The 72089-nt window shown below is 40.4% G+C and overlaps 4 protein-coding genes across 4 annotated transcripts; 1 reads left to right on the plus strand and 3 right to left on the minus strand.

Annotated features, from left to right (window-relative positions):
* Nucleotides 1-6421: 6421 nt before the first annotated feature.
* LOC138901647 (uncharacterized) lies at nt 6422-7069 on the plus strand. Its single transcript, XM_070189426.1, has one exon. The coding sequence runs from the start codon at nt 6422-6424 to the stop codon at nt 7067-7069; it is 648 nt and encodes a 215-aa protein (XP_070045527.1).
* A 10931-nt stretch (nt 7070-18000) lies between these two features.
* Nucleotides 18001-18447, minus strand: LOC138901648 (uncharacterized). The gene has a single exon (XM_070189427.1). The coding sequence runs from the start codon at nt 18445-18447 to the stop codon at nt 18001-18003; it is 447 nt and encodes a 148-aa protein (XP_070045528.1).
* Nucleotides 18448-19450: 1003 nt separating this feature from the next.
* LOC138901649 (uncharacterized) lies at nt 19451-19927 on the minus strand. The gene has a single exon (XM_070189428.1). It carries the CDS (start codon nt 19925-19927, stop codon nt 19451-19453), a length of 477 nt encoding a protein of 158 aa, XP_070045529.1.
* Nucleotides 19928-31188: 11261 nt separating this feature from the next.
* LOC138901650 (uncharacterized) lies at nt 31189-31710 on the minus strand. The gene has a single exon (XM_070189429.1). It carries the CDS (start codon nt 31708-31710, stop codon nt 31189-31191), a length of 522 nt encoding a protein of 173 aa, XP_070045530.1.
* Nucleotides 31711-72089: the final 40379 nt, after the last annotated feature.

Here is a 72089-nt window from a genome sequence, read left to right on the forward strand (position 1 = left end):
ATCATATTCTGTTGAATTGTTGGCTACATAATGGTTTAAATAAAAGAATTATTACCATGCTTTATTCTATGTGCCTCTTAAGATAGAACTCGTTATCTCACTCGGTGCCTTATTATTCTAAATGATTATTGCATTTCACAATAATTGGGTTCTCAAATTATACTCATCGCCCTGTTAGATGTTTACCTTACTTAAAATTGTTATCAATTTTTTCTTTAAAAAAATCTATATTTAATTATTTAATTTAACTTATGTTTTTCTTTCTTTAAAAATGATACTTTTACTCAATTTTATTGATTTCTAAACTAAACTCATCTTATACTCTATTTCGTACAAATTATATATTATTTTACTTTACCTGATTTCGAGAATAAATTCATTATTTCATTTGACACCTTACTTTATTCAATATTATTATTATATTTTAGGGTGTCTAAATATATCTTTCGTTCTTCTAAATTAATATTTATCACGGTTGCAAAGTACATGGTAGCACGTGGACTTTGCCGTGCGAAGGTGATTGTTATTGTGGGCACGAGGTGCTATATGTGTAAGATTTAAAAATTGTGGTTCATGACTTGTGATTTTTGAGGTGTGGTGCCACGGGGTAATTCTTGTTGTAAGTCCATGCATTGGGAGCAATTTGATTATTTGAGTTGTCATCAGTTTTTCCTTATGTGAGTTCATTTATATATCATCGGTGTTCTGATTAGGTTATTTCTTTATTACTCATTTACTACTTGCTGCCATTTATGTTTTTATTCATTTGTTGGTTGTAAATCAATATTTTTTTTGTTGTTGGTCTTACATTGATGTTCTTTCCATTGTTAGCTTATGTATATCTTGAACAAGTTTCTATGTCTAGTAGGTGTCTTGACCTGGCCTCGTCACTACTCTACCGAGGTTAGACTTTATACTTACTTGGTACCATTGTGGTGTACTCATGCTACGCTTCTGCACATTTTTATGCAGATCCAGGTATTCTGATTGTGTTGTTGAGAGTTGTGTTTGCACAGTGGGAGACTTCAAGGTATACCTGCTTGACGTTCGCAGTCCTCGGAGTCACCATCTTACTTTATTATTCTACTGTTAAACTGTATTTCAAAACAATGTTGTGTTTAGAAATTCTAGTATGTTTTAATAGTGCTTATGACTCTGTACTACCAGTTTGGGGAAATATATAACTATTGGCCGTATGTGGCTTTGTATATCATTTAATGGTTTATGATAAATGATTAAATAGTTTAATTTTGTTATTAAATGGGCATGTGTTAGGCTTACCTAGTCTTAGAGCCATTATGACATCCTAAGGTGGAAAATTAGGGTCGTGACAATTTTGAAGAGGAATTTTGGTAGCCGTCTGATCATAATATTTTGACGGTAGAGATGAGATCTGATGAGTGATTTTAAATTAAAGGGAAAACAAAGATAAATTTTGAGCCATTGATTTAAGGAATGCACAACTTGGATTCACTATGCTTCTTTTATGAGTGTTATGGGGAGGTGACATAGCATACGCGGATATGCTTGGAGAAGAGATCACGGACAGACAAAGTGGCAAATATGGGTGGACTTGGACTGGGTTATTAGCGGATTGGGCTTGTGTTTGGGCAACTTTTGATTTAGAAAATAGCCAATTTGTGTTTAGGAGTGCAATTGCAATTATAGTCCTTTAGTCTTTAACCTTTTTAAAATTAATTTAAATAAACTTAATTATTTCCAATAAAATATAGTAAAAATTATAATTATCAAATATGCTACTAATTATTGTAATTAATTATTTATAAAATACTTTATTTTCTAAATCATAATACTAATTTTGAATTATCAACATATTAGTCTAATTAATTAGCAGTTAAAGAGCAATTCGTTAAATTAATCATAAAGCCTGTGTGATGTATATAAAGTTACTTTAATAATCTCAAAATAATAAATATATTTGTAATTACATAATACTAATACTAAATTATTAATTTTAAAACTAATACTTAGTTAATTTTGTGAAAACAGGTATTACTGACTGAAAACATTTTCAAAACATTCATTGTAAATTATTAAGTATAAATAAATAAATTTAAAAAAGGAGAGTCAAAATTGGCCGTCAACAGCTTGTACTGTGTTGATATCAAGTCTTTGTTTTATCCGTGTAATCCCTACCTGTTAGAGTAGTTAGAGTAGTAGAAATTATGTTTAGGCTATATGCTTATTCGGGTGAGACCTAATAAGGTTATTTCTGTTGTTTTGAGTTATCTGCTTTAACTATAATTATATACTCAATCATGATTTTTAATTTGTATATTATATCTCAGTTTCTGTTATCATTCACTATTACATCACATGTTATCATTGTTTGAGCTGAGTGGTACAAGATTATTAGCCCTTGAGACTTGAGAGATTTATGACTGAGGTGGGCCTGAGAGCCGAGTTGTGAGTGTTATTGTGTATCGGACCGCATGCCGCAGCAGGCCATATTGGCTTTATTATTATGTGAATCGGGTTGCACGCCGCAGCAGGCCTTATAGGCTTTGATTAGCGCTTGGGAAGGATCTGCCCCTCCGGAGTCTGACATACCAGTAGTGAGCGCATGCACAGTGATATATACACGTATTTTGGTGAGGGGCATTGATGCCAGGGACCCGTACAGTACTGAGTGATTATGTGTGTGATGAGTGGGCATTTGAGTCAGACAGATTGAGTATTCTGAGAGTGAGAGTACTTGGGAATATCACCTTGGAATTATTCATTTGACATACATATCTGACATGTAGGCAGAGAGATGTACCATTGCTCATGCTAGCTGTAACTGATTTGTTCCTAGCAGTGTTAGACTTTAATTGTTGAACTTGAAAGCATGTCTAAATTTTTGTAATATGAACGAGCCGATTATGATAATTCCTTGAGTTATTTATTGTTGTTGTCATCATTATACCCGTGTGTCATTATATTGGACTCTAACTGTTTTTCTTCTGAGCTCGTCACTGCTTTCAGCCCAAGGTTAGTTCTGTTACTTATTGAGTACATGGGGTCAGTTATACTCATACTACACTCTGCACTTCGTATGCAGATCTAGGTATATCTGAGCATGGTGATTGCTAGATCTGTGCTAGTACCTGCTCGGAGACTTCGAGGTAGCTGCTACGACGTCCGCAGACCTTGACTATCTTTTCTTTTATTTTCTTCAGTATTGTTCTATTACTCAGACAATTGTACTAGAGTTTTGGTTTATGTTGATACTTAGTAGTGCTCATGTACTCGTTGACACCGGATTTTGGGGTGGTTGTAGCAGTATTTCAGTTATTTGTATTAGGTATTTATGAGATTCCCGTTGTTGAGATTATTACATGTTTTATTCAAATGTTTAGCTGTTAAGAAATTAACGACTTGCCTAACAAGTGTGTTAAGTGCCATCACGACGAGTTGAGATTTTGGGTTGTGACATATATATCATATACTGATAGAGTATCATAGAGGTCTGATTAATTCCTTCCAAAACCACACTCGGTCCTGTATGTAAGAGTTTATGGACTTATAATTGTATGTTGGTTGTTATCGTTACAAGGTTGACCCAAATCAAAGGTGATCTACTAAGGTTTAAAGTTTAATGGATCTATAAGACACCTCCTAAAGTATGGTTCTTATGTGTAGATACTCGGATGTAACTTCTAATTTAATGATGGGCTAAATTAGAATTACATAAACAAGTACAACTATAAATGAGTTATGGTCTCCAAATCAGATGTAGGGTTTTCTTTACGGATATAGTTGAGAGCCACCCGCCTTGGTTTGGAAGACCAATAACTTGCAAGACGAAAGATTTCATCATCTCTCATGGATCCAGGTACGCTTCCACATCTAATTTTATTTCTTGATGATTTGACATGATAGGTCTTGGGTAAAATATGAAAGATTTCAAAGTTGTTTGTTTCTAACAATTGATATCAGATCCTATATCTTGTTAAATCATTGAGAATTAAGTTCACTTTAATCATTGTTCAAAAACGAGTTTCTATAAATCATATATATCAGAGGATTCACTTTATATTCTTGTGGTAAATTGATGGTCCGGAAAATATGATATAGCATATTGTTTTTTGTTTCAATAAGATGGTAATCTACAAAACAACGACGAAACAGTAAACAAACTAAAAAAGGGCTATAGTCTAAAGGTTTAAGCATTTTACTTTTTAGATGGCGTTATACTGCTGCTATTGCAACAAGATTATACTGAGAGAAAGTTTATTGTTATAAGCTCCTAAACTTTCAGCAATTTTATGAAATAAATAGTAAGTTATTTTGGTTCAATCACCTGCGCCGCATAACAGCGTTCTTGAGTTACTTTTAAGGAGAAGGTTTTGCCTTCTAAATCAGCCGCAAGACAAGAGTCTATTTTAAGGCTTTTAGGCTTATTATTATATTATTTTTAAGATAACAATAATAATAATAATAGTAATAATAATAATAATAATAATAATAATAAAGAATTTGGGGTTGATTATTTGCCACTTTTGTGGCCTCTGGATTTGCAGAAAAAGAGATTTATCCCCTCTTAAAGCAAGGCACCAGAAAGTTGCCTCTTAATTTACTAATTCATTGTTTTTACTGCATTTTGCAATTCCTAAAAAAAAGGGCATAAGGCCACTCTTATGGCATAAATATATAGAATGAGGTTTTTGACCTCTTTTAGATGTGCTTCCAGAAAGGCTTCTTTGAAGGATTTGTAAAAGAGTTTCTTAAATAATTGTTTAGTTGTTTTTAACAATTAATTTAAAAAAGAACATACTGGCAGTATCCTTCTTTGATAAATTCAGGCCCACCGTTAAGTTACTTTTGGCTTGGGAGTTTATATATTTCTTGTGGTGATTTGTTTTTATAAAAGGGACTACACGTGAGGAAGGTTTCCCCCTTTTTTGGATTTTGAATTTTGGCCTAACAAGTTTTTTGAATATTTGACTTTATCAAGTTTTTGTGATTTTTGAAAAAATAAAACTGAACCCGAAGGTTGCCTACGTATCTCATTGAAATGAGAACAGGTCAAGCGTAGTTTAGGAAGGGTGGAAAGAAAATATTTTTAGATTTTCATTTCATTTTAATTTTTTTGAATTTTGATTAATCAATTTTGTGATTTTTGATAAAGAGAACTGAATGTAAAATGGACTTTGTATGCTAGCTTAGGGACTCCAGACACCAGGTGTATTTCCAGTTCAGTCGGTTGCTGTCGCTAAGGTTGGTCCCCATATGAGTGATGAGGAGCAGAAGAGATTGGAGAAGTTTGGGAGGCTTAAGCCTCTAGAGTTCAGTGGAGTAGAGTCAGATGATGCTCAGGATTTTATAGACTGGTGTTAGTGGATTCTTTGCACAACGGGTATCTTGGACACCAATGGGGTTGCATTCACTACATTTTAGCTGACAGGGGCAGCCTACAGATGGTGGCAGGTCTATGAGTTGAGCAGGCCAATCGACGCATCACCACTTACGTGGCATGAGTTCTCGGTTCTCTTCTTAGAGAAGTTTGTTCCCCAAACTCGTAGAGAGGAGTTGCACAGTCAATTCAAGCAGCTACACCAGGAGGGTGTGACAGTGAATCAGTATGAGATGAGATTCGCATATTTGGCATGTCATGCAGTGTGGTTGGTTCCTACTGAGAGAGAGATGATCAGGAGGTTCATTGGTTGCCTCAACTATGGCCTATGTTTTAGTTTGGCTTGAGAAGCCGAGACAGATGTTAGGTTTGACTAGGTGGTTGAGATTGCTAGGCGCTTGGAGTTAGTTCGTAGGCTTGAGCACGAGGAGCGGGAAGTGAAGAGGCCCCGTGTTTCAGGTGGTTTTAGTGGTACCTCATCTGGAGGTCAGTCACATCATAGTAGAGGTCATCCTTATAGACTTGCTTAGATGGCTCGTCCGATTAATCATGGTGCATCAGCTAGTCATGGTTCATACAGTACTCACTCGGATCAGTCACCTACCAGTGCACTCCTATCTTAGAGTTTGTATCGTGCTCCATCAGTTCAGGGTTCGTCAGTACCAGGTTCTTCTAGTAGATATTTTAGTTTTTGGGGTCTAGTTCAGGCCCCGCCGCCATCTCTAGATCGAGGTTGCTTTGAGTGTAGAGCATTGGGGCATGTGAGGAGGTATTGCCCCCATCTTATGGGAGGTTCCGTTTAGCAGAGAGGCCAGGCTATGACTTCCGCACCAGTTACTCTACCACCCGCTCAGCCAGCTCGGGGTGGGACTCAAGCAGTTCAAGGTCTCCCTAGAGGGGGAGGTTGATCAGGTGGTGGTCAAGCTCGATGCTATGTTTTTCCCTCCAGGATTAAGGCAGTTACTTCAGACGTAATGATTATGCCACAGGGATGCTTCCGTATTATTTAACCCTAGTTCCACTTATTCATATGTATTATCGTACTATGCACATTATTTGGACATGTCTCGTGATTCTTTTGTTATGCATGTTCACGTATCTACGCCAGTAGGTGATTCTATTTTGGTGGACCGTGTATATCGGTCATGTGTGGTAGCTATTAGGGGTTATGATAGGAGAGTCGATCTTTTACTACTCACCAAGGTTGATTTTGACGTGATTTTGGGCATGGATTTATTATCATCGTGTCACGCTATTCTAGATTATCATGCCAAGACTGTGACATTGGCGATGTCGGTGATGCTAAGGTTAGAGTGGAGAGGTTCCTTGGATTATGTTCCTAGCAGAGTGATTTCGTACTTGAAGGCTCAACGGAAGGTTGAGAAGAGATGTTTGGCATATTTGGCCTTTGTGAGGGATGTTGGTGCTGATACTCCTACCATTGAGTTCGTTCCGGTAGTGAGAGACTTTTCGGATGTATATCTTGTAGATCTGCCGGGCATGCCACATGACAGGGACTTTGATTTTGGTATAGACCTGGTGCTAGGCACTCAGCCCATTTCTATCCCTCTGTATCATATGGCACCAGCAAAGTTGAAGCAGTTGAATGAACAACTTCAGCACCTACTTGATAAGGGATTCATCAGGCCTAGTATGTCGCATTGTAGTGCACCGGTTCTATTTATGAAGAAGAAGGATTGTACTATGTAGATGTGTATTGATTACATATAATTGAACAAAGTTACAATTAAGAACAAGTATCCACTACCATGCATTGATGACTTATTTGACCAGCTTCAGGGTGCTAGAATATTTTCGAAGAATGATTTATGGTCAAGGTATCATCAGTTGAAGATTCGGGATTCTGACATTCTGAAGACAGCGATCAGGACCTGATATGGTCGCTGCGAGTTTTTGTGATATCTTTTGGGCTGACCAATGCCCCAGAAGCATTTATGCATATGTTGAACAATGTATTCTAGCCATATCTTGATTCATATTTCATCGTGTTCATTGACGACATCTGGTGTACTCACACAGCTAGGAGGATTATGAGCAATATCTAAGGGTTGTACTGCAGACGTTGAGGGAGAAGAAGCTATATGCTAAATTCTCCAAGTATGAGTTTTGGCTTGATTCAGTGGCATTCTTGGGCCACGTGGTGTTTAGTGAGGGAATCAAGGTAGATTTGAAGAAGATTGATGCAGTTTAGAATTGGAAGACCATCTTCAGCTACGAAGATTCAGAGCTTTCTTGGTTTGGCAGGTTACTATCACCGTTTTGTGGAGGGTTTCTCGTCCATTACTGCACCTTTTACTAGATTGACCTAGAAGGGTGCCCCATTCAGGTGGTCTAATGAGTGTGTGGAGAGCTTTCAGAAGCTCAAGATTGCCTTGACCACATCTCCAGTTCTAGTTTTGCAATCAGCATTCATATATAATTTATTATGATGCTTTGCGGATTGGCATCGGATGTGTCTTGATGCAGGAGGGTAGGGTGATTGTTTATGCATTGCGCCAGCTGAATTCCCATAAGAAGAACTATGCCGCCTATGATTCAGAGTTGGTAACTATTGTTCATGCATTGAAGATTTGGAGATAGTATCTCTACGGTGTGTCTTGTAAGGTATTCACAGATCATCGGAGGCTGCATCACTTGTTTAAGCAAAAGGATCTAAAGTTGAGGCAGCGGCGATAGTTAGAGCTATTAAAAGACTATGATATCACCATTTTGTATCATTCCGGGAAGGCCACTGTAGTGGCTGATGCCTTGAGTAGAAAGGCTGTGAGTATTGATAGCCTAGCATATATTCCAGTTTGTGAGAGACCGCTAGCATCATATGTTCAGGCTTTGTCCAATCAGCTCGTGAGTTTAGATGTTTCGGAGCCTACCCGGGTTCTTGCTTGCATGGTTTCTCGGTCATCCTTGTATGAGCGCTTCAATATGACAACCCCCATTTGCTTGCCCTTAAGGACACGGTGCAGTTCAGCGATGCCAAAGAGGTTTCTATTGTATATTACAGGGTGCTGCGGATGCAGAGTCAGATTTGTGTGCCCAATATATATGGGTTGCGTGAGTTGATTCTTGAAGAGGCCCACAGTTCACGGTATTCCATTTATTCGGGTGCCGCTAAGATGTATCAGGATTTGAGCCAACACTATTGGTGGAGAAGAATGAAGAAATATATAGTGGGATTTGTGGCTCGGTGTTTGAACTTCCAGCAGGCGAAGTACAAGCATCAGAGGTCGGGCGGTTTGCTTCAGAGACTTGAGATTCCCAAGTGGAAGTGGGAGCGTACTACCATAGATTTCGTTGTTGGTCTCCCACAAACTTTGAAGAAATCTGAAACAGTGTGGTTTATTGTGGATAGGCTGACCAAGTCGGCACATTTCACTCTAGTGGTGACTACCTATTCTTCAAAGCAGCTGGATCAGATCTCTATCACGGAGATTGTTCGTCTCCACGGTGTGCCGGTGTCCATTATCTTCTTTTGAGGCACGAAGTTCACATTGCATTTCTAGAGAGTTGTACATCATGAGTTATGCACACATGTCGAGCGCACCATTTAGATCTTGAAGGATATGCCAAACGCCTATGTTATAGATTCAAAGGGTTCATGGGGTCAGTTCTTACCGCTTGCAGAGTTTGCCAACAGCAACAACTACCGATCAAGTATTCAGATGGCTCCTTATGAGGCCTTATATGGGAGGCAGTGTCATTCTCCAGTTGGTTGATTTGAGCCGGGGGAGGTTAGGTTGTTAGGCACTGATTTGGTTCGGGATGCCTTGGATAATGTCAAGTTGATTCAGGATAGGCAGAAAAGTTACGTTGATCGGAAAGTTTGTAATATTGCATATATGGTACGAGAGAAGGTATTGCTTAAATATTCGCTCATGAAGGGTGTGATGAGGTTCGAGAAGAAGGGCAAGTTAAGCCCTTGATATATCGGTCCCTTTGAGATGCTCGAGGGAGTTGGAAAGGTGGCGCTTTCATGTTTCTATGCTTCGTAAGTATTATGGTGACCCGTCTCATGTTTTGGACTTCAACACAGTTAAGCTAGATCGGGATTTGACTTATGATGTGGAGCTAGTGGCCATTTTGGATTAGCAGGTTCAAAAGTTGAGATCAAAGAATATAGCTTCAGTGAAAGTTCAGTAGAGAGGCTAGCCAGTCGAGGAGGCTACTTGGGAGACCGAGCGGAATATATGGAGAGAAGTTATCCACACCTATTTGAGACTCCAGCTATGATTCTAAACCCGTTCGAGGACGAACGTTTATTTAAGAGGGGGAGAATGTAACAATACAACCAATCATTTTGTGTATTGTAGCCCGTTCCCCTATTTATCCCTTCTTCTATGTTCATTTGTGGTTAAGTAACTTGTCGGGGTGGTTGGATTTGTTTCGCGGAGGTTTTAGAGTGAATCAGGACACTTAGTCCCAAGGTTGGAAGCTTAAGTTAAAAGTGTTGACCGGAGTTTGACTTTCTATAGAGTATTGATAGGTCCAATATGGAGTATTTTGAAGTATTTATGGGTCCAATAAGTAACTTCTATGGAGTATTGATGGTTCCAATAGATTTGTAGGGTGATTTTGCACTTAGGTGTATGCCCGAATATTGATTTGGAGGTCAGTAGGTTGGTTTGAGGCTTTTTGGCGAAAGTTGAAAAGTTCAAAGTTTGGAAGGTTGAGAGGTTTGACCGAGAGTTGACTTTGTTAATACCGGGTTCGAATTTTGGTTTTGGAAATTGAAATAGGTCCGTTGTGTCATTTGGAACTAGTGTGCAAAAGTTTAGGTCATTCATAGTTGATTTGATATGGTTCGGCATTGGTTTTAGAAGTTGGAAGCTCATTACTTTTATTATGCTTGAATTGGGTGCGATTCATGATTTTGATGTTATTTTATGTGATTTGAGGCTTCGACTAGGTTCGTATCATGTTTTAGGACCTTGGTACGTTTGTATGGGGTACCAGGGGCCTCGGATGTGATTCAGATTGAAATTGGATTGAGATTTGGACTTAAGGAATTGCTGAAACTTATGGCTTCTGGTGTGATCATACCTGCGAGGTCTTGACCGCAGGTGCGAAGTCGCAAAAGCGACAGGATTATCGCAGAAGTGGAGGTTAGCTGGGCTTGGCAGAGCAGCAAATGCGAGGTACTTTTCGCATCTGCAAGCCTGCAGGTGCGAGGAATGTTGCCGCAGAGGTGGATACGAGAATGATGAGTTAGAGTATCAGAAGCGGAATTTTTCCGTAGGTGCGGATGCGCAGGAGTGAAGGCAGGACTGCAGAAGTAGTCCCACATGTGCGTATTTTTTAGCCGTAGGTGCGCTTGGTGGGGTGTCTTAGTGAATTCCATAGATACATAAATTTGACTGCAAAGGTGGCATCACAGGTCCGATCTTTTGGACCACGGGTGTGGTTTTGCTGGACGGAACTTATAATAGAAGGGTTTCATGATTTTCTCTCATTTTGGACTTCTGGAACTCGGCTAGAGGCAATTTTTGAGAGGGTTTTGACTACGATTAAAGTGGTAAGTGAAGATTCATCATTTTTGTTGATAAATATTAATTACCCATTGATTATTACATCTAGTTTATGTGTGTTTGCAGTGGAAATTGGGGATTTTAGATTATGTTGTTGGAGAGTAAGATTTGATGATTTGGGGGTTGATTTATGGATAGAATTGGATGAATTTAGTATAGTTGGATCGTAATTGAATCGGTGTTTGAATTTTGTAGGGTTCCAAGGTGGGGGCACAGGGTTGACATTCTGTGTTGACTTTCCGATTTTGATTAAAGCCTTTAGATTTATCTTTTAGAAATTTTTCATATAGCTACTACTGATGAAATTAAGTTGCTTTGGCTAGATTTGAATCGCTCGGAGGCCGATTTGCGTGGCAAAGGACCGCGCTATGAAGTAAGTAATATTTCTAATCTTGGAATTGAGGGTATTTATCCCTAGATAACATTTTATTTGTGTTGTGTTGGGATGACACACATGCTAGGTGACGGGCCTGTAGGCGTGCACCATGCTAATCGTGATCTGGATTAATGCTTGTGTTGCACCTATTTTGCACTAGTCAAAACAAGATTCAACTTATAGTTTAAAAGACCAGCTTTAGATTCCGTTTCAGGTTTTTGAAAAGAGAGGATTATCGCCTTTGCTAAAGCTATTTTGTTCCCAAATGACGTCATAAAATCATTAGTAAAGATTAGTATAAACAATGTATAATTAGCGAATTAAGTCTATCTATTACTAAGTCTAATATCTCTTTTAATCCTATATCTATTAGGGCTTGTCTAGATTGTCTACATGATTCAAAGAGGTAAAGTGAAGCATTCAATCCAATATGATAATTGTTGTATACATATGGGAGATAAAGACAATAAAATGCAGCAAAGGCAGTGAAGCAGTAAAGCAATAAAGTATGGACTCTTGTTTTGGGCCTAAAAAAGGCAGGCCCAGCAGATAGCAGAAACGGACATCAGCTGACTTCAGTCTTCCCAAAATATGCAGGGGTAGGATTTGGGCCTGAGTTCTTTCGGAACTCGGCAAGCCCAATTATAATATATGTTCAAAAAGAAAAGAAGGCAATTAGATATGCTACTCTATACATATAATCATACATGAAATGAACTGTTAAGGGGGGATAAGGAAATTGTAACAATCAATGATAATCTCAAGACCCACGGCAGTGCTTGTGCCAGGGAGAGTAGCTCAACCAAGGACTAAACTCTACTCCCAATACCTCTAACTACTCACATTTATTCTTCCCTACAGGTTTAAGTGCCAATGAGGTACTTCAATAAAAATCTCAATATCATAGTGACACCATACCACAGAAGTGTGTGTACACTTTTATAATAGTTAATACAAGATACTTATAGGATCAGAAGACAACCAATCCTCCTGATGTAACCACAATCTAGCAAAGTACATGATTTAATGTAAATGATGTGCTAGACTTGCTTAAAAGAATCAGCTTCAGACATAGAGACAAAGACATTATCATATCATTGTTAGGAACTCCAACACGTAGGTCCTACATCTCAAAAATGAAGTAAGTGCATCACTTAACATATGAAGTTCTGGACATAGACGCATTCCTTTAATAACTTAGGTCTCAACTTCTACAATATACACACGTTAACAGTTCCGATAGAAACCTCTAAATACTATTAACAAAGGTGTAGGTTGACCACATCAATTGAGTTCTTTAAATGGTGCTGGCAGAGGTACCATTAACAACTATCATTATAACTTCTAAATAATACTAATAGAATTGTAGATTAACAACTACAGTTAGAACTTCTAAAATATATTAACAAGGTCACAAATTTATATCTTCAATCAGAACTTCTAAGAATGTTAACAAGCTTGCAGATTTAGAAACTTCAATTAGAACTTCTAAATAATATCAACAAAAATACAAACTAAGGAATATAATTGGGACTTCTAAAGGGTATTAGCAGGGTTACAGATTCATAACATCAGATTAAACCTCCAATAGAATCTTAAGCTAACAGTCTTGTTTACTCTAAAGTTCAGGACATGATTGTTCCTTTCCTAAGAGTTTTCAACTTTATACTAATCCATTTGGAAAAACAAGGCATGATGTTATACTCAAACAATAGCAAAGTAAGGTTCATTCAGAGTTCATAAGCTTGGTCTAGTTCATTCATGTCAGCTCAATGAAGTTCTAAGGACATCATATACATAAACATGGTTATGGAAGGCAAGCAGAAAGTATTGAAGAATCAAATGAGTGCAGTATCACATATATATGAGACATATAGCATTGAGTTACATTATTTCAAAAGTGTTATCATTATTTAGCCAACGGTGTCACTGCATGGATTTCAGGAAAAGGGTAGGGATATTATCACATTAGGAGATCTGTCAAGCAAGTCAAGTATAAGATTTCAAGTATAGTGGAACTTGGTTTTAGCATCTTAGCTTAATAAATAGAATACCAGAACTTGCACAAGAGCCTCAAAATTTAGGTCAAGCATGTGATGAATTTCAAAATGCACACAAATGTGGCACAAGAATGCAGTCTGCTCAAATCATGCTTATATAGTCTGATCAGACCTCTAAAAAGTTCATAAGAGAATCAATGACCTCTAAAAAGTTCATAAGATTACAGAAGCATGCTAGAAGAGAGGATAAGTTCAGATATCATAAACTAGCATCCTCAAACCAAGATGACAGCCTCATACTTGTTTAAGTCTAGTTTATCAGGTGAGCTACTACAAATGCAGATAATACATAAGGCAAAAATGATAGTACTTAACAGAATATCAAGGAAATCCAAAAGAAACCAAACATCAGGATAGTTTTAGAGTTATTAGGTGATTCTTAAGACTTAACAACAGAGATGGGTCATCACACGTTCATTGGAATCATCACAGAACTCTAATTTCAATAACCAAAGGAAATTCATTATCTCAGAACCTATTTAGCAACACATGTCATTAGCAAGCACATAGAACTATTAAACGTGAATACATTATTAACTACATTATTTGGTAACAAAACAATTCACACTTAGTAATTTAAACGAAAAAAGAAGAATAGGGTCGAGGTTTTACTGACCTCCTTAGGGGCAGCAAAAAAAAATGAGTACTCAAGTTAGCCATTTAGGAAACCAAAAGCTCATCTTTGAAAAAGTGACAAACTCAGAGCCAAAAGATAGAAAGAAGCAGAGTTTGAGTAAAACTCAAATTTTCAAACGAAAAACTTAAGCAATACCCTGTTGTATCTTAATTTCTTTAGAATGTTAAGTGTAGTTGGTATGTTCATAGTGAGAGCATTTTTAGACTGATATTTATAGTGGCCGTTGAGACTTAGGGTTTCGGATTCAAACCATGGTAGTGGAGAGTGATGAAGGAGTGGTGATGCAAACAAAATCAGGGAAAATCTAAGGAGACAGATCAAAAAATGATGAAGAGAGTTTACCTGAGTGGAAATTGGCCGTTGAAAGCAAGGACCATCGGGTAAAGCCCCAATGTCCAGAGGTTATTGCATTTGACCTTTGGACCTCGAATAATCATGACGAGGCCCTGAAGTGTGCTTATGCATGCTCCGATTTAACAGAGTACAAAAAAATTTGGAAACTCGAAGTTTCACCTTTGAGTCTTGGGAATTGGATTTTGGGATTTCAAATTTGATCGGTGAAAGAGGAAATGGTTCAGCAGGAATCAGGATGCAGGAGACAGTAGGGATGAATCTTTGAGCGATTTGAGACATTGCATGGATTTGTGTAAGGTTTTTCTTGACTGATTAGGTGATGGGAGTTGAGAGAGTAGAGAGGAAAAGGAAAGGAGGGGCAGCAGGGTTAGGAGACAAATGATTAGGGTTTTGGACTAAGGTTGGGTAGTCTCTAAGGTTTAAAAAGGTAGGAGTGATCTGGGCCATTGGATCTGATGATCAACGGCCCTGATAATTTGGGCACTTAAGGGGTTTTGAAGAGGAATTTTGGTAATCGTCAGATCATAATATTTTGATGGTGGAGATGGGATCTGACGAGCGCTTTTAAATTAAAGGGAAAACAGAGATAAATTGTGAGCCATTGATTTAAGAAACAGATGACTTGGATTCACTATGCTTATTTTGTGAGTGTTATGGGGAAGTGACGTGGAATACACGGATTGGCTTTGAGAGAAGGCCGCAGATAGCCAAAGTGGCAAATGAGGGTGGACCTGGACTGGGTTATTAGTGGATTGGGCTTGTGCTTGGGCCACTTTTGATTTAGAAAATAGCCAATTTGTGTTTAGGAGTGCAACTACAATTATAGTCCTTTAGTCTTTAACCTTTTTGAAATTAATTTAAATAAACTTAATTATTTTCAATAAAATGAAGTAGAAATTATAATTATCAAATATGCTACTAATTATTGTAATTAATTATTTATAAAATACTTTATTTTCTAAATCATAATGCTAATTTTGAATTATCAACATAGTAGTCTAATTAATTAGCAGTTAAACAGCAATTCGTTAAATTAATTATAAAGCCTATGTGATGTATATAAAGTTACTTTAATAATCTAAAAATAATAAATATATTTATAATTACATAATAATAATAATACTAAATTGTTAATTTTAAAACTAATACTTAGTTAATTTTGTGAAAATAGGTATTACTGACTGAAAATATTTTCAAAACATTCATTGTAAATTATTAAGTATAAATAAATTAATTTAAAAAAGGAGGGTCAAAATCGGCCGTCAACAGCTACCCCTCTTTAACCGGAGACGATGAAAGAGTTTTCGGGAAAAAAAATTGAATAAAAGCCAATTTTTTCCCGACTTTAGGCATGCATTGCAGGAATGGCACAAGGATTATGAGTTGTGGGATTAGGAAGATTCTAGGAGAATTTTGGGGAATCATGGCCGAATTTTGGCTTTGAATTTCTTACATAACTCGGGCTTAACGAGGATCAGGCCTCATGTAGTTCTGGAGTGAAGACTTTGAAGAAGCGATATGTGCTGGAATTGCCCCAATATCGTATTATGACGATACTGCGAGGCAAAAGATTCGGCACTCATGAAAGCTTTAAATTTGCGACTTGACTTGAAAGATTTGAAAAATTAGAGTTCTACTGATCATTTCGAACTTGAGCTCGGATCCTTGGCCCGCTAATGAGTTTGTTGCTCCTCATAGCGTTGTAATTTGGTTTGCTGCTTAGAAGGAGTTCCATGTTGCGATGTTTGTTCCTGCAAAAAATAATAAAATACACACATACCCATATATTGCAATACAGAATATGTTAAGATGTGATGTAAATGATGCAGGAATGATAATGCATGGCTGCCGACGAGCCATTATTTGGGATCGGGATGACGAGATACTTGAATTTGACTCAATTTTTAGCCGGGCTATGTACCGTTCCTCAGTTGTTAGAGCATTGAGTCTCCTCGTAGGGGGTATTTGTAGAATGCATCTTTGCATGTTGGAGAGTTTTGCATTGAAAAGTGTCTCCGCTTGTTAGGAGAGCTTAACTTGTGGAGTCCGTCTCCGCATGTTGGGAGAGCTTTGCACTGAAAGAGTAAAATATCTCCGCTTGGGAGCGATTGACTTGTAGATTGCTTCTCCGCTTGTTGGGAGAGCTTTGTACTAAAAATTTAAAGTAATATTCGCTTGATGGGAGCAATTGACTTGAGGAAAAACATAATCATGCCTATAAGCTGTGCGAGCAAAATGTCAATACGTTCAAGATAACAATAAAGGAAAAGAAAAGCATGCCCAAGAGATACTCTTGACTGTGAAGCTAAGTTCGCGTCCATCGATTGGCCGAACGTTGGTGACGAGGTTTGCAACTGTCTTTTTTGGCCACCGATGTGACGGAGCGGCGGTGCAGATTGTTCCTGTTGGCGGAGCGAATAGTTTGCTATATACAAGGCTTCGGTTAGCGAAACTAATGTTTGATTTGTACAGAGTGCTCCGATCGATTGAGCCGACGATTTGCTATATACAGGGCTCCAATTGGTGAAGCCAGCGGCTCGTTTTGTATAAGGTTCTCCGTTTGATTGAGCGAACGGCTTGCTACATACATGGCTCCAATTGGTGAAGCTAGCGGCTCGTTTTTTACAAGATGCTCCGATTGGTTGAGCATACGGTTTGCTATGTAAAATATGCTTTGTTTGCACCAGCGGTTTGATTCCAAGATACCTGCAAAGGATTTAGGAATTAGTTTCAGTTATATTAAGAAAATTTAAATAAAAGAAGAGGAGTGATAATCATGAGAGAGTGGCGGATCCGTCATTTGCCTAGTGTATTCCTAGCATTTCCTTGCATTCTTTTGGTCCTGCGCTCGAAGAAATATTCTTAGCGGGAGGGGGAGTCGGTTTGTGTCGACCATAGTACTGGCTTTTCCCCGGTCCTGGTAAGGTTACGCCACAAAGTTCAGTAGGTCGAACAAATTAAGATATGTTTTTTAGAAATCATTTATTTAAAATCATTGTTTTATGGCAAATGCCGTCATTCCAAATTATGACATGCTTCAAAAGGTTCTTTGAACGTGAGCATTGCACCTTGAAAACTTTATCCCGCTGATGTCAATCTTCCATGATGTTTTTGACGACGTGGCTGCTTTTCGTTGCGACTACGTCCTAATCTATACTAATGCATTACAAAGGTTTCCTAGGGTTACGACCGAACCTTTTCAGGTTGCCTACATATCTAAAATGGAATCAGGTCTAAACGTAGTTCGTGGATGATGATTAAGAAAAATATGATAAATATCACCCAGCCTAACTCAAGTAGCCTACGTATCCAATCGAAACCAGGTCAAGACGTAGTTCGATTACAACAAATGCAAAATGATGAGATTAAGAATTGAATGGCCGAGTCTGACTCAGACTGCCTACGTATCCAAATGGAATCAGGACAGAATGTAGTTCAATTACAAAAGACTGCTGAATCTGATGAAGATTACGTACGTATTCATTCCGGAGGAAATCAAGTCATGGCATTGTTCCAAATACAATACAAAATGATATTTGGATTTTCTAATGATACAATACAAAAGAGAGGGGAGAGAGAAATTGAATCCTACATGGGTTTCCTACGTATCACTCCGTGGGAAGTCAGGTTGAGCATAGTTCTGTTACAGCAAAAACCTAGCTCAATTGCCTTCAAACGTGGTATCTCTTAATTTCGTCTGAGTTGATGGGCTTTGTGCTGACTCTTCCGTCCATCTGTACCAAGATTAGAGCTCCACATGTCAACACTCGGCGGACCATGTAAGAATCTTGCCAATTTGGTGCGAACTTTCCTTTGGCTTCTTCCTGGTGGGGGAAGATTTTCTTCAGAACCAATTGCCCCAGTGTAAACTGATGAGGCTTCATCCTTTTGTTAAATGCACTGGCCATCCTATTCTGATACAACTGACCATCGCTTACTGCATCTATTCTCCTTTCGTCAATGAAAATGAGTTGCTCCTGTCTGACCCGTATCCACTCTGCATCGTCTAATTTGGCTTCTTGGATGACTCTTAAGGATGGTATCTTGACCTCTGCGGTTATCACAGCTTCGGTGCCATATACAAACATGTATGGCGTTGTCCCAGTGGATGGTCTCATGGTGGTCCTATAACCCAGTAAGGTGAAAGATAAATTCTCGTGCCATAACCTATGATTGTCCCCTATCTTTCGTAGAATTCTCTTGATATTCTTTTTTGGCTACCTCAACTAGTCCATTCATTTGTGGTCTGTAGGCTGTGGAGTTGCGGCCGAATATTCTGAACTCTCACAAATTTCCCTCATTTATTGAGGTTAGCTGCGTTGTCAGTGATGATTGACTCGTGTATCCCAAATCGGCAAACGATCTTGTTTCGGACAAAATCCGTCACTAACTTCTTTGTTGCAGCCTTGTAGGTAGATCTTTGACCCATTTAGTGAAGTAGTCGATGGCTACCAAGATGAAGTGGTGCCTGTTTGATGCAGCGGGCTCTATAGGTCCAATCACATACATGCCCCAAGCGGCGAACAGCCAAGGCGAACCCATCACATTTAACTCATTGGGCGGAACCCGAATGAAATCTTTGTGGATCTTGCACTGGTGACTCTTCTGTAGGTAGCGGATACTATCATTTTCCATGGTTATCCAAAAGTATCCAGCTCTCAAGAACTTCTTGGCTAATGTGAAACCGTTCATGTGGGGTCCACACATTCCGGCATGTATCTATTGTAATTGTCTGGTTTCGTCCGCAACATCTACACATCTCAACAAACCCAAGTCTGGGAGCCTCCTATACATGACTTCTCTATTAAGGAAAAAATGATTTTCCAACCTTCGGAGTGCTCACTTATGACTATTAGTAGCGCTCTCCGGGTACTCTCTTATTTCGAGGAACCTTTTGATGTCATGGTACCATGGTTTACCATCTGGCTATTTGTCTAAATGAAAATAGTAAGCATGTTGATCCTTGATCTCTACCTCGATAGGGTCGATATAATTCTTATATGGAGACTGAATCATGGATGAGAAGGTTGCAAGAGCATCGGAGAACTCGTTCTAGATCTTGGGAACGTGCTTGAACTCAATCTTCATGAACTTCTTACATAACTCTTTTACACAGTACAGTCATGGAAGAATCTTGACATTCTTGGTAGACCATTCCCCTTGGAATTGATGTATCAATAGATCAGAATCCCCTGTGACCAAAAGCTCTTTGATGTTCATGTCGATTGCTATCCTAATCCCAAGGATACATGCTTCGTACTTGGCCATATTATTGGTGCAAGGGAATCTTATCTTCGCTGATGCTGGATAGTGTTGTCCTGATTCCGAAATTAGGAGTGCCCCAATCCCTACTCCTTTGAAGTTCGTTGCTCGATCGAAAAACATTCTCCATCCAGGGTATGATTCTGCAATGTATTCTCCGGCAAATAATACCTCCTCGTAGGGAAAATATGTAGTGAGCGGCTCATAATCCTTATCCATTGTATTTTCTGCAAGGTGGTCGGCTAGAGCTTGTCCTTTGATAGCCTTTTGGGTTATGTATACAATGTCATATTCGCAAAGGAGAATCTGCCATTTAGCTAGCTTTCCTGTAGGCATCAGCTTCTGAAAGATATACTTGAGTGGGTCGAGCCGAGATATCAAATGCGTGGTGTATGCTGACATATAATGCCTCAACTTCTGGGTGATCCAAGTCAAAGCACAGCAAGTGCGCTCTATCAAAGTCTATGTGGCTTCGTATGGCGTGAACTTCCTACTTAGGTAATAGATGACCTGCTCATTTCTTCCGATTTTGTCGTGCTGTCCTAACACACATCCAAAGGCGTTATCCAAGATTGACAGATACAACAACAATTGCTTCCCGAGATTGGGGGAAACATCACTAATAGATTTGACCGATATTCCTTAATTCGGCTAAAGGCTTTCTGACACTCTTCTATCCATTTTGTGGCAACATCCTTTTTCAGCAATTTGAAGATAAGTTCACAAATTCCTGTAGACCGGGCTATGAAACGGCTGATGTAATTCAGTCTACCCAGGAAACTCATCACATCTTTCTTATTCTTGGGTGGTGGCAACTCCTAAATGGCCCTGATTTATAATGGATTCAATTCTATCCATTTTCTGCTTACGATGAAACCTAACAACTTTCCAGCAGGGACTCCAAATGCACATTTTGTCGGGTTCAACTTCAAGTTGTACCTCCGCAAGCGCTCAAAATATTTCCTTAAGTCGTCCAAATGTTCTGAACTTTTTTAAGACTTGATGATAACATCATCCACATACACCTCGATCTCTTTGTGAATCATATCGTGAAAGAGGGTCATCATGGCCCACATGTAAGTAGCACCAGCATTTTTGAGACCGAATGGCATGACTCTGTAGTAGTAGACCCCCAAGGTATAGTGAAGGCTGTCTTTTCTGCATCTTCTTCATGCATCAGGATCTGGTGGTATCCAACTAAACAATCCACGAACAGCTGCAGTTCATGATTCGCATATTTGTCGATGAGGATATGGATATTTGGTAAAGGGAAGTCGTCCTTCGGCCTGACTTTGTTGCAAACATATCCTGATCTTCCCATATTTCTTGGGTACTGGGACAATATTTTCTAACCAAGTGGGATAATTGGTGACCCTTTCTACATTCGCCTTTATTTTCTTGGTTACTTCTTCTTTTATCCTCAAACTCAGGTTGGGCTTGAATTTTTTGGGTTTTTGCTTGATTGGTGGCCTAGATGGATCGATAGGCAATCGATGTGAGATGATATCTGTACTTAATCCATGCATGTCATCATATGATAATGCGAACACATCGATGTATTGTCGGAGGAGCTCAACCAGTTCTTCCTTCTGCTCCACTTCTAGATGGATGCTAATTCGGTGTTTCTTTCACGTCTTCCTGGCTTCCGAGGTTGTCAACCTCTATTTCTTCAAGATTAGGATTTTTCTAGCTTTCCAGCTGTTCGATCTCTTGTAGGAGATTGTATGGCATCATACTCTCGTCGTATTCCTCATAATCAGGATCGTTTTTCTATTAGGTTTAGTTACATGTCAAAATTGCGGAACGCGGGTATTTATCGTTTTGATTACTGAAAAGAAAAAATAAGTGTAAATAAAGAGAAAAATAAAGTTGCAACAATTTTAAGAAAGCCATTCTTTTTATTTAATCAAAAGAGGAACGTCTAAGCGTTCAAAGAGGCAAATGACAAAAGGGTACAGACACGGTTCAGGCCTCAGCTGACCATGCGCTTTATTCAAAAAACTTTACAATTCCACAATACCAAGACTCCCAGTGAACCGAAGACGGGCTGGCGGTCAATTTTCGTAGATCCTCTCCTGGTTCGGCATTCCAAATAGTCGGTTTCTTGATATCAATTCCTTCATAACATTCTTCAATCATAGTCACAAACAGCCTTCCCATCCCATTAACGATATCGTCCTCTGGCGCTGCGCTCTGGCCCGTACCTGTAATATGCTCTGGCACAAAAGTCTTTTCCCCGGAGCTACCAGTACAAGTCTTCCCAATTGGAGGCTGATACCCTATATCGGCTCTTCCTTTCTGCCCATTTGGCTCAATCAGTTTTGTAATCCCGTTTTATCGGGCTCCCAGCCCGGTTCTTGGTCTGTATCCATATTTCATCATCTCCCTCATGGCCATCATCGATCTATACGGTGACTGCATTCCTAGGTATTTCTCAGTCGCTTCTATTATGGTGGTCTGCATGATTTCCACTGCATGGAAGGCAACCCCATCAAGTCCTTCTATGAACGGGATTATGTGTTCCAGATAAGCTGACTGGTTCCATTCGCTATGAACCATGATCTCTTGACCACCCCACTAGAATTTCATTAACTATTGTAGGGTGGATGACACGACCCCTGCCATGTATATCCAGGGTCTTCCCAGGAGTAAGTTGTATGAAGAGGAAATATCCATCACTTGAAACTATATGGGAAATTCAACTGGTCCGATCTGTAAAGACAAATAAATCTCCCCAATGACATCCTTCTGCGACCCATCAAAAGCCCTTACTCTCACATGACTTTCCTTGACTTCTCTTGGGTGGATACCCAGCTCACAGAGAGGGCAGATGTTGACTCATGATCCTCCATCAACCAGTACTCGGGACACTACCTTATCTCCACATTTAACAGTGATGTGTAGAGCTTTGTTGTGACCCACGCCTTCGATAGGAAGCTCATCTCTTCTGAAAGTGATCATATTTGGTTCAACCATTTTCCCAATAGTTGCTGCCAGTGCCACAATGGTGGTGTTGCTCGACACACTTACCCCACTTAACACTTTCATCAGGGCATCCTTATGACTGACAGAGCTCATAAGTAAATCCATGATTGATATTTGTGCCGGATATTTCTTTAGTTGCTCCTCCATGGAGTATTCTTTGGTTGACATTCTCTTCCAGAATTATGCAGCCTCGGGATCTGTTATATTTCTTCTATGAATCTGTTCCCTTCCAAGTTCCCTCGTTTTGCATCCCCGGGAATGTAGCATTTCCCTGACCTAGTCATACTGTGGGCTATCGTGGAATCTGTCATCTTGGCTTTTCCATTTTGATGATATGTCCATGGGACAGTTTTGTATTACCGATCCTCTTTGTCCCTGGTAGCGGTTGTGGGCTATTGTTGGTAAGTTTGAACCATCACCGTAGGTCTCAATTGTACTATGATCATCGGAGTCCTTTGAGGTGGGACCCTTGTGGCCTCTGCATTTCCTATCGTGACAATAGTTCCTTTTAAATTGTATTCTTCATCCAAAGTGATCATGTTGACCCTCTGATTCTGGTGATTCGATAGCAGATTGCGGTTCACATTGGGCGGAGCCGGAGTGCACTAACTGGCTCCACTTTTGATTAATGATTCAATCTCATTTTCTATCTTGAAACAATCTTCAGTATCATGTCCAGGTACGTTTGAATGGTACACATACCTTTTGGTTGCATCAAAATACTTTGAGGGATACTCAAGAACCCTTCCTTCTACTGGATGGATAAAACATGCTCTCCTCGGTCATTTGTTAAGCCAGAGGTTCAGCAATTGGGGTATAATTTCTGGACTTCTCTCTTCAAAATTTGGGCGAAGTTGTGGTGCATAAGTGGGTCGGTTTTGATGAGTGGTAGTTTGGATAAGAGCATATGGTCGTGGTGGTTTTGGATGGTTGTGGGTTCGAAGTTGGTTGTATTGGAGTTGGGGAATATAATATGGTTGTGTGTTGTAGACTGGAGAATAAGCGGGTGGTGGTGAATGGTTGTTTGGGGAATAAGAGGTATTTCCATGATGTGGGCTGGGTTGATAATATGGGACGACTGCTGATACCTTTTCCTTTTTCTTCTTTCCGCTACCTATTGACCCTGATTGGATTGCCTTGCTAGCTGCTTGCAGTGCAACCATGGATTGTACTTTGCCGAATTTTATACCTTCTTCTAAGAAATCTCCTATTTTTACTAGTTTGGGGAATTTCTGTCCCATCATGCCCATCATTTTCTCAAAGTAAATCCCTTCCCGGGCCCTGATGAAATAGTTAGTCAATTCACTGTCGTCCAACGGACGTTGTGCCCTGGCGGCCTCTGATCTCCATCGGCATGCATATTCTTGGAATGTCTCAGACGACTTCTTCTACAGGTTTACCAATGCGAACCTATCAGGAGTGATCTCTGTGTTGAATCGGAAGCGATTCATGAAATCTGTCGCCATATCATGCCATGTCCTCCAGTTTCGTGGATCTTGTCGAGTATACCAGGTAAGTGCTTCCCTGTCAGGCTTCTTATGAACAATTTCATCCTCAACTTCTCCTTTCTTCCCACTCCAACTAACTTGTCACAATATGCCCTGAAATGTGCATGGGGATCGCCCATCCCATCAAAGATATCAAACTTTAGAGGCTTATATCCTATTGACATATCTACATCAGGATGGATACACGGATCCACATAGTTTAGACTTTCACTTCCCCGAGCGACTTGGAGGTTTTTCATGTGTTTTCTACAGATTTGTAACTGCTTAGACACTGACTCATCCTCCTTACGCCTAGCTTCCCTTTCCATTTCAGCGTACTGGTCAATCTCACAACTCACCCTGACTGTGACAGGTGCTATAAAGGTGGGTTCAGAAATGCATATACAGGAGAAACATATCGCTCATGTGCCTGGGTATGTGCTGGCTTTGGTGAGTGGTAAAGGTGACTCCATCATGAGGAGGGGTATGAATTGTGTTAGTGGTAATGGGTGGATTTTGTGGCGTTTGAACGTAATGTGGTACATAGGGAGTGTGGATAGGAGGATTTGGTGGATTTGTGGGGATTACTGGAAGTATTATTTAAGTGGAAGGGACCAAAGTCATGGTGTTGTTAGTCTGGCAAGTGGTGGAAGGAAAGTGGTCAAGGATTGAATCCAGAGAAGGAAAACGAGGTTGTTGTGGGAGCATTGTCACGACCAGATATGCTAGTTCCCTGATATGTTGTACTTTTTCCCATAAATATTTCATCTCCTGGGCCATCCTAGCCATATGTTCATCATTCCTTGTATCCTCCTTCTCTCCCGATCTCTCTGGGCTATCGTATATTACGAGAGCATCTTCGGTCGGGTTATCTATGGAAGACATCTTCCCCTTTGATCTTATGTTGTACGGTTGTTCCGTCAGTTTTAGGTCGACACAACCCAACATTATTTGGGAATAATAATAATAAAGTAAGAAACAAAAGAAAAATTAAAAAGAAACAAAAGTCAATTTCTTCATTTATACGAGCAAAAGGTCACACAGAGCAGTTAATTCACGTATTCAGGCAAGCGTGTTTTCCTAGAATTCGTGGGACCTCTCTTTGTTGTAGGTACGCCTAATTCGCGAATATTTGACAAACAATCAGATTTGACACATCCAGATCCAAAGCAAATTTCATTTTCATGGATAGTGTTTGGATTGAGATAAGCGGGAGTAGAGGTTACATCATTGTTTCCAACATTCACAGAACTGCATGGGATGGAGCAACTCTCCCTTAAAAAAAACAAGAAAACTGGGGATAAAGATACAAAGTGGGAAAGAAGGGGAAATCAACCAACTTCTAGTAACCATCCCCGGAATCATTCCCTATCTCCTCTTCTTCTTCCGGCTCTTCCTCTGGATCTTCTTCAAATTCCTCTCCATCGTCATTGAACTCAGATTCTTCCTTTGGGTCTTCCTTTGGCTCTGTCTCTGATTCTTTCTCGAAGCACTCCACTACTCGGTCATCATCTTCAACGGGAGGCAACATGTAATCAATGGACCCCCGGACCACTTGACGGTGCATGGAAGTAGTCACAAGGTAATGTGGCAGGATCTCATGGTAGATTTGCAAAGCAGTCACTGCATCCTCCAGCCAGTCTATACCATCTCTGCTTGGTCGGTCTAGCTCGTCTTCCTCGTTGATCCATCATAATATATCGAGGATATGGCATTGTCGTTGTCCATAGAGGCACATATTGGATCAACCCGAACTATTTGAGTGAGTATGGTTGGATGCCCTCAAGTCCTATTAGCTCAATGAAGTATTTTTTAGGAGTCCTTAGGATTGCTCTTCCACCTAGCCATGACAGCTTCCAATTGACCCATTCTCCACTTAGGTTAGTCAGCATTTCCTTCCACTCTTCTTGTCTATGTAGGGAGACCAAATGTTTCATCCTCTCGTCGTGGCTTCGGACCATGTTGTTGACGCCCACAAAGTAGTGAAATGTGGCCTCTCGCTGAAAGAAGTGTTTTGTGGCCCAGATCTGAAGCAGCAGGTTACAACCCTTAAAGAAATCATACCCTCATGCACATGCAGACAAAGCCCTTAGAATCTCAGCTAACACCATCGGTACCAGAGTAGCTTGGAGGTTGCCTCCAGAATGTTGCCATAACAACGGGTAACAAATTGATATTGATTTGACCTCTTCTTTATGGGAAAACCAACAATCCCAACATCGCTAATGAGAAAGTTATGGGCCTGAGACTCTCCTACGTCACTTTTCACACTGAAATTCTCCCAAGTACCATTCATAGCTTTCACGTTGTCCAAACATATAGAACAATTGATCCAGGCTTACCCACCCATCCTCGATGTTTCTCTAACCTCTATTGTTTGCCGGACCCAAAGAATCAAGAAACCTGTAATCGGGTATGGTGACTGGTAGTATTGGTTTCCTTCCTGTAAATGGCAAATCCGTGAATTTGGTAACTTCTTCTAATGTTGGCACTAACTCATAATCATCAAACTTGAACACCACCTTGGTCGGATCCCAGAACTCTATTAGCAGGCGAGTAAGCACCTTGTCAGCTTGGATGTTTTGCAAAGCAGTCAGAAAGAGATAACCCGACTAGATGCACTGATAGATGAACCCTGCCACTCCAATCTAGGCAACTCTAGCGTCGCCAAGGTAACAGTCTTGGCATGGAAATCAAGAATGACATGATATGGAGATAACCAGTCCATGCTCAGGATGATCTCAAAGTCGGTCATATCGAGAAATAAAAGATCCGCTCTAGTCTCATAACCATAGAAGGTAATAATGCAAGACCGATAGATCTGATCCACAACAATAGAATCACCCACCGGTGTGGACACATAAACAGGAGTACCCAAGGACTCACGAGGAACACCCAAGAAATAAGAAAATAGAGATGAAATATATGAATATTTAGACCCTGGATCAAATAGTACTGAAGCATCCCTACCGCAGACAGAGATAATACATGTGATCATGGCATCTGAGGCCACTGCATCTGGTCTGGCCGGAAAAGCATAGAATCTAGATGGAGCGCCACTTGACTGGCCTCCACCTGTCTAACCTCCACCTCTAGGACGACCCCTACCCACCTGCCCTCCGCCTCTGGTCGGCCGGACGGCTGGTGCGGTAGTTGGTGCTGTAATCATAGGCTGATGACCCTGTTGTACTGCCTTGCCCCAGAGTCTGGGACAAAATCTCTTCATGTGACCAGGATCCCCACACTCGTAACAACCCCTCAGAACGGTGTACTACTGACCTGAAGTCTGACCCTGATGGCTTAAATGCCCGCTGGAGGAACCCTAAATAACTGGTAGGCGGTAGGAACTCTCTGGCATGGCGCTGAAATAGGGTCGCACTAGAGCACCCCGAGAAGGCGGCGGTGCTGGATATGCAGGTCTACTACGCTAACCCCTCACAAACTAACCTTTTCCCCTAGCCGGGGCACCATTGAGCTATCCAGAATATTGAAACTGCTTATCCTTCTTCGCATGCTCTCGGCTCCGCTGACGAACACCCTTGATCCTCTGAGCTATCTCCACAACTAGATCATACGAAGTCCCCATCTCAACCTTTCGGGACATAGTGTCCTGGATACTAGAGTGCAGATCGACAACAAACCTCTGCACTCTCTCTAAATCGGTGGGAAGTATCATGAGTGCATGGCGAGATAACTCAGAGAATCTCGCCTCGTAGTCGGTCACTGACATCTGACCCTGTTGGAGCTGCTCGAACTAAAATCGCTACTCTTCCTCTGAGAGGGTGTAATATATTTGTCCAGGAAGAGGCGTGTGAACTGGTCCCAAGTCATGGGAGGAGAAAATTCTGGTCTGCCGAGAAGCTAGGACTACCACCATCTACGTGCCTTGCCCTCCAACTGAAAGGTGGTAAAGTCCACCCCGTGGGACTCTAATATCCTCATGTTGTGCAGTCTGTCCCTGCACCGATCAATAAAGTCCAAGTGGTCCTCATGTCGCTCACCTCCAAATACATGAGGATGCTACCTGGTCCATCTGTCCTATAGCTCTTGCGGCTCATCGGCCGCAACTGGTCTGGGCTCAGGTATAGGTGCTGCAACTGGCAGAGCTCCGCCCACGGGTAGTGCACCCGGGGTTTGATATAAGTCAGATGCATGCCCTGGAGCCTGAGCGGTAGGGGTCTGTGCTCCTCCTCCCGCCTGAGACATGGCTGGGTCTGCTGGAAATAAACTAGTCTGAGCCACAGAATCCATAAATTGCAGCATACGGCCCATGATCTCCTGATTTCCTGGTGCAGACATGAAATCTGCTGGGGCTGGCTCTACTGCAGGCACCTCGCTCTGCCCCTCAATAGCAGGATCCTCCACAAGACCCACTGGTGGCATAACTGGAGCAACTTTGGGACGTCCTCGTCCTCTACCACGGGCTGGAGCCCTCCCTCGGCCTCTGCCTTGGCCTCTAGCAACAAGGGGGAGCAGCTCCTTCATGATCTTGTACATCTGCTGCGCGCGTTCTCACCATATGTGAGAGAATAAGAGAAATATACTTAGCATAACATCAACTGCATGATAGGAGATGAAGAAAGAGTAGTTTTCTAACACCTTATAGCCTCTCGAAGATAAGTACGGACGTCTCGGCACCGATCTGCAAGACTCTATTAGGCCTGCTCATAACTTGTGAGACCTACATGAACCTAGTACTCTGATACCATATTATCATGACCCAATTTCACTTATAGGCCGTGATGGCGCCCAATATCGCTGTTAGGCAAGCCAACCTTTAACTAGCCATGTCTTTATTCTTTTTAACAATTTTGAAATAGTTGTTTCTTTATTTATTTAGAAGGAACATCATCAAATATTGACTTGCTTGGTGCCAACACAGTTAGGAGTATGCACAGGAAAGAACAAGTGTTTAAGTTGTATGATGGAGAGGATCAGCTTCGGGTAAACCATAGACTCTTGTGGTACCTCTTAATTATACCTTAGTGATGCTTGAAAAATCTCGTGCTTACAGTTGGGGTAAGAACAAAGCCGACCTCAATGTTTCATGTGCATTGTGTGGTGAGCCTAGATTAAAATTCATTGCATTGCATTATAGATATAGAACATGGCTCGAACGTCTGTTGAGGGGAAATCCTGTGTAAAGCTTGGTTTGGGAGAGGATCGTATGCCTTCTTTGACCCATTTGAGCCTTTCTAGCCTGCCAAATGACATCAATCCCTAGCATTCCCCCTTTGAGCCTTAAGCCTTTTTCTTGGACAATCACATCTTAGCCTATACCCTTTTTGTGCTCAAATGCACGACCCGTCTCTTGGCCCAACCTCCATGCGCACACTGAAAACGTGTAACTTTGGATGAAGACCAAAGTTAAGGAGACAAACATGAAAAGGCAAAAGATGCAAAGTCCAAGACAATCAAAGATATGACTTCAAGAAAAGAAGGCGGAAAACTCCTCCAGTCAAAAGGAGGATCCAACAAAAAGAAAAAAACTTCCACAAATTCAAAGAAAAGGTAAAAAAAAAAGAAAGGAGAAAAAGGAAAAAAAACTCCACAAATTCAAAGAGGAGGAACCCCGACCAAAATAAAAAGAAGGGAAAAACTCTTGCAAAGCAGGAGAAACTTTAAAAAAAAAACCTCCAAAAATGGAAGAAAAGCCTTCTACAAGTTCAAAAGAAGTCAAAGCAAAGAAATGGACGTCGAGCCAAACAAGATCAAGCGCTAAAGCATGGTTTGAACTTCGAAGACACGGATGCATTGTAGTGCTTATGGAGGAATTAGTCACTTTTAACCCAAATGAATATCCTACCCGACCCCAAGCCTACATTACAAGTCGATAACAAAGTCCTACATGATCTTATTCCAAGTGTTCTCACATTAGTAGATATTAGCATAAAGGCCAAGCATATGGTATCTCAATTGCATGCATTGAACATCTTTCTGAGTGAGTGTGCTTCGCAAAACGTCCTAAAGTCAAAATACAAAATACTTCAAATATGTGAGAAAATTAGGACTTTCTTTGTAGTGAGGCACTTGAAACATGAGTTAGGCAGAATTCAAAACCTATGATTGATGCAAGACAAACAAATCTTGTCGAATCTGGGTATATCTAAGGTATCGCTCGAAGCTATACGAATTACCCATAAGCTGATCTCAGTTTGTTGGAAAGTATGAGATGGAAATTCTTATGCACAAACCTAATTGTTGGTACCAACCAAAGTCAAGTAAAAAAAAAGAGATGTTGATCGATCAATAAAATCATAGTCTTTTTTATAATATTCTCTACAAAAGCTACAAAAAAACACAAAAAATAAAAAAGGTAAGTCAAGCTTTACTGACTGTGTAGTTAGATTTTGTTATAGTGGAAGTTTCCTAGTTGATGTGCGAACTATGGTACGATACCCGAGCAGAGCAAATGGCAACTTCTCGTGCCATTATTTGTAATTATCTACCATTTTCCTCAGTATCTTCTTGGCAGCTTCTACGACTCCATTCATTTGCGGTCTCTATGCTGTGGAGTTCTTATGCTTTATCTTGAAGGTTTCACACATGGCCTTCATCAGATCACTGTTGAGATTGGCTACATTATCGGTGAAGATTGACTCTGGTACTCCGAACCGACAAACAATGCGGTCTCGAACAAAATCTACTATGACTTTATTAGTTACAACTTTGTAAGATGCGGCTTCAAACCATTTTGTGAAGTAGTCTATGGCCACTAGAATGAATCTATGCCCATTCGAAGCAGCGGCTCGATCGGGTCGATGACATCCATACCCTAGGCTGAGAAAGGCGAAGGTGAACTTGTTGCATTGAGTTCATTGGGTGGTACCCGTATCATGTCAGCATGTATCTGGCATTGGTGGCACATCTGAACATACTTGATGCAGTCTGCTTCCATGGTCATCCAGAAATACCTCGCTCTTTGTATCATTTTGGCTAAGGTGACCCATTCATGTGCGGCCCGTAGGTTCTGACATGTATTTCCTCGAGCAATCTAGATGCCTCCTTGGCGTCGACACGCCGTAATAATCCCAGGTCTGGAGTCCTTCTATACAAAATTCCTCCGTTTTAAAAGAAATGGTTGGTTAACCTTCGAAGTGTGCTCTTCTGAGTATGGGTTGCGTGCTATGGATACTCTCCCTTTGCCAAATATTCCTTGATGTCGTAAAACCACGGATTTCCATCACTCTCTTCTTCAACGTGAGCACAATAAGTTGGCTGTTTATGAATTTCTATTGGGATGGGATCGATGAAGTTCTTGTCTGGGTGTTGTATCATGGAAGACAAAGTGGCCAATGCATCCACGAACTCATTCTGAATTCTCGGAACATATTTGAATTCTATCATTGTGAATCTCTTGACCAACTCTTGTACACAATGCAAATATGGCAATATTTTGGTGTTCTTTGTGTCCCATTCTCCTAGAACCTGGTGCACCAAAAGGTCTGAAACTTCGGTTACCAGCAGCTCTTGAACGTTCATGTCAATGGCCAACCGTTGTCCCAAAATGCAGGCCTCATACTCCGCCATATTGTTGGTGCATGGAAACCTGAGTTTTGCGGATACCGGATAGTGTTGGCCGGTCTCTGATACCAAAACAGCTCGAATACCTACTCCTTTGAAGTTTGCTGCTCCGTCGAAGAACATTCTCTAACCATCATATGCTTCGGTGATATCTTCTCCAACGAACGACACATCCTCATCGGGAAAATACGTTTTCAATGGTTTGTATTCTTTGTCTAGGGATCTTCTGCCAATTGATCCACCAATGCTTGCCCTTTGATCGCCTTTTGAGTTACATAGACGATGTCTAACTCACTCAACAATATTTTCCACTATTCTAGCTTACCTGTAGGCATGAGTTTCTGAAAGATGTATTTTAGCGGGTCCATCCTTGATATGAGATATGTAGTGTATGCACAGAAATAATGCCTCAACTTCTGAGCTGTCCATGTCAAAGCACAATAGGTATGTTCCAGCAAAAAGTACCGGACTTTGTAGGGTGTGAATTTCTTACTCAGATAATATATCGCCTGCTCCTTTTTTCTAGAGTCATCATGTTGTCCTAGAACGCAGCCAAAAGTTCCATCCAATTACGACAAATAAAGCAACAGAGGTCTTCCTGGTTCTGGTGGGACCAAAATAGGTGGTTTAGATAAATACTCCTTGATTTTGTCGAAGTCTTTCTGTCATTCTTTAGTCCAGCTTGTTGCAACATCTTTCCTCAGCATCCTGAAGATCAACTCACATATCACAGTTGATTATGCTATGAAACGGCTGATCTAATTGAGGTGCCCTAAAACGCTTATCACATCTTTTTTATTCTTCAGATATGGAAAGTCCTGGATAACTTTGACTTTTGTTGGGTCTAGTTCAATCCATCGGCGACTAAAGATGAATCTAACAATTTTTTAGCAGGGACTCCGAAGGCACATTTTGCAGGATTCAATTTCAGATTGTACCTTCGAGGCCGATCAAAGAATTTCTTTAACTCTGCTATGTGATATGTACTCTTTTTGGATTTGATGATAACACCATCCATGTACACCTGTATTTACTTGTGTATCATATCATGGAAAATGGTTGTCATGGCTCTCATGTATGTGGCTCCAGCGTTCTTTAAACCAAATGGCATCATTTTGTAGCAGTATATTCCCCATGGTGTGATAAAGGCTGTCTTTTCGGTATCCTCTTCATCCATCCAGATCTGATGATATCTCGTGAAGTAATCTACAAAGGATTGGAGTTCATGCTTGGCACAATTGTGAATCAGTATATGTATACTGGGCAAAGGGAAATAATCTTTGGGACTTCCCCTGTTTAGATCTTGGCAATTAACACATACTCTGACTTTCCCATCTTTCTTTGGAACTGGCACAATGTTGGCCAACCAAGTCAGGTATTCCACCATTCTAAGAACCTTGGCTTTGATCTGCTTAGTGGCTTCCTCTTTTATCTTCAAAGTCATATCCGACTTGAATTTTCTGAGCTTCTGTTTTACCGGTGGACATGTAGGATTAGTGGTAGCTTCTAAGCCACTATAGATGTGCTCAAACCAGTCATATCATCGTAGGACCATGCAAAGATATCTTCATATTCCTTTAGGAATCTGACGTACTCTTCCTTCTCTGATGGCGATAGGTGAACTCTTATGCGTTTTCCTTGACCGTTTCGGAATCCCCTGAGTTAACTGCCTCAGTTTCATCCAAATTAGACTTTGGTTTGTTTTCAAAGTTTTCCACTTCTCTGACGATTTCCTCAGGTATTGTATTATCTTCCAGATACTCCGAATCACTATCCTTATGTTGCGTTGTCTCATTACATGTCATAGTTTCTGGTTCATTGGGATGGGTAATAATGATACTGTAAAGAGAGGATGAAAATGCAGAAAATAATAATAAATACAAAAAGAAGTAATGCATTAATAAAATTTGGAAACGTCAACAAGTGCGGCTCGATGACTCGAGCAATTATTTCAAAACAAAATACTGAAAATGTCTAAAATGCTCAAAAACTATTTTGAAAAAAATAATTGATGCTATTTGCTAGGCTAACCAGGAGCTCGACGGGCTCGGGATGGTGCAGTAGTCCAGTTTTTGATGCCAGCTAAGACTTTATCTTCCTCAGATCCCCACATCATGTCAGCTTGATGAAATGTCTTGTGCAGAGGTGGTAGTGGTTGTTCTAGTGGATGATAAGGACCACGCTATGGCGGCGACCAATCCTGGTATTCTTGCCAAGTATATTAATAGTCGAGCCCAAAAGTTGTGCCATGACACTGCGGTTTTACGAGTATAGTGATCCCTTGGAGGTTTTTGCCGAGACCCTTGCTAGGTTCATATCCTGTGAATAGTAATATGCTTTCTATCTTGTTACTCCACCATCAATCCTTTTCAATTGCATTGACGTGCTCAATGCAATGGTACGTTTCTCCACCCAGCTTCTTCCTATTCTTGATGACTGGAACGATCTGATTGGTGTAGATGGGGTTGCTTCCATCTCCATGGATAATCACCTCCTGATGGTTCCAGTAAAACTTCACAGCCTGATGCAGAGTTGAAGCCACTGCCCCAGCGGCATGTATCCAGGGACGTCCCAATAATAGATTATAGATAGCAGATATATCTAGCACTTGAAACTCAACATTAAACCAGGTTGGGCTTATCTGTATGCTGAGGTTGATTTCTCCGATTGTGGTTCTTTGGGAACCATCAAACGCCTTTACATTCATACTTTCCATCCGTATCTCGTGCAAAGTCACTGGGCATATATTGAGACTTGAACCCCCATCTATCAGGACCCTGGCGATGAACTTATCCTCAAATTGCACTGTGATGTGTAGTGCCCTGTTGTGACTTAGTCCTTCTCGTGGTAATTCATTCTCATGAAAGGTGATTTTGTAGCTCTCCAGTACCTGCCCGATCATGTTGGCCATCTCCCCACTAGTGATGTTGGTGGGTACATAAGCTTTACTCAGCACTTTCATCAAGGCATTCCTGTGTGTCTCGGAGTTTTGCAACAGTGACAAGATGGATATCTTAGCGGAGTTTTATTCAGATGATTGACAACAGAGTATTACCTTGCTTGTACCTTTCTCCAAAGGTCATCAGGGCCAGTCTCAACAACAGGCGGCTTAGATTCAGCTTCTTTGCTTGTTCCTCCCAGGTGCTCAGGTGTATAGACTCTGCCAGTTCTAGTCATGTCTTGCACTGCACCTGTTTCCTCCATTTTTGCTTTTCCATTTCTCCCTGCTTCCTCAACATAATCCCATGGGATAGAATCAGACTTGTAAGATGGCATGGGGGCTATCATCACAGTGAATAGTGTAGTTACCTCGACTTCAAATGGTGCTTGGGTTTGTACCACAACGGGTGTGAGGGTGACCAGAGACGTTTTAGGATTGTCCCCCTCCTGAATGTGTCCAATTAACCTCTCTGGATACCATTCCTCATCAATATCTATCACATTCACTCCCTCACCTCTATGATCCGGGAGAGGATTGTTACGAACATTTTGTGCAACTTCCTTTGCCTGTATGACCTTAGTGTCGACCAGTGTTCTAATCTTGTCTTTCAGTGTGCGACACTCATCAATGGTATGACCCTTCATGCCTGAATGTTAGGCATATGTTTTGTTAGGGTTAATCTACTGAGAAGAATTCTCCATCGCAACGACAGGAATGGGAGTGACATAACCAGCAACTTTCAGTCGCTTGTATAGTTGGTCTATGGGTTCAGCAATTGGGTGTATTGTCTAGGTATTCTGCGGTCGAAGTTTGGTCGTGGTTTTTGGTAGTTTTGGCAGGTGGGTGGTGGTGAGTGGTAATATGCGGGTTCAGTGTTATAGGCGTGGTAGGTGGTAGCTAGTTGTTGGTATCTGGGGAGTGAAGGCTGGTATGTGGGTGGAGGCATTAGGTATGTAGGTGGAGGTGTTTTGTATGTGAGAGGAGACTTAGGATCATGGGCCACGATTACGGCTCCCACTTCTTTCTTTTTCGTAATACCTCCCTATTGCAATGCTTTATTCGTGGCCTGCAGTGCCTCGAAATTTGTCACCATCCCACTCTAAATCCCTTTTGTTATTCTTTCTCCCAGCTTGATGATGTCGGAGAATTTGTGGTTTTCAATAACCATAAGCCTTTCATAGTACTGCGGGTCTTGAGCTCTAACGAAGTACTTATTCATTTATTCTTCTTCAAGTGCTGGCCTTACTTTCGCGGCTTCAGATTTCCACCGAGTAGCATATTCGCGAAAGGTTTCTGTTGGTTTCTTCTTGAGGTTTTGAATGTAGAAAAAGTCTGGTGCATTTTCCGTGTTGAACCTGAATCTGTCCATGAAATTTGACGCCATGCTTACCTAATTAACCCACTTCTTTGGGTTCTGACTGATATACCAAGACAACACATCTCCTGTGAGGCTTCGCATGAATAGTTTCATACAGTTTCGTTCATCTTTGCCCACTCCTACAAGTTTGTCACAACATGTCCTCAGATGCACTTTCGGATCACCAGTTCCATCGAACATTTCGAACTTGGGAGGTTTGTAACCCTCCGGCAGTTCCATATCAGGATGAATGCACAAGTCCTCATACTTTAAACCTTCAATGCCTTTACCACCTTCGACACTCTGAACTCTACCAGTGAGCTTCTTGAGTTCTTCTGCCATGTTCTTAATAAGCAGGCCTTTCTTGGTTAATTCAGGTCTGTATAGGGTTTGTTGCGGGGTGTGTGGTAAAGTTTCCACATATATGGGATTACTTTGCTGAACTCCGGGAATCTGGGCATAAGGGTGGTCATTGGTTGAGTTTTGGGGATCAGGAGTGGGTTGTGGTACATTCTGAGGAGCGTGATAAGTCATAGTTTGTGGGTATGGAGTTGGATGATGGTGGTGTTGTTGAGGAGTAGGTACTGGTGGAGGGTTAAGGTTTTGAGGAGGTGTGGGGTACTAGTGTGGTGTAAGAGGATTTGGCGGTGGAATTTGATTTTGTGTGTTTTGTGGTGGTGCTTGGTTTTGGGTAGTTGGATTTTGCTGGTTAATATTAGGGACATTGAGGGTGAGAGAAAGGCTTGCCACGTTTCGGACCTGCTCAAATTCTCCTTGTAGCTCCAGGATTTTCTGTTCCATATGTAAGACTAGTTCATTCTGTGCCGGAGTACTTCGGCCATCTGAAGTTTCGACATTTTCTGCCAGGGTGGCGTTGTCTTTCCTGATACCACTTCGATAATCCATTTTCACTTTCCCTTTGCTTTTGCCCTTAGGATCTCTTGGTGGAGGAGGAGGTGGAGGACCTCTGGATCTATTGTGATATGCTGATGATGCCAGTATGCACGAACCAACCTTGGGGAGTGGGAATAATCAAAAGAAAGAAAATTAGAAAGGGGTATTGAAAGAATGCTTGCAATATTAAACATGTTTAGAAAAATCATGTAATAATTCACGTCCTAATTTGGGGACCTTGTTGTGCCCGAGGTAGGCCTAAGTGACACATAGACTTGGAGAAAATGGATGCCAATAATTGCGTCATTTCATTAATGTGAAAATGAGCCAAACCTTCACTAAATCGATAATAATAAAGTTATTAATGGAATTTACCCTTATTACTATTGAAATCTAAAACAAAACTAGAAAACAATAAAGAACATTATTTGCTAGTCTACTTGGTCCCTGAAGGACCTTCTCCTGATGCGTAGAAGTACACATGACCGACATGATACTTGTCTGGCTCAATAGTTTCCTTTTCCAAAATGATCTTCTGGTTCCACATATGTTGTGCTTCGAACTTGAATGGAAAGGCATCCCCTTTGAAATATGCCTTGTAGTGGACCATGTTGGAAACTCGAGGTATGACCTGTTTTCTTCCCGCTTCTCTCATTACCCTTATGGGAGCATAAGGCTAGATTTCTTTCGACCCGATCAGTACCAAATGGTTAGTCTCTCTCGACCTGATGATGAACTTAGTGCTAGGAAACCATTTAAAAATCCAATGTTCTTGCTCGTTTGTCAGATTGCTGAAGAACGCACCCAACTTACAACATTTCCAGGCTGTGCAAACCTACCTAGAATAAATGTCATTTTCTTTGGGTGATGGTAAGCTATGTACTCGTTCAACGGACATTGCAGAAGCTCTTGACGATATTCTCCCCTTTGAAAGTGTTCCAACAGCCAGACTTGCAGTAACAGATTACAGCCTTCGAAGTGTCTGAATCCTTGCTTGCACCGATCTAGAGCGCGATACATTTTGGCTAGGATCATGGGGATGATGGTATAGGTTTTTCCCTCGATGCCTTCCATCAAAGTCCTGGCAACCGTGGCTAAATGGATATGAATCCTTCCCCCTTTTATTGTAAATATCAACAACCCCAAGAAGCAGACGATGGACACATAAACCCGACGGTGTGTCCAACCCAAGGAAGTAGTGGCGAGTTCATCATGATGAAGGCGATATGACTTGCTGTGCCCGTAACGCTCAAAGAGGAATTCAACTAGGATGTATGATTTCATTAAACAAAGCAGCCCATCATTTTTCTTAAAACCTAGCATCTTTAGAAAACCACGAGGGGTGCGATTCTCCGGCACTAGTAATCCTGGACTATCCCATGGCAACTTAGCGAAGCCTCCTATTTCTTCTAGGAGAGGAGTCATTTCTATGTCACTAAAGTGGAAGACAACCCTTTTATCATCCCAGAACATGGTAGCGGCCTCAATCAAGGCCATATTTGGTCGGATGTTAAGCAAAGATGGTAAGTCACCAAGTACCCTTCTCACATGATTCTTGTCGCAAGGAGCAAGGTCTTCCACCAGTCAAGTAGCAGAGGTGGGATGTTTTGGACCATGCCGAACCTGGGGACTTCGTGCTTCATTTTCTGCAAACAAATAAAGTTAGCCCTTTCCCCCTCCAGATGCGACCACTTACATAATAATGATCAATATATTGGCACATTTTCTCCAAGTAATGCACATAACATGGTAGTGTCCATTGGGATTGTAGAAATCCCGTCGGACTTTGGACAAGGCTTATCTTAGCGGGCTATTACGTTAACAACGTTCTAACATGTATTAGGTTTAACATGATGCTTGTACATTTGATATTGGAGTCAGGTTTCTAGATCGGCCTAGACTGGTACTCCCCAAGTGGACAACTTGAGAGGGAAAGGCACGGGACCATTGATTGAAACGCTGATCGACTAGTCTACTGCAAACAAGCCTTTCCGTTTTAAAAAAAAGATAATTTTGGAAGAGCGCGGACACTCATCAAGCTCCGCTATGTTGAAAATTGGTAAGAGTGGAGTATGATGTGGAGCATGCTTTATGCAGAGATAACAACACATTGTCAAGTATTTGCATGATAAATATGTAAAAGCAGTAAATACAATAGTAAGGTGAACATAGGAAATATAGAAAGGAGAGACAAAAAGAAGGAGTCAGTTTAGTTCGTGGAATATATGCAAGAATGTAATAAAGCATATATGGGAATAGGGATGGGAGAGGCATGATATGGCAGTCTTAGAAAAGATGAAATGAAGAGTGGTCATAGCAAAAAAAGGTGAACGGGAAAGGGATGTGCATATTATAACAGATTTAAACAAATAAAGGTGAACGAGGAAGGGACGTGCATGTCATAACAAATTTAAAGAAATAAAGGTGGATAGGGAAGGGATGTGCATGCCATAACAAATTTAAACAAATAAAGGTGAATAGGGGAAGGGATATGTATGTAATAGCAAATTTAAATAAATAAAGGTGAGGAAGGGATGTGCATGTAATAAAGAGAGTAATCCACGTAAGTCAAGTTCATTATGGTAAGAGCCTAAGTGTATCCCCGGCAGAGTCTCCATGTTGTCACGCCCCTTTTTCTCGAGAAAGCGGGTTTCGACGTGTGACAACTCTTTTAAATGAAAGATAGAGTGTTAAAAAGAAGAGTCGCCACCTAACAGTTTTTAAGGTGCTTTAGGGCACCAATTATGCAGATAACTTTGCTTGACTAGTCAATGCCACCAAAGATCGGGTAAGGGCTCAAATTACCTCAAAGAGAAGGTGTTAGGCACTCTTCAAGGTCCACAATTGTGGATCCCAATCTAACATAAGACTATGTGGATTATAATTAGGCAAGATGATCAAATAAACAAAGAGAATAAAAGGTCAAGGAGTTTCATTATAACACAATGAGAATTGGTACAAATCTTAAGTACTACAAGGATACAACTATAACGGTCTATATTAATTGACTAAGTGTATAAAAGAAAGGGGGGTCCTAAGTTTTTTAGCCTAAAGGATCACCCCGTGCAACATAAATAATACTTCGCAACTCCTTTTAGATAGGAGTTGCTCATATTATTCAGCGGTCACAAAATATTATCTCCTGCTACGCGATTACTATGTTGAAATTATTTAACTAGAGCGTTCTAATTCAATTCTAGGTTGCATCCTATGGGTGCACTACCCGTCCCATGCCTATGGTCCAGGAGGCCTTGGACCTACTATTTGGGTGGTTCTAGACTTTACTTAGGTTGCTCAATAGATGATGAAACTAGGTGACATTCAAAATAAATAGGACTTCATGTAAAGACAGTTAGAGACCCAAGTTAGTCTCCACACATAAACAACAAATGCACGTGAGCAGATCAGGAGGCATACAGTTTTAGAGTTAAGACGAATTAGAGCCGTTAAGTCCTATAAGCATGGTTTCTATAATTCTGATTTTCAAGCGTACATGCAGTGTTTTTGTTTGAGAACAATGAATTTGAAGATTATAGGTATTATAAATCCTATAAGCGTGATCTCTAAATTGTTTGCGCAATGAGGCAATAAAACTGTTTGAAAGCTTAAAATTATCCACGTTTGATTTTATTGACATACTTTCTAGGCGAGTAATAGTATCCTATAGGCAGGATTTCTAAGAGTTGGCAATTGAAACTGATTCTATAACACTTCATCCCTATAGGCATGTTTTCTAGGCGAGCAATATGATGGAAACAGCAATAACAGTAGCTAATTAATCAATTAAGGTCCTATAGACATGATATCTAGATGAGGATCATAAGTTAATATAATCCTACAGGCATGTTATCTAGTAAATACACTGCAGGTGCACAAATTGAAGGAGTGGACACCTGATTCCTATAGGCATGTTGTCTAATAACGCATGATAGTAAACACGGGAACAAGCAAAGTACTTAAACCATTGCTTCTGATAGTAAAACAGGTTAAGTGAGTGCGTGATTTCCTATAGGCATGACTTCTACTAGGGCACAATATATAGAAAAAAAATAGAAGATTTGGCATGTTGTTTAGAGTAACAAAGAGATCACATAGACCCTATAGGAATGTTTTCTACCCTTTTATACAAACTTCAGAACATACCCGTTTCCCCGATTTCACTAACACCCCAATTGTTTGTTTACAAATTATTACAGGCCCAATTAAGAACATAAGTATAAATATTACACATGGAAAACTGCCGGCCAAAAGCATTCCCAAAAGTAAAAAATAAACTAGTATTGCCTGGGTTTTCATCAAGCTCACTTTTCTACGAATTGCAGGCCCAGATGTGAACTCAGCTCAAGCACTGGAGGGTATCAATTGCACAACCCAAATTCAAGTTTTGGAACCATGTTAGAACCCTGATGGAGTCTCATTTACCAAACAATTGTGAGTTAACAAATACACCTAGCAATCACTTAAAGAATTCTGGACCTACTAACAACTAATAAGTGACAAAATTTGAAGAAATGCATTTTGTATTTTATAAGCAGACATAGCAGGATTGATTAAACAAAGAACATGCAAGTTAAGAGGACCAATAAGGCTTAGATTCCTCATGGCAAGTTGATATAACAATACTGACATTCTAGACTCGATCAATTAGCATGGGATAGTATATTGAGCAGAAGAACATATTGAGAGAGTTAGGGGAATCAGGTTTTCTCAGGTTATAAGATAAACATATCAGAGTGCACAATGCCAATCAAGTCCAGGATAGGGCACTAACCTAATGAATTTCAAATGTCTATCTGGTACAATGAAAGTTCTTGCATGAAAGTTCTAATAAGGTCACAAATAGAATATCAACATACTAGTAGTATAGCTTGGTAAATATCTTGAAACTTAACATGGTGGGGATAGATCATAGTACAAATGCTTTACAGAAACTTATGGCATGTGAAAGGCAGATTAACTACACATTAACATGTCAGCTGACCATACATAAGAGAGAAAATGTGACATTTACCTGCAAAGAATAGTCTATTAAACACTAGACTCAGTAATTCATTCAAAGCATAGGAATGGTTTCATAAGAGTTTTAGTATAGTACCCAAATCAACGCATGAAAATGATTCTATAACTAACAACATGTAGTCAGTTTTATTAAAAGAACATCTACAATAGGCATGCATTGAAACTCAAAAGTCAAACATGTTCAGATTCTAAGAAAAACACAGAGTTATGGAACTGATTCAAGAGGAAAACAAGGAAATCCAACATAAAAGTGCAGGATATAGTGAAGAACACATATTAGCCTAACACAAACTAAGAACAAACTGGAATCCATGACATGTACTAAAATGCATTCAACTATCAAAGAATACATAATAATAGGGGAGTATCATAGTTGTGCAATATCAAGGATTCACAACTAACAAAGGAACTAAATCATGCTCACAGAATTTTAAACGTCCTTAATATCTAGAACACATAGAGATATACATAAGGAAAAATATTGAGCATTACAAGAGTTAAAGGCACTAACCAGTAGAAAAATTAGACGGGCAAAAGAATAAGGATTTTAGAATACTGGTAGAAAGAGCACCAAATCTCCGATGCTTCAGAGTTCACAAGGGCCTCGTAAGGGACCCGAGCAGTGCTTGCACCGGAGGAGGTTGATAATATTATGGCCTTGGCTTTCAGCCGGCCAAAGAGCCAAGGGTTTCAAAGAAGATGAGCGAATGAGAAAGGTATACTAAGTGCAATAGCAGTGAAAGCTTCGGTCTTTCAAAGGGGATTAGGGAGGGGTTTATATAGTAGCAAAATTAAACACACAAACAAGAAAAAATCATCAGTCAAACACAAGAATGGAAAGAATATCACATGAAATCAAAAATCAATAAGGAAAAAGGAAAATCTCAAACCCTAGTTGGATCCAACGACCTTGAATCGAACCAATAATGCAAGAATCGTTCATTGTAACAGTAAAAAGACAAAATGTTGTCCAGATCTTCACCAAATCAAGATACATCGGTCCCGTTTTTGAGAAGTAGTTCTTGCCAATAATAGGTCAAGAACTAAGTAACACCATGGACACGCGTATAATAGCAGAATATCACAAAGTAGGTAAGTAAATCATGGATTGATTCAATGTTTGAGTTAGAATCGGAGAAGATTGGGGACATGGCGGTTAGGGTTTATCAGAGGTGGGTGAAGATATGAGAGAATAGAGGCGGCTTTAGGTGGGAAATAAGGATTATGGTTTGGGGATTGGGATAATTAAAAAGGGGGAATAAATGAGGGCTGTTGATCTTGAGAGATCAACGGCCTAGATTAAAAATTGAACGGGGCGAGTCATGGAGATGGTACCGACCGGGTTTAGTAAAGGGTTGTTTGGCTTGGGATGGGGGCTGTTGGGCTAAGGATTTGGGCCAAATTTTGGTCTGAAATTGTCTTAAAATGGGCTATAATTTAAATACATAAAATTTATCTGAAACATAAATTATAAAAATAATTAATAAATGATAAAAAAAATGTTTTTTATGCAGTAAAATACTTAAAACAAATATCTTAATATATAAAAATATAATAAAGGATACTTTAGTATAAATAATATAATGAATCCAATTATGTGTAGAATATAGGTTAATGATGAAAAATTATGTAAATAATAGATTCAGATGATTAAGTCATCATGCATAATCTAAAGGGATAATTAATAAATATTTAAGCAATTTAAATGCACTGAAATTGATTTTAAAGCTCTAAAAAAATTGCTGAAAATTATGAAAAATACATGTATAATTCTTATAAATTAAATGATAATGCAAAATGACATCTCAAAAATATATATACTATTTGGAAAATTCTGAGGGCAAAACTGGGTATCAACAACTGCCCTTCTTTACCCGAAAATGATGAAAGAGTTGTCGGGTAAAGAAAATGATGAACAATTTTTGCCGAGTTGAATGGGGAATGATGTGATTTAAAAATGGAGGCCAAACCCTGGTTCCTGAGTTGCCTACATATCCCTGGTGTTAAGGGAATCAGGCCGTATGTAGTTTTGGATCCAACGGCGAACGAAACCGGTGGAGTTGTTATAAGAGTGGTCGTATGTTTTGAAGAGATTTCTTTGGGTAGGTTATTATCATAAATAACATATGATTTTAGGTGGAGTCATGAATGCGAATTTGAAACATTACGTATGTATCACAAGGCAGATATCTGAACGGTCATAGAGTAAAAGGTAGGCAATTACTGGTAGTCGGTTACGTTTGAAGTGATCGAAGGATGTGAACGATATGTAGAACGGTTACCTCCCGAATTACCTGCAAAACTTAAAACACGGTGCATGCGAATATATATGGGTTATTGCGACAATTTAATCATGATACAAATTCCCTTTGGACCATTAAGGTTGTCTTTGGGCAGTGAGGATAATGTCCTTAGACCATGACGTCCTGGGCCATGAAGTGCATGATAAGGGATTCACAGGCCATGAAATAGTGTCCTCGGGCTATGGGGTTGGTGCCTCTGGACTATGACGTCTTTGAATAATGATATGCAGTATCGAGAAATCCTCAGGCCATGGAATGGTGTCTCCCAGCTTTGAGGATGGTGCCTCCGGACTATGATGCCTTCGAAAAAATGGCGATGTTTCAGCCTATAAGATGCAGAGATATGGCGATATCGATTGTTTGATAAGAGAAATAGGTGATGCTTGGTTATATGCGAGGATGGGACAAGACAAGGCTTAGTATTGTATGAGATGAGGGCAGTGTTTAGCCTGATGCAAAGAAGGGAGACAATGCTTAGTCTCATGCAAGAAAAGGTGGTGCTTAGCCTTATGCAGAGGATGGAGACAGTGCTTAGTCTCACGCAAGGAAAGGTAGTGCTTAGCCTTATGCACTGTAATGGAGACAATATTTAGTCCTATGCAAAGAAAGACAATTCTTAGCCTTATGCAGGAAACGGAGACAATGCTTAGTCTCGTGCGGGGAAAGGAAGTGCTTAGCCTTATGCAAGGAAAGGCAGTGCTTAGACTTATGCAAGGAAGAGAGGTGATACTTTGCCTTATGCAAAGAAGGGAGACAGTGCTTAGTCTCATGTAAGGAAAGGCAGTGCTTAACCTTATACAATTAGAGAGGCAATTCTTAGCCTCATGCAAGAAGTGGAGACAGTGCTTAGTCTCATGCGAAGGAAGGGAGACAAGGTTTAGTCTCATGCAAAGGAAAGGCAGTGCTTAGCCTTATGCAATTACAAAGGCAATACTTAGCCTCATGTAAGAAAGGGAGACAATGCTTAGTCTCATGCAGGGAAAGGCAGTGCTTGGCCTTATGCAATTACAAAGGAAATGCTTAGCCTCATGCAAGAAAGGGAGACAATGCTTAGTATCATGCAGGAAAAGGTAGTGCTTAGCCTTATGCAATTACAGATGCAATGCTTAGCCTCATGCAAGAAGTGAAGACAATGCTTAGTCTCATGCAAAGGAAGGGAGACAAGGATTAGTCTTATGCAAAGGAAAGACAATGCTTAGCCTTATGAAAGAAAAGCGATGAGTGACAGTGAGAGAGTGAAATATTTCTTAGCTGGATGTGTTTGCATTTGGTAACTTGTCGTTATGAAGGTAGTGATGTGCGTATGTATTTGCGAATATTTCTATTTTATCGTGCCCGCATTCAAAGAAATATCGTGCATTTTTCGGGGGAGGGGGGGGGGGTCGGTTTGTGCTCTTTACTCTTTGCTTTGCCTTCACTCTTGTGTTGAGATCTTGTTTGAGTTACCCTGGGTAACGTCTGGGTGTCATAGAAACAAAGCTTTCGAAAAATATGCGTTCATTTGACAAAATATTTGCAAGAATATAGTTGTATGAAATGTATTGTAGTATGTGATATCAAATAATTTAGTTGGAACGGTGACTGTGACGCATTTAGAGACATTGCAACCTCCTTGCTTTGGAATTTTGAGGGTCCTCCTCAAAATTCTGCTCCAGTTTAAATGAATACTTCTGACAATTCTTTTTGGCTATTCCATATATAACGAAGTTGGCTGAACTTGCGATCTTGCCCCGGTTTCTGATCATGGGAAAATGAATATTTTATTAAGACGTGACCGAACCCACAGTGCTGCCTACGTATCCTCTCTTAAATGGGAATCAAGTCAAGCGTAGTTCAGTTATATCAAATGCAGAAATGTAAACAACCCTAAACATAGTATCTCTTGACTGCGTCTGAGTTGATAGGTTTTGGCCAAATCTCTCCGTTCATTTCTACAAGTATAAATGCTCCTCCTTTTAGTACTCGATGAATCATGTAGGGACCTTTCCATTTGGGTGAGAACTTCCCGTTGGCTTCATCCTGATGTGGGAATATCCGCTTTAGCACCAATTGCCTAGATACGAATTGTCTTGGTCCGACCTTTTTGTTGAAAGCTTTTGCCATTCTATTCTAGTAGAGTTGACCGTGACATACCGCATTCATTCTCTTTCCATCAGTGCGAGCTAGTTGCTCGTATCGACTTTGTACCCATTATGCATCGCTGAGCTCAGCTTCTTGTATGATTCTTAAAGAAAGGATCTCTACTTCGGTAGGAATAACCGCTTTAGTACCATAAACCAATAAGTAGGGAGTTGCCCCAGTTGATGTGGGAACTGTGATATGACCTTTTTAGTTACAGCTTTGTAAGATGCAGCTTCCACACATTTTGTGAGCCACTAGAATGAATCTATGCCCATTCGAAGCGACGGGCTCGATCAGGCCGATGACATCCATACCCCAGGCCGAGAAAGGCCAAGGTGAACTTGTTGCATTGAGTTCATTGGGTGGTACCCGTATCATGTCAGCATGTATCTGGCATTGGTGGCACATCTTAACATACTTGATGCAGTCTGTTTCCATAGTCATCCAGAAATACCCTGCTCTTAGTATCTTTTTGGCTAAGGTGAACCCATTCATGTGCGGCCCACAGGTTCTGGCATGTATTTCCTCGAGCAATCTGGATGCCTCCTTGGCGTCAACACAACATAATAATCCCAGGTCTGGAGTCCTTCTATACAAAATTCCTCCACTTTGAAAGAAATAGTTGGCTAACCTTCGAAGTGTGCATTTCTGAGTATGCGTTGTGTGCTCTGGATACTCTCCCTTTGCCAAATATTCCTTGATGTCGTGGAACCATGGATTTCCATCACTCTCTTCTTCATCATGACCACAATAAGCTGGCTATTTATGAATTCCTATTGGGATGGGATAGATGAAGTTCTTGTATAGGTGTTGTATCATGGAAGACAAAGTGGTCAATGCATCCGCGAACTCATTCTAAATTCTTTGAACATATTTGAATTCTATCTTTGTGAATCTCTTAATCAGTTCTTGTATACAATGCAAATATGGCAATATTTTGGTGTTCTTTGTGTCCTATTCTCCTAGAATCTGGTGCACCAAAAGGTCTGAATCTCCCGTTACCAGCAGCTTTGAACGTTCATGTCAATGGCCAACCGTTGTACCAAAATGCAGGCCTCATACTCCGCCATATTGTTGGTGCATGGAAACCTAAGTTTTGCGGATACCGAATTGTGTTGGCGGGTCTCTGATACCAAGACAACTCCAATACCTACTCCTTTGAAGTTTGCTGCTCCGTCGAAGAACATTCTATAACCATCATATGCTTCGGTGATATCTTCTCCAACGAACGACACATCCTCATCGGGAAAATACATTTTCAATGGTTCGTATTCTTTGTCTACGGGATTTTCTGCCAATTGATCCGCCAATGCTTGCCCTTTGATCGCCTTTTGAGTTACATAGATGATGTCTAACTCATTCAACAATATTTTCCACTTTTCTAGCTTACCCGTAGGCATGGGTTTCTGAAAGATGTATTTTAGCGGGTCCATCCTTGATATAAGATATGTAGTGTATGCACAGAAATAATGCCTCAACTTCTGAGCTGTCCATGTCAAAGCACAGCAGGTACGTTCCAGCAAAGAGTACCGGACTTTGTTGGGTGTGAATTTCTTGCTCAGATAATATATGGCCTGCTCCTTTCTTCCAGTCTCATCATGTTGTCCCAGAACGCAGCCAAAAGCTCCATCCAATTTCGACAAATAAAGCAACATAGGTCTTCCTGATTTTGGTGGGACCAAAACAGGTGGTTTAGATAAATACTCCTTGATTTTGTCGAAGGCTTTCTGGCATTCTTCAGTCCAGCTTGTTGCAGCATCTTTCCTCAGCATCCTGAAGATCATATCACATATTACGGTTGATTGTGCTATGAAACAGCTGATCTAATTAAGGCACCCTAAAATGCTAATCGCATCTTCCTTATTCTTCAGAGGTGGAAAGTCCTGGATAACTTTGACTTTTGATGGGTCTAGTTCAATCCATCGGTGACTAAAGATGAATCCTAAAAAAATTTCAGCAGGGACTCCGAAGGCACATTTTGCAGGATTCAGTTTCAGATTGTACCTTCGAAGCCGATCAAAGAATTTCTTCAAGTCTGCTATGTGATATGTACTCTTTTTGGATTTGATGATAACATAATCCATGTACACCTCTATTTACTTGTGTATCATGTCGTGGAAAATAATTGTCATAGTTCTCATGTATGTGGCTCCAACATTTTTCAAACCAAATGGCATCATTTTGTAGCAGTATATTACCCATGGTGTGATAAAGGCTATCTTTTTGGCATCCTCTTCATCCATCCAGATCTGATGATATCCCACGAAGCAATCCACAAAGGATTGGAGTTCATGCTTAGCACAATTGTCGATCAGTATATGTATACTGGGCAAAGGGAAATAATCTTTGGGACTTGCCCTGTTTAGATCTTGGTAATCAACACATACTCTGACTTTCCCATCATTCTTCGAAACTGGCACAATGTTGGCAAACCAAGTCGGGTATTCAACTATTCTAAGAACTTTGGCTTTGATCTGCTTAGTGGCTTCCTCTTTTATCTTCAAAGTCATATCCGACTTGAACTTTCTGAGCTTTTGTTTTACAGGTGGACATATAGGATTAGTGGGTAGCTTCTGAGACACTATGGATGTGCTCAAACTAGTCATATCGTCGTAGGACCATGCAAAGATATCTTCATATTCCTTTAGGAATCTGACGTACGCTTCCTTCTCTGATGGCGATAGGTGAATTCTTATACGTGTTTCCTTGACCGTTTCGGAATCCCCTGAGTTAACTGCCTCAGTTTCATCCAAATTAGACTTTGGTTTGTTTTCAAAGTTTTCAACTTCTCTGACGATTTCCTCAGGTATTGTATTATCTTCTAGATACTCTGAATCACTATCCTTATGTTGCGTTGTCTCATTACATGTCATAGTTGCAGGTTCATCAAGATAGGTAATAATGATGCTGTAAAGAGAGGAAGAAAATGTACAAAATAATAATAAATACGAAGAGTAGTAATGCAGTAATAAAATTTGGAAACGTCAACAAGTGCGGCTCGATGACTCGAGCAATTATTTCAAAACAAAATACTGAAAATATCTAAAATGCTCAAAAACTATTTTGAAAAAAAATAATTGTTGCTAATTGCCAAGCTACCCAGGAGCTCGACGGGCTCGGGATGGCGCAGCAATCCAGTTTTTTATGCTAGCTAAGACTTCATCTTCCTCAGATCACCACCTAATGTCAGAGTGATGAAATGTCTGGTGCAGAGGTGGTACTGGTTGTTCCAGCGGATAATAAGGACCACGCCATGGCGGCGACCAATTCTAGTACTCTTGCCAAGTATATTAATAGTCGAGCCCAAAAGTTGTTCCATGACACTGCGGTTTTACGAGTTTGGTGATCGCTTGGAGGTTTTTGCCGAGACCCTTGCCAGGTTCATATCATGTGAATAGTAATATGCTTTCTATCTTGTTACTCCACCATCGATCCTTTTCGATTGTGTTGACTCGCTCAATGCGATGGTACGTTTCTCTACCCAGTTTCTTCCTATTCTTGATGACTGGAATGGTCTGATTGGTGTAGATGGGGTTACTTCCATCTCCATGGATAATCACCTCCTGATGGTTCCAGTAAAACTTCACAGCCTGATGCAGAGTTGAAGCCACTGCCCCAGCGGCATGTATCCAGGGACGTCCCAACAATAGATTATAGATAGCAGATATATCCAGCACTTAAAACTCAACATCAAACCGGGTTGGGCCTATCTGTAGGTTGAGGTTGATTTCTATGATTGTGGTTCTCTGGGAACCATCAAACGCCATTACATTCATACTTCCCATCTGTATCTCGTGCAAGCCTTTTCCCAACCTCTTTAGAGTAGTCATTGGTCATATATTGAGACTTGAACCCCCATCTATCAGGACCTTGGTGATGACCTTATCCTCAAATTGCACTATGATGTGTAGTGCTCTATTGTGACTTAGTCCTTCTGGTGGTAATTGATCCTCATGAAAGGTGATTTTGTGGCTCTCTAGTACATGCCCGATCATGTTGGCCATCTCCCCACTAGTGATGTTGGTAGGTACATAAGCTTCACTCAGCACTTTCATCAAGGCATTCCTATGTTTCTCGGAGTTTTGCAACAGTGACAAAATTGATATCTTAGTGGGAGTTTTGTTCAAATGATTGACAACAGAGTATTCTCTTGCTTGTACCTTTCTCCAAAAGTCATCAGGTCCAGTCTCAACAATAGGCAGCTTGGATTCAGCTTCTTTGCTTGTTCCTCCCAGGTGCTCATGTGTATAGACTCTGCCAGTTCTAGTCATGCCTTGGACTGAACCTGTTTCCTCCATTTTTGCTTCTACATTTCTCCCTGCCTCCTCAACATAATCCCATGGGATAGCATCAGACTTGTAAGATGGCATGGGGGCTACCATCATAGTGAAAGGTGTAGTTACCTCGACTTCAAATGGTGATTGGGTTTGTACCACAATGGGTGTTAGGGTGACCGAAGATGTTTTAGGATCGTCCCCCTCCCGAATGTGTCCAATTGACCCCTCCGGATCCCATTCCTCATCATTCTCTATCATATTCACTCCCTCACATCTGTGATCCGGGAGAGGATTGTTACGAACATTTGGTGCAACTTCCTTTTCCTGTATGACCTTAGTGTCGATCAGTGTCTGAATCTTGTCTTTCAGTGTGCGACACTCATCAATGGTATGACCCTTCATGCCTGAATGATAGGCACATGTTTTGTTGGGGTTAATCTACTGAGAAGAATTCTCTATAGCAATGGTAGGAATGGGAGTGACATAACTAGCAGCTTCTAGTCTCTCGTATAGTTGGTCTATGGGTTCAACAATTGGGGTGTATTGTCTAGGTATTCCGCGGTCGAAGTTTGGTCGTGGTTTTTGGTAGTTTTTGCGGGCGGGTGGTGGTAAGTGGTAATATGGGGGTTCAGTGTTATAGGCGTGGTAGGTGGTAGTTGGTAGTTAGTATCTGGGGAGTGAAAACTGGTATGTGGGTAGAGGTGTTTGGTATGTAGGTGGAGGTGTTTGGTATGTGAGAGGAGACTTAGGATCCTGGGCCACCATTATGGCTCCCACTTCTTTCTTTTTCGAAATACCTCCGTATTGCAATGCTTTATTCGTGGCCTGCAGTGCCTCAAAATTTGTCACCATCCCACTCTTAATCCCTTATTTTATTCTTTCTCCCAGCTTGATGATGTCGGAGAATTTGTTATTTTCAATAACAATAAGCCTTTCATAGTACTGCGGGTCTTGAGCTTTGACGAAGAACTTATTCATTTATTCTTCTTCAAGTGCTGGCCTTACTTTCGCGGCTTCAGATCTCCACCGAGTAGCATATTCGCGAATGGTTTCTGTTGATTTCTTCTTAAGGTTTTGAATGTAGAAAACATCTGGTGCGTTTTCCGTGTTGAACCTGAATCTGTCCATGAAATCTGATGCCATGCTTACCTAATTAACATATTTCTTTAGGTTCTAACTGATATACCAAGACAACACATCTCTTGTGAGGCTTTGCACGAACAGTTTCATACGGATTCGTTCATCTTTGCCCACTCCTACAAGTTTGTCACAATATGTCCTCAGATGCACTTTCGGATCACCAGTTCCATCGAACATTTCAAATTTGGGAGGTTTGTAACCCTCCAGCAGTTCCATATTAGGTTAAATGCACAAGTCCTCATACTTTAAACCTTCAATGCCTTTACCACCTCCGACACTCTGAACTCTATCAGTGAGCTTCTTGAGTTCTTCCGCCATGTTCTTAATGAGCAGGTCTTTCTTGGTTGATTCAGGTATGTATAGGGTTTGTTGCGGGGTGTAGGGTAAAGTTTCCACGTATATGAGATTACTTTGATGAAATCTGGGAGTCTGGGCATAAGGGTGGTCATTTGTTGAGTTTTGGGGATCAGGAGTGGGTTATGATGCATTCTGGGGAGTGTGATAAGTGGTAGTTTGTGGGTATGGAGTTGGATGATGGTGGTGTTATTGAGGAGTAGGTACTGGTAGAGGGTTAAGGTTTTGAGGAGGTGTGGAGTACTAGTGTGGTGTAGGAGGATTTGGCGGTGGATTTTGTTTTTGTGTGTTTTGTGGTGGTGCTTGGTTTTGGGTAGTTGGATTTTGCTGGTTAATTACAGGGACATTGAGGGTGAGAGAAAGGCTTGCCAAGTTTCGGACATGCTCAAGTTCTCCTTGTAGCTCCAGGATTTTCTGTTCCATATGTAAGACTAGTTCATTATGTGCGGAGTACTTTGGCCATCCGAAGTTTTGACATTTTCTGCTAGGGTGGCGTTGTCTTTCCTGATACCACTTAGATAATCCATTTTCCCTTTCCCTTTGCTTTTACATTTAGGATCGCTTGGTGGAGGAGGAGGTGGAGGACCTCTGGATCTATTGTGATATGCTGATGATGCCAGTATGCATGAACTAACCTTGCGGAGTGGGAATAATCAAAAGAAAGAAAATTAGTAAGGGGTATTGAAAGAATGCTTGCAATAATAAACATGTTTAGAAAAATCATGTAATAATTCACGTCCTAATTTGGGGACCTTGTTGTGCTCGAGGTAGGCCTAAGTGACACATAGACTTGTAGAAAATGGATGCCAATAATTGCGTCATTTCATTAATGTGAAAATGAGCCAAACCTTCACTAAATTGATAATAATAAAGTTACTAATGGCATTTAGCCTTATTACTATTGAAATCTAAAACTAAGCTAGAAAATAATAAAGAACATTATTTGCTAGTCTACTTGGTCCCTGAAGGACCTTCTCCGTGCTTGGCTCTTTTGACTCCATCAATCAAGTTCCCCAAGTCGCACATATCCAATAATAAATAAGCCTTTGCTAGATTCCCTCCTTCACTACCATCCGTGTTTTGACAATCCGCAAGCCTCTTTCTCATCTTTCCCTCAAGCTCCATCACTCCTTGTTCAAGATATTCCAATCTCTCGGTGGACTTAGTGGCGATTTCCTTCCATTCATTAATTTCCTCCATGTCCACTTTATGTTGTTCCGGATGTCTAGCTTCAGACTCAAAAACCCTTTTTGCATAGCCTCCTATACTTGACATGTGCCTCAACAACATCATCTATGATCCTGTTCTTCAGATTGACTCCCGACTTGACGTTTCCTGCTATATCGTCTACCAACCATGATGGGTAGAAGTACACATGACCAGCATGATACTCGTCTGGCTCAATAGTTTCCTTTTCCAAAATGATCTTCTGGTTCAACATATGTTGTGCCTCGAACTTGAATGGAATGGCGTCCCCTTTGAAATCTGCCTTGTACTGGACCATGTTGGAAGCCCGAGGTATGACCTGTCTTCTTCCTGCTTGTCTCATTACCCATATGGGAGCATAAGGATAGATGCCTCTCAACTCGATCAGTACCAAATGGTTAGTCTCTCTCAACCTGATGATGAACTCACTGCTAGGAAAGCATTTAAAAATCCAATGTTCTTGTTCGTTTGTCAGATTGCTGAACAAACGCACCCAACTTGCAGCATTTCCAGGCTGTGCAAACCTGTCTGGAATAAATGTCATTTTTTTTGGGTGATGGTAAGCTATGTAATCATTCAACGGCCGTCGCAGAAAGTCTTGACGATATTCTCCCCTCTGAAAGTGTTCCAACAACCAGACATGCAGTAATAGATTATAACCTTCGAAGTGTCTGAATTCTTGCTTGCACCGATCTAGAGAGCGGTACATTTTGTCTAGGATCATGGGGATGATGGTATAAGTTTTTCCCTTGGTGGCTTCCATTAAAGTCCTGGCGACCATGGCTAAATGGGTATGAATCCTTCCCCCTTTCATTGGAAATATCAGCAACCCCAAGAAGCAGACGATAAACACATAAACTTGGCGGTGCGTCCAACCTAAGGAAGTAATGGCGAGTTTATCATGATGAAGGCGATATGACTTGTTGTGCCCGTAATACTCGTAAAGGAATTCAACTGGAATGTATGATTTCTTTAAACAAAGCAACTCATCATTTTTCTTAAAACCTAGCATCTTTAGAATACCACGAGGGGTGCGATTATCTAGCACTAGTAATCCTGGACTATCCCACAATAACTTTACGAAGCCTCCTATTTCTTCTAGGAGAGGAGTCATTTCTATGTCACCAAAGTGGAAGACAACCCTTTTCTCGTCCCAGAACATGGTAGCGGCCTCAATGAAGGCCCTATTTGGTAGGATGTTAAGCAAAGATGGTAAGTCACCAAGTACCCTTCTCACATGATTCTTGTCGCAAGGCACAAGGTCTTTCTACCAGTCAAGTAGCAGAGGTGGGATGTTTTGGACCGTACCAAACCTAGGGACTTTGTGCTTCATTTTCTACAAACAAATGAAGTTAGCCCTTTCCCCCTACTGATTCGACAACTTACACAATAATGATCAACATATTGGCACATTGCCCCCAAGTAATGCACATAACATGGTAGTATCCATTGGGATTGTAGAAATCCCGTAGAACTTTGGACAAGGCTTATCTTAGCGGGCTATTACGTTAAAAACGTACTAACTCGTACTAGGTTTAACATGATGCATGTACATTTGATATTGGAGTGAGATTTCTAGAATGTCCTAGAATGGTACTCCCAAGTGGACAACTTGAGATTGAAAGGCACGTGACTATCGATTGAATTGCTGATCGACTAGTCTACCGCAAACAAGCCTTTTCGATTTAAAAAAAGGTAATTTTAGAAGAGCACAGACACTCATCAAGCTCCGCTATGTTAATAATTGGCACGAGTGGAGTATGATGTGCAGCATGCTTTATGCATAGATAATAACACATTGTCAAGTATTTGCATGATAAATATGTAAAAGCAGTAAATACAATAGTAAGGTAAACATAGGAAATATAGAAAGGAAAGACAAAAGGAAGGAGTCAGTTTAGAGATTATAATTAGGCGAGATGATCAAATAAACAAAGAGAAAAAAAGGTCAAAGAGTTTCATTATAACACAACGAGAATTGGTACAAATCTTAAGGACTACAAGGATACAACTATAACGGTTTATATTAGATGACTAAGTATATAAAGGAATAAAGGGGGGTCCTAAATTTTTTAGCCTAAAGGATCATCCCGTGCAACATAAATAATACTTCGTAACTCCTTTTAGATAGGAGTTGCTCATATTATTTAGCGGGCACAGACTATCATCTGCTGCTACCCGATTACTATGTTGAAGTTGTTTAACTAGAGCGTTCTAATTCAATTCTAGGTCGCGTCCTATGCGTGTACTACTACCATGCCTATGGTCCAGGAGGACTTGGACCTACTATTTGGGTAGTTCTAGACTTTACTTAGGTTGCTCAAAAGATGATGAAACTAGGCGACATTCAAAACAAATAGGACTTCATGTAAAGACAGCTAACGGCCCAAGTTAGCCTCCACACATAAACAACGAATGCACGCAAGCAAATTAGGCGGCATACAGTTTCAGAGTTAAGACACATTAGAGCCGTTAAGTCCTATAAGCATGGTTTCTATAATTTTGATTTTCAAGCGTACAGGCAGTGCCGTTGTTTTAGAACAACAAATTTGCAGATTATAGGTATTATAAATCCTATAGGCATGATATCTAAATTGTTTGCGCAATGAGGCAATAAAATTGTTTGAAAGCTTAAAATTATCCTCGTTTGAATTTATTGGCATTCTTTCTTGGCGAGTAAAAGTATCCTATAGGCAGGATTTCTAAGAACTGGCAATTGAAACTGATTCTATAACACTTCATCCCTGTAGGCATGTTTTCTAGGCGAGCAATATGATGGAAACAAAAATAACAGTAGCTAATTAATCGATTAAGGTCCTATAGACATGATATCTAGATGAGGATCATAAGTTAATATAATCCTAGAGGCATGTTATCTAGTAAATACACTACAGTTGCACAAATTGAAGGAGTGGACACCTTATTCCAATAGGCATTGTCTAATAACACATGACAGTAAACACGAGAACAAGCAAAGTACTTAAACCCATGCTTCTGATAGTAAAACATGTTAAGTGAGTGTGTGATTTCCTATTGGCATGATTTCTACTTGTGCACAATACATGAAAACAGATAGCAGATCTGGTATGTTGTTTAGAGTAACAAAGAGATCACATAGACCCTATAGGCATGTTTTCTACTTTTTTATGCAAACATCAGAACATAACCGTTTCCCCAATTTCATTAACACCCCAATTGTTTGTTTACAAATTATTACAGGCCCAATTAATGAACATAAATATAAATATTACACACGGAAAACTACAGGCCAAAAGCAGTCCCAAAAGTAAAAAATAAACCAGTATTGCCCGGGCTCTCAACAAGCTCACTTTTCTACGAATAGTAGGCCCAGATGCGAACTCAGCTCAAGCACATGAGGGTATCAATTGCAAATCCCAAATCCAGGTTTTGGAACCATGTTAGAACCCAGATGGAGTCTCACTTGCCAAACAATTGCGAGTTAACAAATACACCTAGGAATCACTTAAAGAATTCTGGAACTACTAACAATGAATAAGTGACCGAATTTGAAGAAATGCATTTTGTATTTTAGAAGCAGACATAGCAGGATTGACTAAACGAAGAACATACAAGTTAAGAGGATCAATAAGGCTTAGATTCCTCATGGAAAATTGATATAACAATACTGACATTCCAGACTCGATCAATTAGCAGGAGATAGTATATTGAGCATAAGGACATATTGAGAGAGTTAGGGGGAATCAGGTTTTCTGAGATTATAAGATAAACATATCAGAGTGCACAATGCCATACAATTCCAGGATAGGGCACTAACATAAAGGATTTCAAATGTCTATCTGGTACAATGAAAGTTCTAGCATGACAGTTCTTATAAGGTCACAAATAACATATCAACATACTAGTAGTGTAGATTGGTCAATACCATGAAACTTAATATGGTGGGGATAGATCATAGTACAAAGGCTTTACAGAAACTTATGGCATGTGAAAGGAAGATTAGCTACACATTAACATGTCAGTTGACCATACATAAGAGAGGAAATATGACATTTACCCTAAAGTCTTAGATGATGCTAAAGATCAGGATTACAAATAGCAAGGAAACATGTTTAGGCTAGATCTTAAGACAGTATGAGATCCATATAGTTGTGACCAGTTTGCAAAGAACAATCGATTAAACACAAAACTCAGTAATTCATTCAAAGCAAAGGAATGGTTTCATAAGAGTTTTAGTATAGTACCCAAAGCAAGGCATGAAAAGGATTTTATAACTAACAACAGGTAGTCAGTTTCATTAAAAGAACATCTACAATATGCATGCATTAAAACTCAAAACTCAAACATGTTCAGATACTAAGAAAAATACAGAGGTATGTAACTGATTCCATAGGAAAACACGAAAATCCAACATAAAAGTGCAGGATATAGTGAAGAACAATTATAGCCTAACGCAAACTAAGAACAAACTGGAATCCATAACATGTACTAAAATGCATTCAACTATAACAGAATACAGAATGATAGGGGAGTATCATAACAGTGCAGTATCAAGGATTCACAACTAACAAAGGAACTAAATCATGCTCACAAAATTTTAAACGTCCTTAATATCTAGAACACATAGAGATATACAGAAGAAAAAATATTGAGCATTGCAAGAGTTAAAGGCACCAACCAGTAGCAAAATTAGACGAGCAAAAGAATAAAGATTTTAGAATACTGGTAGCAAGAACCCCAAATCTCCTATGCTTCAGAGTTCACAAGAGCCTCGTAAGGGCCCCGGGCAGTGCTTGCACCAGAGGAAGTTGATAATATTATGGCCTTGGGTTTCAGCCGGCCAAACAGCCAAGGGTTTCAAATAAGATGAGCGAATGAGGAAGGTATATTGAGTGCAATAGCAGTGAAAACTTCGGTCTTTCAATAGGGATTAGGTAAGGGTTTATATAGTAGCAAAATCAAACACACAAACAAGAAAAAATCATTAGTCAAACATAAGTAAGGAAATAATATCACATGCAATCGAAAATTAGTAAGGAAAAAGGAAAATCTCAAACCCTAGTTGGGTCAAACGGCCTTGAATAGAACCAATAATGCAAGAATCGTTCATTGTAGCGTGTATGTAGACAAAAGGTTGTCCAGATCTTCACCAAATCAAGATAAATCGGTCCCACGCGAAGTTCTTCTTGTAAAAAATAGGGCAAGAACTAAGTAACACCACGGACACGCGTATAATAGCAGAATATCACAAAGTAGGTAAGTAAATAATGGATTGATTCCATGTTTGAGTAGAAATCGGAGAAGATTGGGGACATGGCGGCTAGGGTTTATCCTAGGTGGGTGAAGAGATGGGAGAATAGAGGCGACTGTAGGTGGGAAATAAGGATTAGTGTTTGGGGGTTGGGTTAATTAAAAAGGGGGAATGAATGAGGGCCGTTGATCTTGAGAGATCAATCACCAGGATTAAAAATTGAACGGGGCGGGACATAGAGATGGGTACTGACCGGGTTTAGTAAAGGGTCATTTGGCTTGGGCTGGGGGCTGTTGGGCTAAGGACTTGGGCCAAAATGTTTGTCCGCAATTGTCATAAAAATGGGCTATAATTTAAATACATGAAATTTATCAAAAAGATAAATTATAAAAATAATTATTAAATGATTAAAAAAGTGTTATTTATGCAGTAAAATACTTAAAACTAACAGCTTAATATATAAAAATATAAGAAAGGATATTTTAGTATAAATAATATAATGAATCCAATTATGTGTAGAATATAGGTTATTGATGCAAAATTATGTAAATAGCTTTAAAATATGAATGCAATTATGTAAAAAATATTTGAAAGCGTGTATATGGGTATAAATAACAGATTTAGATTATTAAATCATCATGCATAATCTAAAAGGATAATTAATAAACATTTAAGCAGTTTAAATGCACAGAAATTGATTTTGAAGCTGTAAAACAATTCCTGTAAATTATGGAAAATACATGTATAATTCTTATATATTAAATGATAATGCAAAATGATATCTTTAAAATATATATACTATTTGAAAAATTGTAAGGACAAAATTGGGTATCAACAACCAACACATCTCAAACCATGATACAAACTTAGTCGAAGCCTCAAATTATGTCGAACAACATCAAAATTATGAATCGACAACCGAAACCTTTCTTTAATCTTTCAAACATTCAAACTCCGCCGAACGTGTCGCAATTATACTTAAACATTCCGGAATTATCGTGACCCAAAACTTACTAAAGGTCATGATGGCGCCTAATGTCGCCATCAGGCAAACCAGCGGTGATTGATCAACTTAATTACTCATTTTATTACTTTTGAAATCATAATCTCCATTAATTAAATAGTATAAAATAGGATTTACAGGGTAAATGATAATAATTATGTGAACCACAATAACGAACAACCAGTAGGAACCCCCAAACCGCGGTGTCACAAGTGGAAAGTATAATAAAATACAATATCTGTCTGGAATACAAGTTAGACAGGGGAATATAAATAACTCTGATGGAGACTCTGTATGCTGTGGATTGTAACATGGAATGCAGCTCACCGTAAAGTCCCTGCAAATGCCGCACCTCTACGCCCAGAGCACCACCAGAAACATATATATATATATATATATATATATATATATATATATATATATATATATATATGCACAATAAGTGCATCAAGTGTAGCATGAGTACATAAATCAACGCGTACCTAGTAAATATCTAGCCTAACCCCATAGAAGTAGTGATGAGGGGTCGACATTGACACTTACTAGTGGTCCAATAAGACAGGTATAGTAAGAAGTAAATAAATATGGGGCGGAGCACATAAACGGTATGAACAAATATAAATATGAGGTACAATCCTCCTCTGAACAAGTAGCACATATCAAATATATCACCTAGGGGTAGTTTCCCCCTCACAGAGTTAGATAGGAGACTTACCTCGCTCCGAAGTTCCATAACCGGCTCCAACTCCACTTATACACCTCAAACCGATGCACGTCTCTCCAAAACTAGTCAAAAAATGTGCAAACTAATAAAAATGTACTCTAACACTCATAACAATTCCAGACTTTGCTCGAAAAGTCAATAAAATTCACCCTCAGGCCCACGTGCCTGGATTTCGAAAATTTTAAAAGATAAACTTTACCCATAACACTACAAACTCAAATATATGATTTATTCCCAATTCCATATCCAATTTCGTGGTCAAAATCCAAAAATACCAAATTCTAGGTTTTCTACCAAAATCCCAAATTTCTACTAATTTTCACATTTAAATCCATATATGAACCATGTATTTAACTTGTAATAGGTGGGAATCACTTACCATGTGTTTCTTGATGAAAAGTCCCTCAAAATGGCTCCCCAAATTCGGCCAACCCAAGTGAAAAATGAAAGAAGAAGAGCCAAATTCTGTTCTTAAAACAACTCTGTCGCACGACATTTTCGCATCTGCGGTCCCCTGGTCACTTCTGCGACAACCGCTTCTGCGGCTTCAATCTCGCCCTAGCGAGAACCCAGGACAGGTCGCCGGCCGCATCTGCGGTTCCTGTTGTGCACCTGCGCCTCCGCTTCTGCGAGCCTCCAGCGCTTCTACGATCGCGCACCTATGCGACCATGACCGCTTCTGCGGCCGAGACCTTCTTGCCCAACCTCCACTTCTGTGCTCCATCAGTCGCATCTGCGATCACGCAGGTGCGGAAATTTCTTCGCACCTGCGGCCTCTGCCCAGATCGATTCAAGCCGTTTTCTGGTTCACTACTTCGCTTCTGCGATGAAGCTTCCACATAAGTGGTTGCACTAGCAACCAAAAATCTCCAGCTTTACTTTAATTCCAAAATCTGATCCATTAACCATCCGGAGTCCACCCGAGGCCCTCGGGACCTTGACCAAACATACTGTCACGACCCAAAAAACAATCGTCGTGATAGCGCTTATCGTGGTACTAGGAAAGACACTACTCAACTATCTTAACATAGTAAAAGCTTTAAAAGTATAGACGAACGCAACTAATATTTAAGAAAACCTTTTTGGAACATAAATAAACCCACAACACGATACAATCTATCCCAAAACCGGGATGTCACCGAGTACATGAGAATCTTTGCCAGAATACAGTCTACGACAATGTCTAAGGAGTAAAAATTGAAATACAGATTAGGATAATGAAGGAGGGTCAAGGCCTGCGAACGCCATGCAGCTACCTCGATAGTCTCCGAGATCTTGCCTCCTCAATCAGCAGCCGCCGTCACCAAAAGCACCTGGATCTGCACACAAGGTGCAGGGTGTAGCGTCAGTACAACCAACTCAGTAAGTAACAACCCAAACTGTGGGCTGAATGTAGTGACGAACTCAACCGGCACAATTTAATACATAAAATAATAGTGTAGAAATATAGACATGCTTTCAAGTTCGATAGATATCTTAAGACAGTAAAAATGGATCAATCTGAATCATATGGAAAATATAACTCCTCTACTTCTACCATGCCAATGCACATGCTGTATGTGATCCACCATGCTGACAACCTCATGTGCTCATACTCTCAAATGCTCAATGTCTCGGTATTGTATATGGCCCAACGGCCCAGAGAAGATCCATCCCGGAATATATACATTACTAATCATCAGTTACGCAGTACCGAGTAGGGCAAACCCAGCACGTGGAGAAGATCCATCTCCGGGTATAATATGCTTCGGACAAGATCCATGTCCAGGGAAGATCCATCTCTCATTAATATCAACTACGCTCACTAGGGTGTGTGCAGACTCCGGAGGAGCTCCTTCAGCCCAAGCGCTATCATAAATCAGTATAACTGTTGCAGGTGCAGCCCAATCCCATAAATGTCACTCATATTCAGGGCCTCGGCCTCACTCAGTCATCAATCTCTCCAGTCTCTCTCTCACGAGTTCACAATGTCATGATACTAGCTCGAAAAATGATATGATGTTTCAATAATTAATAAAAGAGACTGAGATATGATATAAAATGAATGAATATGACTGATTACAAAATATCAATGAAATCAGTAAGACAACAGCAAGAAACGACCACTATGGGTCACTACAATATTGGCATAAAGCCTAAACATGATACCTAGCATGAGTGACGGCTCAATTACTGTACCACATGATTAAAATACGGATATCAACAAGATATAACTGCTAGACAGTGTCGTGGAATCGACCAGGTCATAATTCTCACGGTGCAAGCCCGCACGCCCGTCACTTGGCATGTGTGTCACCTCAATACCAATCACATAACAAAATATTTGGGGTTTCAAACCCTCAGAAGCAAGTTTGAAAGTGTTACTTATCTCAATCCGGGCTAAACTCTACTCCAAAATGCCCTTGCCCCTCAAATCGGTCTCCAAACGTCCCGAATCTATCCACAAGCAGTACAATACAATCAATATAGGCTAAAGGAATCAATTCCACAAGAAAAAATGAAATTATAGCCAGAATCTGAAATCGGTCCAAACTCGGCCCGCGGGCCCACGTCTCGAACTTTGACAAAAGGCACAAAATTCGAAAGCCCATTCACTCACGAGTCTAACCATTACCAAACTTACTCAAATCCGACAACAAAATCCCATTCAAAACCTCAAAAATCTAGCCCACGAACTCTTCCTTAATTTCCCCAAATGTTCCACCAAAAATCATAGATTTAATGGTACAATTAAAGGCATAATCATGGAAATTCACCAAAACTAGATGGAAATCACTTACCCCAAACACCCACGTGAAAATCCCTCCAAACATCGCCTTCTACCGAGCTCCCAAATCAATTTTGTGATATGAACTCGAAACCCACGATTTTGAATCTTTTATTATGCCCAGTTACGCCTACTTCGCGTATGCGGAAGCACACTCGCGTTCGCTAAGCACAAGTTGCCTCTAACCAAAAATCCCTTCTACGTGAACACGATCAACCAAACGCGAACGCAAACCTTCACTGAACCCTCTCATCGCGAACGCGGCCTCACCCTCGCGAACGCGTAGACCAAAAGCACGGGGTCCCCAGCTGCCTCTTTTCTTCTTCGCGAACGCGTCTCCCATCTCGCGTTCGCGATGCACTCTTAGTCCAAACCTTCGCGAACGCGTCCTCTTCTTCGCGAAAGAGAAAGACAAACTTCCTCAGCTACCAGATGCCCTTCGCGAACGCGTAAGAGGAAACAAGAACAATTACACCATCAGTCTTCAACCATCAAGCCAAGTCCAAAAATGATCCGCCAACCATCCGAAACGCACCCGAGGCCCCCGGGACCTCAACCAAATATACCATCAAGTCCCAAAACATGATACGAACTTAGTCAAACCCTCAAATCACCTCAAACAACTTCAAACACATGAATTGCACATGGATTCAAGGCTAATGAACTTTGAACTTTCAAAATTCTACAAACGACGCTGAAACCTATTAAATCACGTCTGATTGGCCTCTAATGTTGCACACAAGTCACAAATGACGCCACAAACCTACTAGAAATTCCGGAATCGAAATCCGACCCCGTTATCAAAAAGTCCACTACTGGTCAAACTTTCTAAAATTTCAACTTTCGCCATTTCAAGCCTAATTCTACTCCCCACCTCCAAACTTACTCAAATCTGACCATAAAATCCCATTCAAAACCTCAAAAATCTAGCCCAAGAACTCTTCCTTAATTTCCCCAAATGTTCCACCAAAAATCATAGATTTAATGGTAGAATTAAAGGTATAATCATGGAAATTAACCAAAACTAGATGGTAATCACTTACCCCAAACACCCACGTGAAAATCCCTCCAAACATCGCCTTCTACCGAGCTCCAAAATGAATTTTGTGATAAGAACTCGAAACCCACGATTTTGAATCTTTTATTCCGCCCATACCAAAATATTCCGGAATGACGCCAAACTTTGTGTACAAGTCAATAATCACAATACGAACCCATTCCAAGGCTCGAAATTCCAAGCGGACATCGATGACACTACAGCCCACTTCAAACCAAATATAGGAAATTCTTAAACCTTCAATTTGCCAACTTTCCAAAATAAGCGCCGAAATACTCCCGGGTGATCCGATACTCAACCCGAACATACACCCAAGTACGAAATCATCATACGAACCTATCGAAACCTTCAAATCCCGATTCTAAGGTCGTTTACTTAAAATTCAAAACTTAGCCACTTTTTTCAACTTTAAGCTTCCAAAATTAGAATTTGCTTTCCAAATCAACTCCGAACTTCTCGAAATTCAATTCCGACCACACGTACAAGTCATAATGCCTGAAGTGAAGCTACTCAAGGCCTCAAATGGCCGAACGAAGCGCTAGAGCTGAAAACGACCGGTCGGGTCGTTACATTCTCCCTCACTTAAACATACGTTCGTCCTCGAACGTACCAGGAACTGTTCCGGACTTATCCAAAATCACAGTTTAGCACCTCGTGCACCTACCCGTGCCAACACAACCTAGTTGAGCACATTAGCTCAAGCCAGATTGAAGATTCCCCTTTATTTTTTCAGAAAGCCTTAGAACCAAATTCCAACCTCCGAATTTCTCTAAAAACCTAATCCTAACATACGAACACCATATTAGTCACTACACACTGTACCCAAACATGATCATGCACCTATGCTGAAATCACACAGTGCACCACATAAGTCGATTTCCCATAATAACATCCTCCGACAACAATAGTTGTAATTTCATGAACCTGGTGCCAACGATATACCTCATAATACATATAAGGCCCGTTCCAACTCTCGTAATACTGCCTCGACGGATTAGATGTGTAAAAACTAATAACCACATGCCGAATCAACCAGTCATGGAGTCTCTCCTCCTGGAAAGGACCATTACCTCATTCTCAATTACTAAGGTATCGCACCGTCAACCACGCCAAATTTCTTGTAGTTTCTTATTAAACTTTTAATGAACATTCCAAATTATCGGCCATGATCGCATACTCTACCTTATGTTGGGTAGTAAGTAGAACTCTTCGTAGAAACCTCATCAAAGTCACACAACCGCTAACCTATTCACAGGAGATAACCCACTTGTGGTATTCCATGACGATATCTTCCAACAATGCTGCACCGGGTACAACTACCACTAGTTCAGTAAACTCTCCTGAGCCCGTGCTCATCCACCAGTTGTACAAGTCTGTTCATTCCCCATTGACACCAGCTGAAAGTCCAACAATACATTGATAACTCGAAGTCATGTTGCATCCCAAAACTATAATCAAATCTTAACACCCCTCTTCATTTCCAGGAAACTCTTTTCTGCCATGTCCAATCTCCCTCGGTACAGTAGCCACCATCCATCTGTAGACCAAATCACCTTCCATCACAATTCCCAAATCACCCTAAACTTTCTCAAAGCGCGTGGCTATCCTACCACAGAATCTATATGCTACTATGCCACTCCCACTTCGGTCAAACTATCTACTTTAAGCAACTTCTCGACCTTCGCTTTTCATACTTGGCCTGCTAGTAATTCAACCACCGCGAGACACCTCCCACTGTGTCCTTTCTCATCTTTCGCTACCCAAAGGTTTCATCAAATCAAAATTCATCTCTGCAGTACATGGACTAATAAATTGCTACCAACTCTAAGCCTCCTCGAAGATCGTCTTTCTCTCGAGCCATCAGCATTCAAAACACTGATTCGATTATAAAACCGCTACACACCTCCATCTCTGACAACCGCTTCTTAGACAATATTCCACCACACCCTACCCCAGAGGAAAATCATAGATGACCATAACACCAGCGAACGTTAATGCATTCAAACAAAGACAATGACATCACATCACAATGAAAATTCCACCACGCTCGAAAATCTCAAGACTCGTTACTCCATCAACCAAATCCTGAACATCCATAGTATAGTTGCTTTTCCTCTGCTGGAATTAAATGCTGAGCCTCTAAATAATGTACTGAGAAATCCTCCTTTTAGGTCATTCGCTGCCTCGACACATAAACATGCACCCTACCATTACACCAACACCGTGCGATAACAACACATAAACATCATAGCAATCTGTGCATAGCCTCAAAACCATTGGCAATACGGATACAGGGCATGGAACGACACAACCCCCTTTCACAAGACAATGATAATAACTCGCTTGAGTACGCAGTGAAAAACATCCTACACCACATCTGCAGTACCATTACAACTCCTCAATGCCCAATTGATACCAAGAACTTCACGTCGCATAAGATTGAGCAAGAGAGAAATAAAGGCATAAGCCTCAAAATCCACTAAAGGTCGTGACGGTGCCTAACGCCGCCGTCAGACAAGCCAATAGTGATTGATCGACTTAATTACTCATTTTATTACTTTCGAAATCATAATCTCCATTAATTAAATAGTATAAAATAGGATTTACAGGGTAAAATGATAATTATTACGTGAACCACAATAACGAACAACTAGTAGGAACCTCCAAACCTCGGTGTCACAAGTGGATGAGCATTAACTAGGAAATATAATAAAATACAACATATGTATGGAATACACATTAGACAGGGGAATATAAATAACTCTGATGGAGACTCTGTATGTTGCGGATCGTAACATGGAATGTAACTCACCATAAAGTCCCCGCAAATGTTGCGCCTCTGCGCCAAGAGCACCACCAGCAACATATATATACCTGAACAATAAGTAGAGCAAGTGTAGCATGAGTACGTAAATCAACATGTACCCAGTAAGTATCTAGCCTAACCCCAGAGAAGTAGTGACAGGGGGTGGACATCGACACTTACTAGTGGTCCAACAAGACATGTATAGTAAGAAGTAAATAAATATGGGGTAGAACAGATAAATGATATGAACAAATATAAATACGAGGTACAATCCTCCTATGAATGGTAAACTCAAGATCTCACTAAGCAGCTACCTCCTCAATTAGAGTATATATATAATGGACCTCACCAGATAGGTCATCACAGTTCATATCAGGAAAAACTCACAAATACAATGGCTTCTTGTCAAATATTACGCACGTTTTCATAAGAGTATTTTATAGAAATGCAGAGGCGTACGGCCCGATCCCATCATAATATGTGCACTGCCGAGGGTCGAACAACATGAACCATAGACACATCTATTACATTGCCGAGGCGAATGGACCGCTCCCATGAGAGTATGATACATAATCGAGCCGAGGCGAACGACCCGATCCCATCATAATATGCGCACTGTCGAGGGTCAAACAGCATGAACCATAGATGTATCTATTATACTGCCGAGGCGAACGACCCGATCCAATTAGAATAATAAGCTTTAACGGGTCCTTGACCCCATTCACGAATAAACGTGCGAGTTATGAACTTTAAGGAAAATGTTTCGATGAAAACGCATAGCGCGGGAGAAATTCGTAAGAGGAGTACAATTATTCCGCGGCTAATCATGAAGCCTGTCCAATCTCTACAATAGCAAGTCTATCACTCTACGCAAGTCTATCATGGTGTGAACTCAAATAGTATAGTTATAGCATGGTGTGAACTTAAGTCTACCCGGATAATAACATAAATTTAGCTACGTACGGACCCCCTTCACATCATGCATATATATCCCCCGAAATAACTAGCACGTATAAAATACATCACCTAGGGGTAGTTTCCCCCTCAAAGAGTTAGACAGGAGACTTACCTCGTTCCCAAGTTCCATAACGGCCTCCAACGCCACTAAAACATATCAAACCGATACCCGTCTCTCCAAAACTAGTCAAACAATGTGCAAACCAATAACAATGTACTCTAATACTCATAATAAATCAATTCATAACAATTCCCAACTTCGCTCGAAAAGTCAATAAAATCCATCCTCGGGCCCATGTGCCCGGATTCCGAACTGCCGAACGACGAGCTAGAGCTCAAAACGACCGGCCAGGTCGGTACAGGAATGACGCCAAACTTTACGCACAAGTCATAAATTATGATACGAACCTATTCCATGGCTCGGAACCCCAAACGAATCTCGATGACACCAAAGTCCACCTCAAACCAAACTTGAGAAATTCTAAAACATTCAAAATGCCAACGTTCACAATAAGCGCCGAAATGCTCTGGGCCACCCGATACTCAACCCGAACATACGCCCAAGTCCGAAATCATCATATGAGCCTATTAGAACCTTCAAATCCCAATTTTGATGTTGTTTACTCAAAAATCAAACCTTAGTCAACTCTTCCAAGTTAAAGCTTCCGAATTTGGAATTTTCTTTCCAAATCAACTCTGAAGCTCCCAAAATTCAATTCTGACAACACATACAAGTCATAAAACATGAAGTGAAACTACTCAAGGCCTCAAATCGCCAAACGACGCGCTAGAGCTCAAAATGATCGGTTGGGTCGTTACATTCTCCCCCACTTAAACATACATCCGTCCTCGAATGTGCCAAGAACTGCCCTAGAGTTGTCCAATATCACTGTTTAACACCTTGTGCACCTACATGTGCCACCACAACCCATGTGAACACATTAGCTCAAGCCAGACCGAAGATCCTTCCTATAACATTAGCTAACAAGCTTCAGAACCAAATTCCAATATCAAGAATTTTCCACGAGATCTGATTCTAATATACGTATACCGCATCAATCACCTGACATTGTACCCAACATGACCATGCTTTTCTGCTAAAAGCACACCATGTACTATATAATTTGCTTGACCATAATAATATCCTTTTCTTATAATAGCTTCCATTTCACGAATCTGGTGCCTGCAATACACCTCATAACACATGTAATCCCTGTTCCAACTCTCGCAATATTGCCACGATGGAAGAGATGTGTAGAAACTAATAACCACCTGCCGAATCAACAAATCATCGAGTCTCTCCTCCTGAGAAGGACCATTACCTCATTCTAAACTAAATAACGATATTTGCTCTTTAATATACCTTATAGATATGATTGTACTGATCTCAGGTCTAATAATCTCGTCTCACCCAGTACAAGCTGCTCATGTAATAAGTCACCTCAAACACTAACCAATATCTTATGCAGTATAATCAAAGCGCCAACAAGCTACCACTCGAATATAACTCATAAGAAAGAACGAACCCTGACAAGGAATTACCCAGCCCGCGTAACTAATAAAATGGCCGAATAGATGCTATAAACCTACCTCGGGGATGATAAACAAGGCACACAAGGGTGTAAGGAACTATGCTTAACATCTCACTGTTACGGCATGCAACCCGATCCAAACATGACATACCCGTGGCGGCGTGCCACCCGATCCAAATAATATATACCCGTGGCAGTGTGCCACCCGATCTGCATATTACAATCAAGAAGAAAACACACATCAAGCCATAATACTCATACCCGAATATCAGCCACAAGCACGCCAAGTGCAAATATACGACCCTGGGGAGACGAATAGCACTATACACTACAAAACCCAAGCACGACTAAGGTTCAATAGAAGACCTGCATCTCAAGAGCCATCCAGCTCACATAATACCACAAGCTACACCGGATCACAACACATGTGCAGAGAATCAAGTTGTCTCATAACCCATACGACACAATAGAGATTACATGGAATAGTAGATGACGGGAATAACATCCAATGCCCGATGACTCCTCCGTAAGCGATGTTATGACGAATGAACGTATCAGACCTGACGTAGAGCACACATTCACATTAGACCCACCAACGCACCTCAAACCGATTCTGATCATACCATACTGGGCCATTAACCTTCCAAGGATACACAGTGGCCCCATTCATGACACACACGAATAGTCATCCACTCCGGAACAAACTCCAATAGTTCACAAACAAAAGAAATAAAGCGCCTTCCAAGCATAAACTCTCCCATTAATGATAGTACAAAAAATCTCCATACTTAGTCTCAATCTTTAACAATCAAGTGACTAACATGACACACTTATATAGATTTCCCCGTGGGATATGCTCCCACGACCTTCCATACTAGGTAGCTAGGTCTGCACCTCCATACCACCCGCAATACTAGTACTGTAAAGAAAATCAATAATCCACAATCGGTACACAAAGCCTCTCCCCCCGGACACCATTCTTATGCGACACTAAGGTAGTGCCAACATCCTCTACACATCTGAAATTTTCCCTGCTCATCCGAGCTAGTTACATTCTTGTCAACATCGAACCGCAATATTTGATCCTCAACTTTTAAATTCCCATGCTGCTCACTGCACCTATCATGCCGCTACGCGATAATACAAGTATTAATCATAAATCTTGAACTACTAGTAGGATAAACACTTCGTTGGTTGGAAACCTTTCACTTAGCTCGTTTCAGAAGAACCAATGCAACACGCAACTAAATTCCAAGACCGTAGAAAATACGAACCTCAAGTCGTGATCTAAACCGTCATGACTCTTCCGAAATCCATTTACACAACAAGGCCATTTGAATCAAATACCTCCCCAATCAATCAACTTAGGGTGGCTATGGAGTCCGCACGTACAACCACGGACCATATGTATAACTTCACACGCCGAAGGAACTGATCATTGCCACAATCATGCTGATTCAACAATTACTAATCAAACCAACTTCTTCCAATTCACTCTTGACTTGCCTTAGAAATAATAGTAGCTGAATTCAAGAATCATAACGAAACTCAACAACACTTCTCTCGAGTGACCCACTTCACGAGACCACATCATCTCGATACCCATGAACTATCTCATACCTTCCTTATGAGCACAATGGCATCTCCAGCTTGTATACCTATTCTGAAAGACCTTCCGTGAATCCAAAATTGTTTCTCCCATTTATCCAATACTACCCCGCAGACCCAATGATAACATAAAAATTCTCCAAGTATTCTTCACACTCTACTGCGAAATCCTGGTCTCCAGCCGCATAACAAACCCATTAGAACAATTGTTGAGGGTCACCCACTCTGACTTGGTCCCCAACATAAGCCAAACTCTAGTGCGCTTTCACCATATAAACACTCCCAAAGAAACAACCAGATGAATTATTTTTCCTTGCACATCATATCTACCAGCAGCATAAACTCTGAGACTCTCCAAAATCTGTGCATGGATAAATAAGGCGAAATATAGCACACATTCAACAAATCCTTTGCTCGAACTACCCACCCCTGATATTTTATTTTCTTAATCATAATAACCCACCAATGCACCGATAACTAGAAAACGCATCATCAGACAACCACATGATCCAATCATAAATGGTAGGGCTCCCCCACTTAGCTTTAAGCTACAACAACTATCATGATCCCGCACCTTTAACCCCGTCAAATTTATCAAAATCTCATGTTAAACTTTTCATACAACACCCCGAATTATCAGCCACAATTTCCTATTCGACCTTCCGCTGGATAGTAAGTATAACTCTTCGTAAAAACTTCATCAAAATCACGCAATTGCCAACCTGCTCATAGGAAATATCCCACCTGAGGAATTCCATAGCAACATCGCCTAACAACGTTGCACGGGGTACAACTACCACAAAATCCGTAAACCCCTCCTGAGCCCATGCTCATCAACAGCTGTAAAAGTCTGTTCATTCCCCATTGACATCAACTGAAAGTCCGGCAATACATCTCAAACTCAAACTTACGTCGCATCCGATAATGATAATCAAGCTTTTAAACCCCACTTCATTCCAAGTTAACTACTTTCTGTCATAGTAATCCTTCCTTATTGCAGTAGTCACCGTCCCAAATGGCATGCATAGGCTTAGTCATTAACCACCATGATTCCCAAATTGCTCTAAACATTCCTCAAGGCAAGTGGCTTTCCTGCCACATAATCCATATGCTACTCTGCCACTTCCACTTCGGTTAAACCACCTCCTTTAAGCAACTCCTCGACCTCTGCTCTTTATACTTGACCTACTAGTAATTTGACCACCG

This window comes from Nicotiana tomentosiformis, chromosome 11, assembly GCF_000390325.3.
Source record: "Nicotiana tomentosiformis chromosome 11, ASM39032v3, whole genome shotgun sequence".
NCBI lineage: Eukaryota > Viridiplantae > Streptophyta > Magnoliopsida > Solanales > Solanaceae > Nicotiana > Nicotiana tomentosiformis.

What these genes read in the sequence shown, in the direction of transcription:
- LOC138901647 (XM_070189426.1), top strand. Translation starts at nt 6,422, where the DNA reads ATGTCTCGTGATTCTTTTGTTATGCATGTTCACGTATCTACGCCAGTA.
- LOC138901648 (XM_070189427.1), bottom strand. Translation starts at nt 18,447, where the DNA reads ATGAGACCATCCACTGGGACAACGCCATACATGTTTGTATATGGCACC.
- LOC138901649 (XM_070189428.1), bottom strand. Translation starts at nt 19,927, where the DNA reads ATGCCTACAGGAAAGCTAGCTAAATGGCAGATTCTCCTTTGCGAATAT.
- LOC138901650 (XM_070189429.1), bottom strand. Translation starts at nt 31,710, where the DNA reads ATGTTCTTCGACGGAGCAGCAAACTTCAAAGGAGTAGGTATTCGAGCT.